This window comes from Lactuca virosa, chromosome 3, assembly GCF_052849685.1.
Source record: "Lactuca virosa cultivar CGN04683 chromosome 3, Lactuca_virosa_CGN04683_v6, whole genome shotgun sequence".
In the NCBI taxonomy this organism is placed as follows: Eukaryota; Viridiplantae; Streptophyta; class Magnoliopsida; order Asterales; family Asteraceae; genus Lactuca; species Lactuca virosa.
The window spans coordinates 315,200,329-315,272,417 of record NC_136428.1 but is presented as its reverse complement, the minus strand read 5'-3'; the positions used below and the strand labels follow the sequence as shown (position 1 = coordinate 315,272,417).

General features: G+C 37.7%; 1 long non-coding RNA gene across 4 annotated transcripts; it reads left to right on the top strand.

Annotated features, from left to right (window-relative positions):
• Positions 1 to 33,514: 33,514 nt before the first annotated feature.
• Positions 33,515 to 68,926, top strand: LOC145167342 (uncharacterized). 4 transcript variants are annotated; one of them, XR_013741076.1, is made up of 3 exons: positions 33,521 to 33,752; positions 33,994 to 34,579; positions 68,807 to 68,926. It is a non-coding gene; the product is annotated as an uncharacterized LOC145167342 (long non-coding RNA). The 4 variants fall into 4 exon arrangements; XR_013741075.1 differs by lacking the exon at positions 68,807 to 68,926 and adding an exon at positions 35,201 to 35,558; XR_013741074.1 differs by lacking the exon at positions 68,807 to 68,926 and having other exon boundaries at positions 33,526 to 33,752; positions 33,994 to 34,347; positions 34,525 to 34,655.
• The last annotated feature ends 3,163 nt before the right edge of the window (positions 68,927 to 72,089 follow it).

Genomic DNA, 72,089 nt, shown 5'->3' with positions numbered 1-72,089 from the left:
TATAGTAAGCATTATGTGATGATTGATTTAGAAGGAGTGTATCCAATGCCTATTATTATGTCATATTGGCGTATGTATAGATAAACGTTCTACTAGATGAGAAACCTTGTATAATTCTCACTTGAATGCTTATATTCCGCACAATACGCATAATGCACCACACGATTGTTACTAAAATAGTTAGTATATCATTGATTAAAAAAGAAAAACTTTGCTTTATAATTATAAGTTCTATTATTATTATTATTATTATTATTATTATTATTATTATTTATATTAATATTATTTATGATGTGTTTCTAATGATTATAATAATAATGAATAAATAAGTTAATATTAGTAAAAGAAAAAAAAAGACAACAAAAGACAAACTACAACTAAATACAAAAAATATGATAAAAAGACTATTAATAAATGAATAGACCGTATAATAAGTAATAAAGAAAATTATACATATAAATTCACCCTTTATATATACACGACAAAAATTCCAATTTCACGAGTAAATGATTGATGTATATATAAAATTTTCATTAAGTGATTGATCATATTAATTATAATAAAATCTTACCCGTAAATTTCAAGAAAACATCATATCTATACAAGATCTATATTATCAATAATCATTATATAATGATATTTGTTAATAACATATAATCCTATAGGGTCATACTTATAGCAAGTAGACACTTATTGATTATTTATAGAATTGATTACTAATAAATATTATCAACTCTTGTATTTAATTGAAAAATTATTATTTTGTAGAAATAATATGTTCTAGAGAGAAAAACAACTAGTAAATAATCGTAAGGTATGAATTTATATATTATGTATATCTTTTTGGACCCATTGAAGTCCATTTATATAAAGTTAGTTTATATAAATATAAGATGCACATGCTAGTTAATAAGAATGAATAAAATACACTCTAACCTTGACTTTCATTAGTCAAAGTCGAAAGTACATAAGGATGGACTTGTATTGCTTGTTGTCTTTCCTTCTTGTAACACCCCGTTTTCACCCTTCAATAGGATTTAATATAAACCGTTTGTTAATAAAATTAAAAGTGGACTTATGTTAACTTTAAGCAAAAGCAATCATCATAAACATGTAGAAAACATCAATACAAATTATGTAGATATAAAGAACCCTTAAATCTAACTTCGTATGAAGAAGTTATGATTCTCCGAAGTTTTGCGTTCAACCCTATAAGACAAAGCATGTCGTAAAAAGTGAGGCGGAGATATGCTGCTCATTTTTTTACTTAATCAAAAAAAAAAAGTCATAGTAGTCATAAAAGCAAAAGTGTGCATAGAAAGAACGCCTAAATCTGACTTCATATGAGGAAGTTATGGTTTTTTGAAGTTTCGGTAAGGTAGTGTTTGACACTGAAATTTAAATTAAGATTGGTTGAGTATTAGCCAAAACAATGCAAACGAGAGTTGAAGATCCTGTAAATGTTAATCAATCGATATAAGGACAGTCGACAACGGAGTCTGTATGAAGAATGTATGAATTCTAGACGGTCCTTTGATGTGTAATCGTCATATACTATTAAATTTAAAATAGAACGAGAATTAGCCAATAGAGTCAAAAAAAAAGTTATAGTACTCGTCGATAGGTACGCGTGGATATAAAGAACGTTGAAAACAGAGCTCGTATGCAAAAAAATATGATTTTTTGAAGATTCGCGAGTTTACCTGGCATCGGCGTCCTAGGACCAGCCACGTATCACACCCAAGAGCCAGCCCTCTCATCTACCAAAAGGCTCAGCACGCCTGGCTAGTAAGTGTTGTGTGCCCCCATTAGAATCTGCTTATAAATAACATTCAACCCCACTTTCATTCCTCACACCCAATCCTCACATCTCTCTCTCTTTCTCTCTCTCTCTCTCTCTCTCTCTCTCTCTCTCTCTAATTCGACGTTTTGAGGGTTTTTTGGGAGGCTGAGAAGCTTCACTTTAGTGAAGCTCTGGAGAATCAGAGACATAGAAGCTTTCTGGTTGAAACGCTACCTGGGAATTTCCCGATTTTCATTAGAAATCGTTGTAAGTTAAGTTACGCTTACTAGGCTTTTAAGGTAACTTATAGTTATGTTTATAGCTGTAATTAGGAACCTAGACGTACCATATTATTCATTAATTCCAATTAAATATTCTAATTGGTCTAGTTTTGGGAGTGTTGTCTAGAATAGACATGTTGGCTTGGTTGTTGATTTCAAAAAAGCTATATGCTGAAATGGTCCTGCCACCCAACTGTCATGCCTGACTGATCCTTATTTGATAGGCACGAAAGTATATTTGGAATTAGTGATGGATCTAACTTCTACCAGTGTCACACCCCCGAACCAGACGGCGGAAACGTCCGAGGGCTCGTGTGACTTAAATTGAAATATCATCATGATGAATATACATGAAACTCAACACATACATCACCAACATTACATAGTACAACTGTCATTGTTCACATCCAGTACATTGTATAAATATTACATATTCATAACATGAATTGGTTGAGAATCACAAAAACATAATATCCTAGCACACTTGATGATTTTTCTTCAGCTTATCTGTTACCTGAGAATACAAGTTATTTTGAAAACGGTCAACATATATAATGTTGGTGAGTTCATAAGCATGTTTGATATAAAAATAGTTTGTATTGTTTGTAAAACCCAGAAAATCCAATATTTTCTGTAACAAAAACTATTTACGAAAAAGATGTGATGATCCCATAAGTGTATATGTATGTGATTTCAAAACATGTAAAAGTGAATGTCTTTCATAATTGTTCCTTGCATTGTAGTTGCTGTATGTAGAAGTGAATAATGTCATTCCCCGGAAAACCCGATGTTTTCCAATTTAAATAGTATGATAGTTTTGTATTATTGTATGAATCACTTTGCATCGTCATAGTGTATAAATATGATTTCCCATGAATACTTAGATGGTAATGGATCTCTATGTGAGTCGTTATAACCATGCATAATAGTGGCTAATTCGCCTGTCTTGGCATTTTTCGAAACGCTGGTTTTGATCAAGATTTTGTCACCCTAGACTGGCCGAGTCTAACTGTAGCGAACAGCTCAGGTGTGGGGGAGTCACCCCCGTATAGATCTATACACAAACTCTCGCTCTCCCTCCAGGAGTCTCTGATTATAACTATAGGCTACGGCCGACACTTATTGGTGACACCCGTTATTTCTCACTAAATCCCAATGAAATTGAATAACATTGTTTTACAACCCGATTGATGTTTTACGTTAATATGAAGTAAGCCTAACAGACACGAAAAAGACAACGGTGGTCCACTAATCATGTATATTATTATAGATTGTCGAGTATGCTACGGACACGTTATAGCCCATTAAGCATATGATGAACGTTTAGGGCCCCATTAGCAATGCAAATGGGCCACTAAGGCCCAATAGCATGTTAAAGCTGATAAAGGCCCATTGGGTATGTAATTGGGTCACCAAGACCCAATAAACATGTTGGAATATATTGGGCCAAATAATCATGAAATTGGGCCACAAAGCCCCAATAGCACGAATAGAAGATTTTTGGGCTCAATCATTGAATCATTGATCTGTTTATCGTTTGTAAGTTCGTAGTGTAGGTTTTGTTGTATACCAAATGTTTATTCGCGATGTTAAAAATATTTTGACGTTTGACTTAAAAAGAAGCTTTGGTTATATATATATATATATATATATATATATATATATATATATATATATATATATATATATATATATATATATATATATATATATATATATATATATATACTAGTAGGATACTCGCGCGATGTAGCGGTTGTTGAGTGCTGGGGCAAAAAATAGTTTTGTTTGGCAATTAATTTTTTTCGTTGATTAGTTTCTTTTTGGTGGAAGATAGTTCCTTTCGGCATTTTGGTAGTCTGTTTTGCGGATATAATTCATTTTGGCTTTTTGGCGGACTACTTTATTGTCTCATGTTTAGTTGGAAAAAATGTATAATTAATTTTTCGGCTGCAGATGTCAAATGTGGTGGTCAATATTTACTTTTCAGCAAATACTCTTTTTTTCGAAAATATTCGGTTAATACTTATTTAAAAAAAAAAAGTCATTTTATAAAAAACTTTCAATACATCAAATAGTTTCCTTTTGGGGAGTTGTCTTCTAGAGTTTTGGTTAGAGGTTAAGGATTTACGATTTAAGGTTTATTGTTGGTTCTTAATACTAATAAATTACACAACAAATATGAATAATATATTTTGTGCATAACTACCATGATTTCAAATGTACGGATAAGATAAAATACTTGTATGTATTATTAACCTTTTAAGTATATCAGCTAAAAAAGTACCAAATATAATTATTAATGCAAAAAATGTGTTAAAATATTTATTTATTTTAATTAAACGTTACTATCCCATAAATTCCAGTTTATATAAATTCTACTTTATATAAGCCTATATGTCATGTAGCTTTTAATGTTTGACGGTATTAATATTTGATCATCGATCTACATTTAAAAGTTAGTTAAAAGAAAACAAAAAATAAAAATAAAAAGGCATTCATTTGCTATCTACATTACCTGCACACCTATACATAGCCTCCAATAAATCAAATCTAGTTATAGAGTTTTAGGTAAAATCAAATATTTGATATGAGGTAGTTCTTTCAAAAGATTCATGCAAATATGATTTGAAACTCAGGTTAATTTGAAACAATTTATATTATGATATTATACTTTGAAACTTTTTAACAACTCAACAATCTAAATTTTCATATTTTAGTTTTGACTTGTCATAAACTATAATTTCATCTTTTTTAGTCTTATATATTTCAGTTTTATCATTATATTTGAAGTTAAAAATTAAATTATAAATCTATCTCCTTTTAGTTAAATAAACTTCACTCTTTCATTGTGCTCTTTGTAAACATTATTGTCTTCTTTTTGAATTAGTTACATCATCAAAGAATCAAATGAATCATTTTAAATTTTTTTATGATTTCTTTCCCTTTTTACTTTTATTTTAAGAGTTTTAGAAAGATCAAAACCTATAAAATAGTTATTATTATCCAAGTATAATAGTTGTCAAACTCAATTTTACAAATTTTAAAAAATATTATTACATCAAATATAATAATATTACTTTTACAATAAACATTAAAAGTTTATTTTATTTTATTTTTTTAACATGAATATAATATATTTTTTAAATTCATTGTATTTAATTATCATTGATTCTCCAACAAAAAACTTGGCTATTTAAACCATCCAAACCTTGTTGACGAATTTCACAAAAAATAATTGAATTATGAAAATGCTTAGTAATCAACATTTTATATCCAAAAAATAAAAAGGCAACAGATATCTTACAAAATAAAATATCAAAGATACAATTTATACCTACTAAACTTAGTATAATTACAAATTCGTAATGTATAATATTTTATCAAAACGTAAGTATAACTTATTCAATTTATTAGTATTTTCTTAGAAATTTAAGTTGTGCCTAAAAAGAAATTATTATTCTCTCCATAACTTTTCTTGGAAATTACAAAAACCTTCAAATCTTACTTTTACATTCAAAGCTTTTTCTTAGAAACATATCATTTCCATCTCATATTTAAATTGATTTTTTTTCTAATTACTTATAATATGTATGATAGTTTAATAGTTTATTAAAATTCAAGATTGTTACGTTTATTTATTTTTTTGTTAATTTATTATACATATATTTATTTGGTTATCTATTTACATAATAGATTAATAAATAATATATATTTATTTTTCGATATCATTAAAAGAATGATTAAAAACAATATAAATGATACTATTCATAAACTATTTTTAAAATATAAAAAGACACTATATAATAATTTTGTTCTTTTCTAATAGATATCTACAACAATTAAGTGTTTATGTGTCAAATTATCATAATAAATATATATGCATCATAGTGCAAGAATTATTAAATATATTTAGAAAGTGAACCATGACTCAATTTTAAGCATAATTTGAAATATGTACAATTTAACAAAAAAAAATGTTGAAATAAAATAAAGAAATACAAAAAAACCAACATTGATTACTGTTAAACGTTCACAGACAATCACACCAACAATATTTAATGTTAAGCTTTTACAAATAACCACATCGAAGATAACAAACAAATACAAATAATTTATTATAAACATTTGAGCTAAATTATCTTTACTACTAACAAAATTCACTGTCTTTAACTACACAATTATATGAAAGTTTGAAAATTTACATCAAAGGTATTAGTTTTACATACATGCCAAACTATAATGAACATAATCTTTGCTTCCAAGTTCTTCAGGTCTTGGAGAAACTTAAACACCAATATCAAATACAAAATTTTAAGTAGATGGTTTTCTAAGGCACAGACCTCGATATTCTTTTAAATTCGTCCAAGGTTTTAAGGACAAATAAAAAGGGATTGTGGTGGTAGTAATGATATGGCTTTTGGAGGCAGAGATCGATGCATGACGGTGTGCGTCTGGTGCAATAGCGGTTATAGTGTGTGTGCTTTGCTGGTGTGTCTATAGTTAGGGTTTTGTTTAGAGAGGGGCATAAAAGAGTAGTGACGACGGAGAAGACGAAGGGCAGTCAACTAACTTCGTGGTGAAGGTGTTTAGTGTGGTGGTGGTTGAAGAAATCGGCGGTGGATCCAGCAAACGTTGGTAGAGTTGGTGGTTGGAGAAGATACTTAGAGAGAAAGGGAGTTGGAGGTGGGGAGGAGAAAGGGATTTAAAATAATTAAATGAGAGGTGTTTTTTTTCTTATTTTATAGTGTGTATTGTTTATTTCCGATTGGTTTATTTGTAACCACAAGGATTACCATCCATAACATCAATCTCATCCGTATAAATCCAATGGTCAATAATGTTTCTCCTTGTTTTAAGACTTTGGTCTTAAAACCCTTTGAATTCCTATTATATATATATGTATTATAAAGTAGTAAGATATATATATATATATATATATATATATATAAACATTTTTTTTAGATAAAAACCATGCGTTATAAATTTTAGGGTAAATTACACCATTAGTCCCTCGTACACATGCCAGAAAGCGTGTTTAATCCCTATTTTCAAAAATTAACTCGGACCGTCCCTCATTCGTTTAAAACTTGCACGTTTCGTCCCTCTGGACATAAAAAGACCATTTTGCCCTTATTTATTTCTTTTTTAATTTTCTTTTTATCTGTTTATTATTTTTAGATTAAAAAAAAGAAAAAAACAATAAATAAACATACATGAACCCACCCCTCCGTGCTCCCCCCTCCTACGTATTCCTCTACCTTTGTCCCCCATTCTCAGCCACTCCCAAAGTCGCCGAAGCCCCATCAGCCCCACCTTCACCTTCACCCAAATGTGATAAACCGAAATCGGACCAGTCGATCTTCATCCTCCTCCAATCGCCTCTATCAAACCCTAGAACTCAAGAAGGAACTGTACATGGAATCATCAACAGCACCACCATCGTCGTTGGAATCATCAACAACACCACAATCACCACCACCATCTCATATTTCCACTCAACCCTAAGTAGCCTATCGTTTTAACTGTTCTCAATTTGCAGCAAATTAGAAGATCGAAAAGAGAGAAGTAAGTTGCGATTTATCCTTTCCCCAATTTCCTTTCTACTTCTTTGAATTTAATCGATCATCTTTCTCACTCTGTCTCATAGACTGGCAACACCTCCTGCAATCACCACCAGTTATTACTCAAACCTCAAAAAATGAAACCTGAACATGCAAATGAAACCAAACTAAACCCTAAACTTATAAATCAAAGATGATGGAGATTCAGATCGGAGAAGCGGGTTCAGAAACTGGGGGATAGAGATGGTTGGCTTCGAGGGTAATATAAGACAGGTGGTAGTTGTTGTTTGGAGTCAATGAACTGATGATGTTCGAATGGTGCAGGTTGTACAAAGGTGGTTCCGACTGTGGTGGGTTTTCCAATTTTGAAGGTATGGTTTAAATTGGGTGTTGGTTGCGGTTTGTGATGATGAACAGGGGTGCAACAAGGGTGTTCCGATGGTGATGTAACCCGACAAAGGAGGAGGTAGGAAGCTGGTGGTGGGTTTTAAGGTGTTATAAGGTATATGTTTGACGAAGAATGGTTGAATTGGGAAGTTGGCGATAGATGTATGGTGTTTGAGAGATGCAGGTGGTGTTCATCCGATGATTTGTTGGGGTGGGGGCATGAAATGGGGCCATATTGTTTTTTCTTTTATTTTAAATTAAAAAATAATAATTATAACATTAAATTAAATGGTAAAGAAATATAAAAGGGCATAATAGTCATTTTAGGTGTCGCAAGGGATGTAGCTCGCAAATTAAAACTAATGAGGGATGTAGCGTGCAACTATTAACCAAACGAGGGACGTTCCAAGTTAATTTTTGAAAATAGGGACTAAACACGCTTTCTGGCATGTGCACGAGGGACGAATGGTGTAATTTACCCTAAATTTTATATTCTTGGCCCAATAATTTAATATTAGCCTATTTAGCCCAAAAATATTGATTTTGACCATTTCAGCCCTTTTATTAATAAGAATGACACTTTTAGTCCCTTTTGATAAAAATTGACATTTTGGTCCTTAAACCATTTTTCTTGTTATTTTCGGCCCAAACTTAATTTAAATAATTATTTCAGCCCAAAACTATTGTGTTTGGCATTTCCAGACCTTATTTGTAAAAAGTGTAACTTCGGCCCAAATTCCGTAAGTTTTACAATTTTGACCCCAAAATCCAAAACTTTGCATTTTTAGTCAAAATTTTGCATTAAAGTCATTTTCAGCCCCTGAAATAGTTTATTTATGTTTTAGACTCATATTTTGATAGATTTACAACTTCAGCCCCCAAAACTCTTCATTTTTCGCAATTTTGGGCCCAAAAACCCATAAAGCCCAAATGTAAGCCCAATAAACTAAAATTTATGTTTTGACCCCTTTGAAAAGTATTATTTTCATAAAAATCAGCTTTTATATAAATAAATACTTTATACCCCTCGTAAAACCGAAAATTATCATCTTTCAACCCAACCTTTGTTATTTTTGCAAAAATGACACTTATAAAGAATCATTGGCTTTGTTTTTCACTTCTTTATCATAAAGACTCTTAGATCTTTGAAGTATGTTGTTTATTATGTTATTTGTTTATGTATCCTTCACACTTTAGCCATAGATCTCGAGATATAACAATTAATATCACATTTTCACAACACAAACCAAAGAAATCACATATAACACACAAACACACATAGATCAACACATAACACTTGTATTCTCCCCCCAAAAACAAGTAAAAACCAAAAACAAGGGGGTATGAACTCACCTTGCTTAGTTATTCTCGGTTTTGAAGAAGAAATGGAAGAAGTCTTGACCTTTAGCAAGCTTTCTTGAGTGATTTTCGGACTTAAAAGGTTTCTAAGAGTTAGATCATGAAGTAAAGCTATGTAAGAAGGAGTTCTTAACATTAAGATGGAAAATAGATGTTTGTGTTTAATAACAACTTACCAAAGGTTGAAAAAAAAACTTGTGAAGATCCTTGAGAACAAGCAAATTTCTAGATTTTGATGGAAGAAAGAAGGTGTTCTTGAGAAAATTTGGAAGTGTTTGAAAAATGAATTATGTGTGTGGGTGTGTTGATGCTCTCGGCCGAGAGTTAAAGGGAAAGAGAGAGGAGAGAGTCTTGAGGTGATAGATGCATGGGAACATGAGAATGATTGGTTACATGTTGAGTAATTGTCTAATTATCCACTAAACAAAAATGATGTGTCATGGCTTAATAATCCTCATTAATCTCTTTTTTTTTTGTTGGGCCGAGAGCTTGGGCTAGGAGAAAAAGTTGCATAGTGTTGGGCCATTAATTGTCTTAGTTCGAAGTTATAAGGCCCAGATTAGTATTTCCGGCCCATTGGGCTCCTAAGGTGGTTCACGGCCCATTATGGTATAAAAGAATGGGTTTATGGCCATTAGGGTTAATTAGATTTGTTATGGCCCAATCAGGCCCATCAAGGGTAAACTAATCTATTTTAGGCCCATTATGACCCAAAATGTTAAGATTCATGGAAGTGGGTCCAACTAGAGCCCATTTAAGGGTTCCAAGCCCAAAATAGTCAAATTGGAAGTTTATTGGCCCATTAGGCCCAATAAGGAAATCCTAGTCCATAATGGAATTAAACCAGGATTTTTAGGGTTTCCAATCTTTTGTTGACCATTTGAAGTGTTTGTATAGAGTTTTTGATGTAATTTTGTTGTCATTGAATAAACATCATGCATGCTTCCAGATTTTGTTTACAATTTTGTCCTTGTTAATGATTAAAAAAGCATAGAATTTCCTGGTTGTGTCTTTAGTTGTTGGGATGCATAAGCTATCACCTTCCAACGCTGCATGAGTACACAGCCTAAACACTGATTCGAAGCATCGCAGTAAACTACGAAGTCCTCAGTTCCCTCTGGTAATGATAGTACAGGTGCACTGCAGAGGGCTTTCTTCAGGGTTTGGAAGGCAACTTCCTGCTTCTCTGTCCATTCGAATGGTACGCCTTTTGTGTAAGTGTGGTAAGAGGCTTGGCTATCCTGGAGAAGTTCTGGATGAATCTTCTGTAATAGCCTGCGAGACCCAGAAATTGATGAATTTCTGTGGGTATCGTTAGGACTGCCCATCCTTCAACGGCTTTAACCTTGGAAGGGTCCACATGTATCCCTTCTTGGATGACGACATGAACTAAAAAGTTTACGCTACGGAGCCAGAACTCACACTTAGAGAGTTTCGCGTACAACTTTTCGGCTCGCAGGGTTTCCAAGATTTGTCGGAGATGTCGACTATGTTCTTCCTCGCTTCGAGAATAGAACAGGATATCGTCGTTGAAAACGATCACAAAGTTGTCAAGGAATGGACGGCATACTCGATTCATCAGGTCCATAAATACGGCAGGGGCATTCGTTAGACCGAAGGGCATTAAAACAAATTCATAATGTCCATAGCGAGTTCAGAAAGCGGTCTTGGAAATATCCTCCTCTCGGACCTTGAGTTGATGATAGTCGGATCACAGATCTATCTTAGAGAAGTAATTTTCTCCTTGCAGTTGGTCGAATAGATCGTCGATTCGTGGAAGTGGGTAGCGATTCTTGATAGTGAGCTTATTCAGCTCTCTATAGTCGATGCACATCCTAAAGGATCCGTACTTCTTCTTAACAAAAAGGACCGGAGCTCCCCAAGGCGAGAAGCTGGGTCGGATGAATCCTTTGTTCAAGAGTTCGCTGAGTTGGCTTGACAATTCCTGCATTTCCGCAGGAGCCAACCTATAGGGCGATTTGGCGATGGGAGTAGCTCCTGGCACAAGGTCGATTCGGAACTCGACCTGTCTTTCTGGGGGTATCCCCGGAAGATCTTCAGGAAAGATGTCAGGGAAATTGCAAGCCACTGGGATGTCTTGAATATTAACCTCCTCCTTGGATTTATCCATAATGTGAGACATAAACGCAGAGTCCTTCTTTTGTAGACACTTTTGTGCCTTAATACATGAGATAAGACAAAGGTTCGTAACGGGTTTGTCTCCGTATATGATTAGGGTTTCGTGGTTAGGGAGATGAAGGCGAACGGCCTTCTCGTGGCACATAATATCGGCATGCTGGGGGCTCAACCAATCCATACCGATGATCACATCGAAACTCTTAATATTCACAGGCATCAAGTTTATTTGGAAAGTGTGGTGGTTAAATGTTAATGTGCACCCTACATAGATATCCTTAGTTGACTTTGTTTTCCCATTAGCCATTTCCACCATGAAGGCTTCATTGAGCTTCTGAGGTTGTTGATTTAGTAAGTGTTTAAACTTGTTACTAACGAAGCTTCGCTCCGCTCCACTATCGAATAAGATGCATGCATATGTGTTGTTAAGTAGAAACGTACCAGTGACAACGGTAGGGTCTTGGACTGCTTCGCCTTGTCCCAAAGTCAAAACCCTTCCTGATCCTCCATTTCCTTGATTGTTGACATTGGGGAAGTTTCGCCGGAAATGCCCAGTCCGTCCACATCCATAACAAGTATGGCTAGCTCCAGCGTTGTTTCCGTTGTTGTTGTTGTTGGTGTTGTTGTTGTTGGTGTTGTTGTTGTTGTTGTTGTTGTTGTTGTTGTTGTTGTTGTTGTTGTTGTTGTTGTTGTTGTTGCGGTTGTTGTTGTTGTTGTTTCCCTGTTGCTGGTTCTGGGGAGGATAGGTCCTACAGTATCTTGTCGTATGACCCTTTCGGTTGCAACTGGTACAATGCATCTCCCTGCATTCAGCATTGTGATGGAGATTGCATTTGTTGCACTTTGGGAGATTTCCGGAATACTTCTTAGGGCACTTGGGGTGGAGGAGGCTGGAACATGTGGTGTGGAGGGGACTTGGGTGGTTGCAGCATGAACTGTCACTGTTTGTTGTTTCTTTGACGACTCTGAGCCTTGTCGTCCCTTCTGCTTGTTATTCTTTCCCTTCTTGTTATCGTTCTCCTTCTTGCTTTCAGTTTCCCCTGCTTTTTCGCCTCTCTTGTTGTTGTGGTCGTACAACTTCTTGGCCAACCTCTTGGCGCTGTCAAAGGTTTCAGGGTTTGCGGTTATCACGTTTCCTTGAATTGGGGAGGTTAATCCCCAGATGAATCGTTCAATTTTCTTTCCTTCCGAGGTAATCATAACAGGGCACAACAGAGACAGTTCACTAAACCTTGATATGTAGGCATCGATGTCGGAGTTTCGGACTGTAAGGTTCCATAACTCTTGCTCCATTTTCTGAACTTCGCCACGCGGGCAGTATTCATCCATCAGCATTTCTTTCAATTCCGCCCATGGCATGGCATTAGCCACCGGAAGAGTCATAGCCTCCACATGTCCATTCCACCAGGTGAGAGCTTGATCAACAAATGTACATGCTGCAAACCTCACCTTGAATTCTTCAGGGCATCCGCATATCTCGAACACCGATTCCACCTTTTCCATCCATCTTTTCAGGGTTATTACTCCCCCTGTGCCATTAAAGGTTCGCGGTTTAGAGTTGGTGAAATCTTTGTAGGGGCATGTCTTGGTAGGCCCCTGGTTTATTCCGTTGTTTGAACTTCCGGCCCCCTGTCCGTTACCTCCACCATTGTTTCCATTGTGAAACTGAGCCAGCGCTGCTGTGACTGCAGCAGATACAGCCGCTTGAAATGCAACTGAGTTGATTTCTGGTGGCGGCGGTGGTTGATTGTTTCCACGGTTTGGTCTTTGCGGCATCTTGCTATCATGGAATAGAAAGATGTTGAGTACGCATCGTATTTAAGTTGGGAATTCCGTGAATCGATTGTGCGTCTAAGTGGTTCCATAGATTTACACCAAATAATAAGAATATAAAACACATAGCAGATAACAACATCACGATAAAACACATAATATTTTCCACTAATAATATCCGCCTTTGATACATGAAAATTTGCCCGAAAGGGCATATATAAGGGTACAAAGTTTGGCAGCATAATGACTCTATGAGTAGTCTAATCACGTAAACATAGAGTCAGTAGTACATAACATGGTAAACATAAGAGAACATAGTAACACTGGTAGTTGGTAAAGCTGGTCCTAATCACGACAAGATGCGTCAGGGGGTGGTGTTGTAGATGTGGATGCTCCCTGAAGTCGAGCCACCTGTCGCTCCGTGTCTCGAAGTCGGGCCTCCCATATCTCCTGTCTCATGTGGAACTCCCTGATAACCTCCTGCGTTTCCTGCTCGGCCCTTGCAACTCTCTCTCGCATCTGATGCATATGGTCGGCAGTATTCTGAGCTAGGTTGCCGGTATCCCTCAATCGTCTTACCACAACAGGAAGTGCTCGGTCTGCCGGTCCTCCATCCCTCAGGTCATAGAATTCCCTCGCCATGCCGTACGGGGGTCGCTGACCTTGCTGCCTACTCCATCTCCAAATGTCAACTCCCCAATGGGGTGTAGGGCCATTAGGGCCCATACGATGTGCTGGCACCCTAACTGGAAATGGTGGGTTGATGACTACGGACTATGCGTCCAAGTCATCGTCACTATTGTCGCTAGGTTCTTCCCCTCCAGAGTCCGCCACAAGCTCCGCAGGTCCGTCTTCGATCCCATCCTCTTGTTCCTCCTCGGGTTCCTCCTCGGATTCCTCTTCAGGTTCCTCCTCGGGTTCCTCCTCAGATTCCTCTTCAGGTTCCTCCTCAAGCCATCCATTATTCCCCTGATTAGGGAAATCCGGCTCTCCAGGAAGATGGAAGCCAACCATACTGTCTGCATGAGGGTATATAAATGAATCATTATTATTCCTAAAGTATTTCAGTTGTTCTTATATTTGGTTTGATGTTCTCCTCTTGGGTATTAAAAGGGTATGCCTTAGGTTTACTGACCATCGCGATCGCTCCAGGGCATCTGATAGTTGTATTCTGAAGGAAATGTAGTTGATCAGGCTACATTCTTCCCTATACAACTATGAGCAGTCCTGGTTTAACCAAAATGTCATGATTCTTCCCAAGGTCTTATTTGAATTTTTATGATGTTTATTTATTTATTTTTTTTATATTTTTTTTGTTTAGAGTTATTTAGCCCCTCTTTGGGTTTATAGCTGCATATCAATGTGTGCTTAGATATGCCAGTTCACTATAAACAAAGCTCTGATACCAACCTGTCACACACCCGAACCAGACGGCGGAAACGTCCGAGGGCTCTTGTGACTTAAATTGAAATATCATCACGATGAATATACATGAAACTCAACACATACATCACCAAAATTACATAGTACAACTGTCATTGTTCACATCCAGTACATTGTATAAATATTACATATTCATAACATGAATTGTTTGAGAGTCACAAAAACATAATATCCTAGCACACTTGATGATTTTTCTTCAGCTTATCTATTACCTGAGAATACAAGTTATTTTGAAAACGGTCAACATATATAATGTTGGTGAGTTCATAAGCATGTTTGATATAAAAATAGTTTGTATTGTTTGTAAAATCCAGAAAATCTGATATTTTCTGTAACAAAAACTGTTTACGAAAAAGATGTGATGATCCCATAAGTGTATATGTATGTGATTTCAAAACATATAAAAGTGAATGCCTTTCATAATTGTTCCTTGCATTCTATTTGTTGTATGTAGAAGTGAATAATGTCGTTCCCCGGAAAACCCGATGTTTTCCAATTTAAATAGTATGATAGTTTTGTATTATTGTATGAATCACTTTGCATCGTCACAGTGTATAAATATGATTTCCCATGAATACTTAGATGGTAATGGATCTCTATGTGAGTCGTTATAACCATGCATAATAGTGACTAATTCGCCTGTCTTGGCATTTTTCCAAACGCCGGTTTTGATCAAGATTTTGTCACCCTAGACTGGCCGAGTCTAACTGTAGCGAACAGCTCAGGTGTGGGGGAGTCACCTCCGTATAGATCTATACACAAACTCTCGCTCTCCCTCCAGGAGTCTCTGATTATAACTATAGGCTACGGCCGACACTTATTGGTGACACCCGTTATTTCTCACTAAATCCCAATGAAATTGAATAACATTGTTTTACAACCCGATTGATGTTTTACGTTAATATGAAGTAAGCCTAACAGACACGAAAAAAGACAACGATGGTCCACTAATCATGTATATTATTATAGACTGTCGAGTATACTACGGACACGTTATAGCCCATTAAGCATATGATGAACGTTTAGGGCCCCATTACCAATGCAAATGGGCCACTAAGGCCCAATAGCATGTTAAAGCTGATAAAGGCCCATTGGGCATGTAATTGGGTCACCAAGACCCAATAAACATGTTGGAATATATTGGGCCCAATAATCATGAAATTGGGCCACAAGGCCCCAATAGCACGAATAGAAGATTTTTGGACCCAATCATTGAATCATTGATCTGTTTATCGTTTTTAAGTTCGTAGTGTAGGTTTTGTTGTATACCAAATGTTTATTCGCAATGTTAAAAATACTTTGACGTTTAATTTATAACGAAGCTTTGGTTATATATATATATATATATATATATATATATATATATATATATATATATATATATATATATATATATATATAGGAGTAGGATCAAATGAGAACACCAAAAAGGTTGAGAACGCGAGAACAAAGTATATTCATTTGTGATTCCATATATTCATTTGTGGAGAAATGATAAATTTTTACGCCTTTAATTTTAATTGAAAAGAAAAAGCATATTCATGTTGATTGTGCGTAAAAATTTATCATTTCTCCACAAATGAATACATTGAATCACAACTGAATATATCTGTTCTCGCGTTCTCAACCTTTTAAGTGTTCTCATTTGATATTTTCCCTATATATATATATATATATATATATATATATATATATATATATATATATATATATATATATATATATATATATATATAAACATTTTTTTTAGATAAAAACCATGCGTTATAAATTTTATATTCTTGTCCCAATAATTTAATATTAACCTATTTAGCCCAAAAATATTGATTTTGACCATTTCAGCCCTTTTATTAATAAAAATGACACTTTTAGTCCCTTTTGATAAAAATTGACATTTTGGTCCTTAAACCATTTTTCTTGTTATTTTCGGCCCAAACTTAATTTAAATAATAATTTCAGCCCAAAACTATTGTATTTGCCATTTCCAACCCTTATTTGTAGAAAGTTTACACTTTTGGCCCAAATTCCGTAAGTTTTACAATTTTGACCCCAAAATCCAAAACTTTGCATTTTTAGTCAAATTTTTGCATTAAAGTCATTTTCAGCCCCTGAAATAGTTTATTTATGTTTTAGACTTATATTTTGATAAATTTACAACTTCAGCCCCCAAAACTCTTCATTTTTCGCAATTTTGGGCCCAAAAACCCATAAAGCCCAAATGTAAGCCCAATAAACTAAAATTTATGTTTTGACCCCTTTGAAAAGTATTATTTTCATAAAAATCAGCTTTTATATAAATAAATACTTTATACCCCTCGTAAAACCGAAAATTATCATCTTTCAACCCAACCTTTGTTATTTTTGCAAAAATGACACTTATAAAGAATCATTGGCTTTGTTTTTCACTTCTTTATCATAAAGACTCTTAGATATTTGAAGTATGTTGTTTATTATGTTATTTGTTTATGTATCCTTCACACTTTAGCCATAGATCTCGAGATATAACAATTAATATCACATTTTCACAACACAAACCAAAGAAATCACATATAACACACAAACATACATAGATCAACACATAACACTTGTATTCTCCCCCCAAAAACAAGTAAAAACCAAAAACAAGGGGGTATGAACTCAACTTGCTTAGTTATTCTCGGTTGAAGAAGTCTTGACCTTTAGCAAGCTTTCTTGAGTGATTTTCGGACTTAAAAGGTTTCTAAGAGTTAGATCATGAAGTAAAGCTATGTAAGAAGAAGTTCTTAACATTAAGATGGAAAATAGATGTTTGTGTTTAATAACAACTTACCAAAGGTTGAAAAAAAACTTGTGAAGATCCTTGAGAACAAGCAAATTTCTAGATTTTGATGGAAGAAAGAAGGTGTTCTTGAGAGAATTTGGAAGTGTTTGAAAAATGAATTATGTGTGTGGGTGTGTTGATGCTCTCGGCCGAGAGTTAAAGGGAAAGTGAGAGGAGAGAGTCTTGAGGTGATAGATGCATGGGAACATGAGAATGATTGGTTACATGTTGAGTAATTGTCTAATTATCCACTAAACAAAAATGATGTGTCATGGCTTAATAATCCTCATTAATCTTTTTTTTTTGTTGTTGGGCCGAGAGCTTGGGCTAGGAGAAAAAGTTGCATAGTGTTGGGCCATTAATTGTCTTAGTTCGAAGTTATAAGGCCCAACTTAGTATTTCCGGCCCATTAGGCTCCTAAGGTGGTTCACGGCCGATTATGGTATAAAAGAATGGGTTTATGGCCATTAGGGTTAATTAGATTTGTTATGGCCCAATCAGGCCTATCAAGGGTAAACTAATCCATTTTAGGCCCATTATGACCCAAAATGTTAAGATTCATGGAAGTGGGTACAATTAGAGCCCATTTAAGGGTTCCAAGCCCAAAATAGTCAAATTGGAAGCTTATTGGCTCATTAGGCCCAATAAGAAAATCCTAGTCCATAATGGAATTAAACCAGGATTTTTAGGGTTTCCAATCTTTCGTTGACCATTTGAAGTGTTTGTATAGAGTTTTTGATGTAATTTTGTTGTTATTGAATAAACATCATGCATGCTTCCAGATTTTGTTTACAATTTTGTCCTTGTTAATGATTACAAAAGCATAGAATTTCCTGGTTGTGACAACCAGATTGCTGTAGATATTAATAAGTTATAATATTATAGGATAATACCAAATAGACGCGTTATCTGCCATTTGGATTATTAGAAGGATAGTTATCAATCATATGAGTAATGGTCCAGGTGAGTTGTCTCACTATATATATATATATATATATATATATATATATATATATATATATATATATATATATATATATATATATATATATCGGTGTATGATTAATATATAAGGGCTGGTAGTGTATAGCCGATAATATAGTCTTTATGTGTTAAATGATAATGTACTTGAATTACTTTTTATGGTAAGGATATAGTGTTGTAGGCGAAATGGTTGGGCCGTAAGCCTAAGATACACATACCATGTTGAAGGAGAAATGGTTGAGCCGTAAGCCTAAGATAAACACAACATTTTGAAGACGAAATGGTTGGGCCGTAAGTCTAAGATACATATAGCAAGTTAAAAACGAAATGGATGGGCCGTAAGTTTAAGATACACATAGCGTGTTGAAGACAAAATCATGAACCATTATTTGTACGCATGTATATGTAGTGTAATATCTTGTATTTTAGGGAACTCAGTAAGTTTCGTGTTTACCCAGTTGATTATAAATATTTTTTAGGTACTTCATTGATTCATGAGAAGGGCAAGGTTTGACTGTACACATGCACATTCGTATCATGTTTTCTGCATAATGTAATTATACTATGATATATTTGAATAAATAAAAATGAAAAATTTATGTTGAAAATCGAGACGTTACACTTCGTATACTCCATGCTTTCCATACGAAGCCAAATTTTTCTATAATACAAGTATGGTGTCTTATATCTAAGAGTTAGTATATAAAATAGTAAGAAGCTAGTTATTTGATTAATCCTTTTCTCCTCTTTTCTCTCATGAAAGCCAAGAGCACTTAGGCTCTTTCCCTTTCGTCTCTCTTCTAACTGTAGTGTAGAATTGGGTGCTTTAGTTGCTTATCCTTTTAAGTCTTATTTGGTATAAGTTTTTCAAGGCTTACGAAGCACTAATTAAAAGAGATGACTAGCATCTTTAGTGTCTAACACATGCTTGGTGGATACTTCTAGAGAAGCTCTACGTTGAGTTTTTTGTCATCTTCATCAACTTGCAACCTCCAAAAAGGAATCAAAGTCTTCAAAGGTTGTAGTTATTTTGCTTTTTATGTTTATTTTAATCTTTACTTTGATAGCAAGATGATCATTGGTTGGTATAAAATGGTTTTTGTTGAGAATAAAACTATAAGATCGATAGATTCAAGAACAGGATTAAGAATCAAACACAAACAATGAAGATTAAAGTCGGGCTGAATGATACAAGCAATCGATATTAATCATGGTTCATGCATGCACAATAAATAGTCTAATCCTAGCACATTAATATCGGGTGGATAGGCCCAGCCTGTTACAAAAGATTAATTAAAACGATACAATAAAATTATTGACACAACACAAAATAACCCAACAATCTCCCCCTTTGTGTCAATAAGGAAGGCAGATTGTTCATTGCTGTTGTCGCTTTTGAACTTTAAACAGCTTCGGCATAATACCCAACAGAGTCTAGCGAACCAAGACGTACCAATTGATCATGTTAGAAAAACACTTCTTGTCCGCAACACTGTTCGCTTTATTCTGACTCACAAAATCCATAATATATTCTAGACAGGAGGAGGAGTATAGATGTTTCTCTGGTAAATAGAAGCAGACTCTGTGAAAGTTCGTATATGGTTTTTATCTTATCTGAAAAGCGACACTCCAATCCTTCTTTCGTATCCTCCCCAACTTCATCGTATTAAGATCCTTCCGAGGCTCCTTGGGGAGAACTGTAGGTTTCTTATTCATAACAGAGGTAATCTTCACGTCCATCTTTCCAATCTCTTGGATGTAACAGACCAACATTTGTTTCAGATGTGCAATAATATGCTCAAATTTATGTTGATCCTTCAGCAGTAGAAGTAACAGAGGAATCCAATTGAATGGGTTGAGGCAGGGCAGATCCGCAAAAGTAAATTCGTGCATTGAACTCACAGCCCCACGAGCAACCTTGAAACGAGCATTAATGAAGCTCTCAGTTTCAATTGGTCCGAACACCTTAACAGTTATGATCTTCTTTGAGCTCCACGTTTCATATTGTGGCCTCATGTGCTTTAGATAAAACAAAAAGAGCACCTGATCAACACCTTTGTCAGCAGGAGAAACGTTCGCAATCTTGTCAAAACTGCGAAACAGAAAAGCCTTCGGCGTAATAGGCAGATCAAGCTGCAAATCCGAAGAGTTCTCCAATTCGAATGATCCAACAAGCTCTAGCCAGTAAATGTTCGGTTTTTCGACTGCTTCATTCAGAATTTGTTCTACTGTCCAAAGAGGAAATATAGTTTTCTGAGCTTTCAAGGTTTCCTCTGCTTCACGAGCAACTTTCTCTCGTTCTTCAGCTTCCCTAGCGATTCACAGATTATTATCAATTTCAGCATCATGATTCCTGCGCTTAAGTTTCACATTTTCATCTTCTTCCTCATCATCATCATCATTTATCACCTTTTCTTTTCCTCTTGAACTCGAAGCTACATTATCCTTTGGTTCGTTTGACTTTGGCTTTCCTTCATGTTCAGCACCACCACCAATTGTTTTCACAACACCAGAAGTTTTTGCAGGTTCTCCCCCTTGTTTTGGTATAGAAGATTTCGAAACACCCTGAATTCTGTATAACATGGAGAAGATAGGCTTCAATTTATCCGCCAGATGTTGTCGAACAAAGACTGTGAGGAGAGATTTACGAGTCTCGATCAGACTGTGCAAATCAGCATTCACATCAGCAACGCAACTTCGGATAACAACATTCTAAGACTTCAGATCAGCAATCTGGGAATTTGCATGTGTTAACTTGACTGGTAGAACTTTCACCTTCTCAGTTTTAATAGCTAGCTCATCCATTATCTTGTTTTCATGAGCCAAATCAACCTGAAGTTTGTCGATCTTGGAGGAAATGGAAGCTTGGAACTTAGAATTCTCAGTTTGAATCTCAGAGCGAACCTTCGTAAGAGCATCCTTTTCAGTTTGGAGAGAAGAAACGAGACTGTTATTGGTTGTATTCGAAGAGGTGGTGTTGTGTTAAGAGGAAGAGAGAAAAGTCCTCCATAAAGCGTTTGATATCAGAAAATAGTTTATCGACTTTTTCGGTCATTTCCTTCCAAGTCTTTTCAGAATCAGCGACTGCTTTGTTTGCGAGAGAGAGATTGACAGCATGTTCCTTAGTAAGTGTTTCAAGGAAGGCTTTGACAGAATCCTGAGAGTATTCATTGCTGGACGAGGCTTTGGTGGACTCAAGTAAAGAATCCAACTTGGAATTCAGTGCCTTGAACTGCTTTGTTGTCATTGGAGCATCATCTTCTTCACTCTCTTGTTGAATATTAAAAGGACTATAATGAAAATCCTCAAAAGCGTCCCGATCATCACCAAATACAGTATCTCGATAATCTTGACGAAGTGGTGAGATGGGAGTGGACTATGTATTAACAGAAAAACCAGAAGCCCTTGCCCCCGTGTCAGATATGTTGGCAGTGACTGGTGGCGAACTTGTGGTTGTTGTTGCGGTTGCGGTTGAGTTCGTGAACAGTGGAGCAGTGTGAGTAGTGGAAATCTGTGGTTGCGAGACTCCAACAGATACAGGTGGACACGGAGCGATTGTGATAGGATTTGTAGTAGAAGGAGGAGGAGAAGGTGGAGCAAAATCCTGGAAAAAAATCATATGTTAATGGAACAGAAGTTGGCATAGAGAATAATACCTCAGAATTAGTTTAAGTAGGAGTAGGCTGCGAAACCATAGGATGCGAAGTCTCAGTTGTGGCAATGGTTTCGTGCTGGACTTGCTCATGTGTGCGAATGTCGGAGATGGTGTTTGATTGTGAATCCTCCTCATCGCTTGGTGTAGGAGTCCTTGGCTTGCGAGCAGCTTGCTTAATTTTCTTCTTCTTTGGAGTCTGAGCAAGTTCGGAGGGTCCATCCTTTGGTTTTCATTTGCCACCCTTTTTAGGCTTGCCAGCTTCTTCTAAAGCCTTCTGCATCTCCGCGGTTAAAGGACGAGGACTTAATGCTGGTAGTTTGCAATAATCAGCGATAATTTCACTGCTTGCTAGAACATTGCAAAGCATGGTGTCTAGAATAGATACGATGAAGGTGAATCTTGAATTGACAGACACTATAACATTTGAAGTGTGAAACATAGGAATTGCTGCAATCGTTGAACCCTCAATCACCGGAATGTTGTAACGATTGATTGCCCGCTAAACGATAATGGCCCAAAAACGAGCACATGAAATCTCGTTGTGCCTTGTAACAGAGAGAGTGCTCTGAACAAGTTCATCCCAAAGAACCGGCCCATAATCCAAATTTACCCCAGAGTACACACCGTACATAATCGTAAGAAAGAGCTTACTTTCACAATCAGATCCAGTCACTCTCTCTGAGAAGCTCTTGAAAAGCAGGGTAAACAGACCATTCCGCATAGGAGGAAGGTTAGCCTTCTTGAACTTTGATAAAATTGCAAGATGATGTTTGTAGCCCATTTGGTAGAACATCTCCAGAATTGCTGAAGAGGAGATAGATTCAAGATTGACCAAATTCCTAGAATCAGAAAGCCCTAGCAACCGACTAAAATGGGCCTTTGTGATGGTGGTTTTGACAGAACCAACCTCAAACGTAATAATCGGTCCACTTTCGTCATAACGAGCAGTAGAGTAAGCTTTGGATAGAAGAGCCAAAGGAACATTCTCTGTCTTCGATAGTGCAATAACCAGAGGAGAGTATCGCATGCATTTAATCAGTGGTTGGAGAAAAGCGTCATACTTGGATGGATCAAGGTCCAAGATGAGATTCTGGTTAGCCTTAATGCCCAGTAATGTTGATTGAGCCGTTTGTTCCTCACCTGAAGAAGAAGCAGACATTGATGCAGTGAAGAAGATGATGAATAGTGATTGAGAGAGAAAAGGGTTTTCTTGCACCGGAAGGATAATTACTTTGAAAGCGGTGAGTAAAAGTGAGGCGTAGAATTTCCTTATATACGGTATGATTGGGGAGAGAAAATAGACGTTTGGCGCTCCAAAATCCCGATAAAGTAGCCTTGAAAAGTGTGACAGGCTGGCGTGATGTCAGCAGCAATTTGAAAATCCCACGCGCCATGATCGCAATCTTATCCATTAAATATCGCCGTTTCAGTTACACACTTTCGCAATTGATCATCATTTCCTATACTCCGAATCTAAAAGTAACTGTTAGGAATACGAACCAGACTTTTTGAAAATCACAAGGATCTTCGTGCAAGAGTGTGCCAAAGATATAGAAATAAAGCAAGTTTTCTATGAGATTCTAGTGATGTCATTAAAAACATGAAACAGTTGGATCCCGAGAAACGATCTCTTCCTTCTGAGTCAAGAGAGACTCTGAAGTGCCTGTGTGGTGTCCCGTTGAATTACGATCATCTATTTGTTGAGAAACAGTGAAAGGAATCTTTTCAATAAGGCTTATGGGTGGCTTCATCTTCAACCAAACTCCGAAACTCAACATAAGTACGAACACTCGGAAGAAGTACTTGTCTGACCAGTGTAGCCATAGGAGCAAGTATGCTTTGGAATTAATTTGAGTGGCTGGATCAAGATAGAAATCCCAAAAAGTAAAAACAGGATCTTATGGGAAGAAATGTCTTAGTTCTAGAACATTTCATTAAGATTTTACGAAAATAAAAAGAGATTTCATGGTACAAACCACGAAAGTGGATTCACATCAATTCCTTGGTGAAAAGCTACAACATTTCAATTGTTCACCGTCAATTCTAAGATATGTGTTGGATTGTGGGTTTCACTCAATTCGTGGTGATAACGAATTTAAGATCATAAACACAGAGATTGTGTAACCATAAACCTCAGTGACAGTTTCTGAGAGTCTCAAGGGTTACGAGTGTGAATACGAATGTGATGGGGAAATATTGGAGATGGTTCCGAAGAGAAATGTACCTATGCTATACGAAAGTGACCAAGCAGTCAACTCTTAACTCAATGTGAGCAGAGTAAGGTAGCTCAATGACTTATGTGAATATTAGCCTGATTGGGAAGAAACGATTGATATTATTGGTTCATTAAGGCTTCGAACATAGAGTCTCAGAGGCTTCGGACTACATGCAGCAGTATGCTTCTAGGGACACACAACTAGTGTAAAGATTAGGAATTCAATACCTGTCCCATCATTCCTATTTTCAGAGAATCATTATATGTCATGTCAATCCTGCTCAATTATCTATTATTTATGATGTTTTAACAAAAATAGAAAATATTTTTGAAATTTTGATTTTTCTGAAAAAGAAACAAAAACAGAAACAAATAAAATATTTTTGGATTTTTGAAATTTATGAAAAAAAAAGAAAAAAGAAAAATTAAATAAGAAGAAACAAACAAAATATACAAAAATATACAAGAAGTTCCGAACCTCCGAATGAACAGTGGACTACGAGCCACTACGAGAGTTCGCGGATGAACAGCAGACTACGAATGATCAGTTGACTACGAAACACTACGAGCGTCCGCGGATGAACAGTAGACTACGAATCACTACGAGCTTTCGCACCTATTCGCAGTGTGAACAATACTTTCCTAGTGCGAAGGTGGTTTCGGAACAGATTCAGCTTCTATCATTCCTAAGCCTTGAAGAATACGATTAAAGGATTGTTCGGGTAAGGCTTTTGTAAAGATGTCGGCCAGCTGATCAGCGGATCTAACAAAGTGGATCTCGACATTTCCATCTTACACGTGATCTTTTATGAAGTGGTACCTCAGTGTGATGTGTTTGGTCTTGGAGTGCTGCACTGGGTTGTGACAGATTTGAATGGCGTTTTCAGAATTGCAGTATAAGGGGATTCGTTTCATATTAATCCTGTAGTCACGAAGCTGACTTTGTATCCAAATTACTTGTGAGGTACAAGAGGCTGCTGCAATGTACTCAGCTTCAGCGGTAGAGAGGGAGACGCAAGTTTTCTTTTTCGATTGCCAACTTACGAGTTTACCATCAAGAAATTGACATCCTCCCGTTGTGCTTTTTCGATCTAGACCGCAACCTCTAAGATCAGTCTGAGAACACTTGAAAAAAGAACCTTGAACTTGAAGGCTACCAAATACCGAGCAAGGTAGTTCGTTTAAGATATATGAAGATGTTCTTCACAGCGGTCATGTGGGGTTCGCGAGGATTCGCTTGAAACCTGGCACAATAACAAACGAAAAACATGATGTTTGGACGACTAGCAGTTAGATACATCAATGAACCTATCATTTGATGATAGAGTGTCATATCAGCATTTGGTTTGTCCAATGATGGTGTTAGTTTTGTTCCGAATGTCATTGAAACTTTCACCTTCGAATCTCCCACCATTCCAAACTTCGCATGTAAGGTCTTCGTATAAGCCTCCTGCTTGATAAATATTCCCTCCTGACTCTGTCTTATATTTAAACCAAGGAAGAAGTTAATCGGACCCATTGAGCTCATCTCAAACTTAGTCTCCATCAATTTTCGGAACTCAGCAGTTAATCTAGGATTAGTAGATCTAAAAATAATATCATCAACGTCGATTTGGACGATCATCAGATGTTCACCATCGTTCTTGCGAAAGAAGGTTGGGTTGACCGAGCCTTGTTTAAATTTAGATTGTTTTAAGAATTTAGTAAGAGTTTCATACGATGCTCGTGGGGCTTGCTTCAGGCCATACACATCTTTGTCCATAATGTAGCAGTGGTTCGAATATTTTTCGTTGACGAAACTAAGTGGTTGGTCCACATACATTGTTTCTTCGAGTTCCCCGTTCAGAAAGTCACACTTGACGTCTATTTAGTAGACTTCAAAGTTCTTATGAGCTACATATGCCAGAAATATGCGAACTGATTCCAACCATGCAACTGGTGGGAAAGTTTCCTCGTACTCAATGCCTTCCTCTTGTCAGTAACCTTTAACTACTAATCGAGCCTTGTTTCGTATCACATTCCCCTCTTCATCAAGCTTATTACGAAATACCCACTTTAAGCCTACAACAGATACATCCTTTGGAGTTGGAATGAGTCTCCAAACCTTGTTTCGTTCAAACTCATTGAGCTCCTCCTACATTGCTTGCACCCAATAAGAATGATCAGGAGCAATCTTAATGTTTTTGGGCTAAATTTTTGAGATAAACGAATTAAACATGCAAAATTACACTTTGGAGAATAATGTTGTCTGCTTTGCTTTTTGTTGAGCTCTCATAAGAACTCCAGTAGATGCTTCTCCGATTACTTGAATTTTAGGATGATATTTGGTTCATTTGGTCAGTGGAGGGTAGTTCGGACCATAAGATGGATCTAGTTCAACATTCACGTCTTCAAATTCTGACTGAGCATCCGAATCATCATTTTTGTTTGCATTCTCCCCCTCGAATGATGGATTTGGCTCTTCGTCCGTAATAGGATTCTCCCCCTGGATTGGATGTTCGTGGTTTACGGGAGGAGATGAATGCTTCCCCTGAACAAGTGTGCTCGAGGTGGATGTAGATGTGAAACCCTCCCCCTGAGGTAGAACATTCGTAGCTTGTGGTTGAGATGGAATATCAATTTCCTTCGGACTTGGGCACTCCTTTTCAAGATCCTTTGCAGCATCATCAATGATCTTTTTGAGATCGTCATCCTTGTTATCAGCAGCTTTGGATTCTGAAGTGATCGCTTTCTCTGGCTCTTCAAACAAATTTAGGAATTCATCATACAAGTTTGAAAGAGGAATGGTCATGGGATTCTTCACTGGAAATATCTCCTCTGATTGACGATCCGATGTCTGGAACATCTTAAGATAAGAGTCATCAAATGTGACTTAGTAGGTTTCTTCTATCTTATTGGACTTCTTGTTGAGAACCCTATATGCCTTCGAAGTCAGAGAATTCCCCAAGAATTTCCTTCGTCAACCTTTACATCAAATTTGTTCCTTTGTTCTTTAGAATTAAAAATGAATCACCTGGAACCAAAGACATGAAAGAACTTAACATTAGGTTTTCTTTTATTAAGAACTTCATAAGGGGTGATGGAAAATATTTTGTTTAGGAAGGATCGATTTTGAGTGTAGCAGGCTGTTCCGATAGCTTCAACCCAAAAATAAAGTGGCAGGTTCCCAAAAGATAGCATGGTCCTCGCAGCTTCACACAGAGAGCAGTTTCGCCTTTCGACGAACCTGTTCTGCTGAGGAGTGTAAGGAGCTGAGAAGTTGTGGGCAACTCCCTTTTCAGTCAGAAATTTTTCAAACGTGTGGTTTTTGAACTCCGAACTATTATCGCTGCGAACATTCCAGACAAGCTGTCGCATTTGAAGTTCGATCTTCTTTATAAAGTCCTTGAGCTTAGGAGTGGCTTCAGATTTCTGTTTAAGAAAATATACCCACGTAAATCTTGAAAAATCATCAACAATTACTAAAATGTATTTGTTACCACCAATGCTCTTAATGGCTGATGGACCACAGAGATCTATATGCAATAGTTCAAGTGGTTCGATAATTTTCGTGTTTATGATTGTTGAATGACTCTTCCTGCTCTGCTTCCCAAGTTCGCAGGCTGCACAAATATGTTCTTTGTCAAACTTTAGAAGTGGCAAGCCTCACACATGATCACCAAGCACAAGTTTGTTGATATCCTTGAAGTTTAGGTGTGATAGCCTTCGGTGCCAAAGCCAACTATCATCCGAAGATGCTTTCGTAAGAAGGCATATGGCTGGCATTCCTTTGATAAAATTTAAGTTCAACGGATACATCTCGCCTTTGCATTTTGACTTTAGCAGCATTGTTTTGGATTTCTTCTCGATGATCTCAAATCCCTCATCATCAAATGATACATTCAAGACTGTACCTACAACCAATTGAGAAACACAAATTAGGTTGTGTTGTAGGCCTTCGACATAGGCTACCTTCCTAATGGAGAATTCCCCGTTCGTAATCATTCTGTATCCCTTGATCTCTCCGAGTGAGTTATTCCCAAACTTGACTCTTCCTTCATCTTTAAGCGATCTATATTCCTTATCTCTTCTTTCCTCCCTGTCATGTGATGCGAGCAGTCACTATCAATGTACCATTCGGAGTCAAACTGCTCATCATGAATTACCTGCAAAATCAGAGAGATTTAGGAACCAAAAGTTGTTTGGGTCCATGTGAGGTTTTCATAAAAACGGGAAAAGTAATTACTTCATCAACCAAGTAAGATCGTTTAACCAAAGTTTAATTTTCTTCTTTTGTTATTTTGAAAGCAATAATCCTTTTATCTTTAGGATCCCTTTTAAAAGAAGATTTTCTTTGCTTATCTTTGATTTGTTGTTTGGCATCATTTTTCTCAATCTTCTTTATCTCCTGTTGTAAGTTAGTTACAGACCTTTTGGAAGGAATTTTAGAGTTCGAAACTACCTTTCCTTTGCCCTTAACATCTTTTGACATGTTGGCAGATTTTGCATTATAGGTTTTAGGAGAAACATTAGATTTTGACTTTTCCATAGGTTTCGCATGTTTATTAAACGATGGCTTTTGAAAAACTTTTTTTTTGAAACCTGTGGAGAAGAAGACTGGGATTTTGAATAACTTTTAGGATTCGGTTTTGAAGACACATTTGCATTCAGTTTTACTGATCTTTCTTGGTAGACAAAGTTGGGATTTTTGGATTTCCAGAAATGCTTTCTTTCTCTTAGGTTTTTATTATATCTAGCACTTAGTTGACGTTTCTGAGCAGCAAATTGCTCATCAGACTTATGAAGATTGGCCCTTGGTTTCGATTTTCTGGCATGTGTTTCAGCCTGTTCGAATGATGTATCAATTGGAACATTTTTGGTTCCACTCAGACTTCCCTTTTCGTAGCTGGAATTGACCTTGTTTAGTGGTTCTGCCACGTATCTCCCCTTTGTTTTCCAAGAGGTCATCTCAGAAAGACCCTTGTTTTCATCAACATTGTCAATGGGAGCAGACCAAAAGTACTCGTCGCATCCATCATCATTATCTTCTTCTACGAGGGACGTTAGTTCTATGGTTTGGTTTTTGTTCAGTCCAGTAGTTGTGAACACTTGGTTTGGAATAGTTTGAACCCTGGGAAATACTTTTGCTTTTTTTTTTTAAAGTTTTTGAACCATTTTCAGAAATACAAACATATTCTGGTTCACTTTTAACAAATTCTAAAAAATCAACCTCGTCCTCCACAGAAATCTCACTCATGTCACTATCATCATCAAATTCAGATACATTTTCAACATTAATTTTATTTTTTGAACTCAATTTAGTGCATAAAGAGTCAAACTTCTGTACAGTATCAGATTAAATCTGTTCTTTATATTTTTCACTCAAAAGTTGCTTCAACATTTCTTTATGTTCTTTGGACTGTATGTAAGCTTCGATTTTGTCCAATCCAATTTTGTAAGAATCAGAGACATCGTCAGAAGAGACAATGGATTCGCACTTGAAACAGTCTGCATCAATTTCGTCCTCTTTCAAATCGAGAAAGGGCAAAATCATTTTATGGATATTTTTCCCTATTTCACAATCGATATGCAGCTGAGTGACGTTAAAGTAAAGACGCTTAGCAATCAAACAAAAAATGTTTCGTTGTTTCAAAAGCCCTAAATTGTCTCGTTGCGAATAAATTAAATCATCCCTAGACCTAGATAACTTCGACTCTAACTTCCCAGTCCACATCCGCCTCTCTTCACTTTTTTATGTTACCCTGCTGATTTGATCACTTATGTTAGTATTACTTATACGGGTTCTCTTTAAACTATCACTTAAACTAAAGACTGTAAATTTTAGATCATCTAATTCAGTTCCATAGCGAGAGACAAGAATATTTAGAGATTCGAGTATGGAATGTACCTTGCTGATCATTCTCTCGCATTCGCTGATTTGCTCTGTGGCAGGTTTTGCAGCGAAGCAGTTATCTGAAGCATATCCCCTTTGCTACAAAACGTCGTTGCTAACCATTAGACACCTTCCCTCATACACAGGGTCCTCATCCTTCGCCACGAAGCATTCTCCATGTGTGGGTCTGCGAACCTCATCATCCTCTGAATCTGTTGACCACACTTCGACTCTTCCAAACTCATCGTCATGTTCTTGCACAATCAAACCAGGTTTAGCATTATCAGCATTCTTCCTTTTCTTAAGCTCCTCTATCTTCCGAAGATAATAAGCTTCATCTTTATCTTCTTCTTCCTTCTTCTCATTTAATGTCTTCAACATGCACTCCTTTGCCAAATGATTCTTTCCATGAAAATAATTATAGTCATAGCCAGAATCTCCCACTAGCTTGTTATCTTTCTTCACTTCATCCTTCTGCGAATTGTTGAAGCTTTCATCTTTCGCCTTCTCAGAACTATAAATCCCTTTCCAATTCCTATTTTTGGAGCGTCCAAAGTTCTTCTTTGCAAACTTCCTAGGGTTTGACACCATTAGTGCGTATTCCTCTTTTGGGAGTTCTCAGTCGGAGAGATCAGACTCCGAACCTTCTTCTTCTACATCCTGCTTGCCTTTTGCAACTAGGGCCAAAGAACCCATTCCAGAAACAATCTTCGTGTCTTTTGTTACTTCATCCTCGTGATACTTAAGACTCGCCACAAGCTTCGCTAAGGAGTAGCTTTTAAACTGCTCATGTGCTTTAACCGTTGACACCACAGCTTTCCATTCTGACCTTAAACCATTCATGAACGTGACATTTTGTTCTATCAGTTCACGTCTTATCTTATTTTTCATCATCCTGCTCAAAAGATGATTGTACCGGTTGAACGTTTGATCAAGTTTCTCCTCATGCTTCTGGACAAAGGCTCCGAACTCAGAAAGAAGCAATGTTTGAACAGAATGTTCAAGATCTGCATCGTTGGAATATAACCCTTTCAACCTGTCCCATATATCCTTCGTTGTGTCATAGGAACTCACCAGGAGAAACATGTCTGGAGGCAAAGTAAACCTGATAATCCTCAACGCCTTGACATTACTGAATTAACTTGTCTCATTCATCCTGTGGAACGTCTTTAACTTGGAGAAGAAGATTGTTGTAATCGGCTTGAGTTTTAACGATCTTTCGTGTATCAGTATGAGCAAACGTCTAAACAGTCATGGCTTCCCATATTATAGAACCATGATCTTCAAGTCCGTGAACGTAATCCTCGAAGTGTAGTGCCCAAACATCATATTCATGTGGAAAGAGTATCGAGATCCTTTTTGTAGATCCTATGTTGCTTGAGAGATTAAAAGAGAGATTGTGTGAGTCTTCAGGCTGCATGATGTCGATTCAATAAAACCTGTAATGAACCAGATGTGTAAAACTAAAGTTGAGTTTTAGGGTAGAAAAGGCATCAAGATCTAGTCCTCAACAATCGATAAAACGATGAAGATGGCTAACATAAGATCCAATAAAAACGAAAACCCTAAAAGCTCTTTAACAGAAGAGATGTGTATTGTTTACACAGTCTCATGCTCTGATACCAATTGTTGAGAATAAAACTATAAGATTTATAGATTCAAGAACATGATTTAGAATCAAACACAAAGAATGAAGATTAAAGTCATGCTGAATGAATATAATTTATGCCTTAGAAGAGCTCGATTAAAAAATGCTACTGTAAAGGCACGGTAGGGTTACAAGCAATCGATACTAATCACGGTGCATGCATGCACTATAAATAGTCTAACCCTAGCACATTAGTATCGGGTGGATAGGCCCAGCCCGCTACAAAAGATTAATTAAAACGATATAATACAATTATTGACATAACACAAATAACACAACAGTTTTATAATTATTTTTCTTAAAATGCTTTTGTTGCTAAACTCCTAGTTTTTGAGACTATTTTTTGAATACAAATCCAACATTCTAACCCTAAAATATTTATGTATGTATTTAAAAATATATCTTTTAGTTTTAAAAAAAATTATTCCATACCCTATTACTTTATTTCATTAATCTAATATTAACTATTTGTATGTAATAATTTTGCACTAAGTGTAAATACATTATTGATTTGTTTTATCATATATATATATATATATATATATATATATATATATATATATATATATATATATATATATATATATTATATATATATATATATATATATATATATATATATATATATATATATATATATATACTGGTAGCGTACCCGCGCGATGCGGCGGCGGCGATTTGTTTCATTCCGGCGATTAGTTTCCGAACGAAAGTTAGTGTCATTTTGGCGGTCGTCAAATCATTTCCTTTCGATTTGTTTTATTCCGATGATTTGTTCCTTTCGTCGATCATCTGTCTCTAGACGGGCAACAAATAATAATTTCCATCTATTACTCTTTATCTAATAGCGGACGATGATTACTTTCATTTAACAAATAATGTTACATTTTATAATAAAAAAAAAGTTTACCAGTACCCCCAAAATACTCTTTCTATTCGCAACACACATAACATTTTTGTAAATTAACGATAATATCTGTTAGTTAATGTTCAATACAAAACTTTGTGAATTATGAATCCAATCACAAAGAGTTTTGGTAAATGTGAACATTTTTTTGTAATAAATTTGCTACTATCTTCAAATCGTTTATCAAACAATTATTTATTACAAAAATATACATTTACAAATAAAATTTGTTAATTTAATGTTTACGTGTCTATTTGTCCAAATAAATGATATATTTCAGATTCATGACATATTTACAATTTTTTATGTTTACGTTCTTGTATTTACTTTTCTATAATTTAAGCTTTACATAAATATATAATAGCCTAAAAAAATTAATTATAGTATCAATATCTTTTTTTGTAAGTTAAATTTTTTTATTTATTTATCGTAATTGATGTCAAATTGTCAACGTCTAAAGGTATATATTTTTATAAGAACAATTATTATATATATATATATATATTAAAGTTATGAAGGAAAGTAACAGTTAACCTGTCCCTTTTTTTATTTTTATTTTTTTTATTTTGGTCCTCTTATTTTTCTTATTTTATCTATTGACCATTTTGGTATTATTTTCCGTTTTCTCCTCTTGGACTTTTTATATTTGTGAATTTTATCACTTTTAATCATAAAAGTGTCGTCAATATCTGTGGTCAAAGGTCAACTGTTAAAGGAAACCGACTCATCATGATGCAATCTACGTGTTCCTCTTCTATGCATCCTCATCTTTTCACCGCCTCCCCCGTCTCAGTTCCTTTCCATTAATATCCGTTCACCATCGCCTCCTTCTATGCTTCTATTTGTTTTCCACCTGCGACCACCACACTTGAGCAAACCCCACCTTCGCCACTCTTGCGAGTTCCTCGACCAATCTAGCATCTTCCTCCACCAACAGCGTCACAGGTAAGCTTCCAACTCTCTTCCCTAAAATCTATTTATTTCTCCCACATCTCCCGTATATGTTCTCATTTTCTACATTCTCCTTCAAATTGGTTTCTTTCTTCTATAATTATGATTGCTTGCTGAACTTTGATTATGAATTTCTTAAATCCATTGTATGCTCCGAATTTCGGACAAACATGCTCTGTTAAAAATAAATTAATTTGGGGCTTATTATATTGTTTTTGTTGTTTAAACTTGGCAGATTTGAAGATGCATATTAAGTGCTTGATGAAATGCTTGAAAGAATAGTCGACACACTTCAATCAGGCTAGAACACGTCCATTTCGAGCACAAAACACATGTTTTTCGATCGATTGAAGCCGTGTTAGTAATTAATGAATCTGGGTTATGATTAATTGAAGTGGGTTTTCATCGGAAAATGTTCTTCACATATTTAAAAGACGCCTGTAGGATAATATTTGTGACCCCAACGGGATGCCTTTGGAGGTTTTCCCTTGGGTACAAGCGTATACTGCTCTTTATTGGTGAGTGAGCAAAAAACGAAATACCATGCAAACTCGCTTAAAGAGGCGAAGAAGGTTCAATGTCCATTTATGTAAGACATTCACCTACTGTTTCAACTGCTTCCATGTTTATGCTCTTATTCATGAAAAGATTCTTTGTATACACAGTATTGTCCCATGACTTAAAAAACATGGACCAAATTAGGAATATAGCACGTCCTGATGTCCCAGGGACTTTTATGTGATTTATTATGTGTTGATCTTGATAGAGATATGGAAGGCTAGGAAGAAAATGATAGGGCGCTCAGTAGGTATACATAACAGGTATGCATGATTTTCACATCGGTTCACGTATTTTCGCTTTCAAAAATTATATTCAACATTTTGATGATTTTCCTGATTTGGCAATTTCTGATATTACCCTTTTGCAATGATCAGTTTCTCTTTGATTTAACTTCCACTTTGAATGCTTTTAATGAATCAAGCGTTTAGCTTCCATTTTTCTGCAATGATCTGTTTTTTTAGATATTGGATTAAAGTAAGCAATATCACAGCCACCACTTCAAATCTATTTCGGTGATTGTCTTTCCAGTCAAGCTTTTTAAGTTCATATATGTTATTGTGTAATCTAGGTTTGCTTTAAAACTTATAACATAATTGTTTTTCACAAAATATGGTTTAGAAAATTACTTAACTGGGAATCAAACATTTGGTAAGGTAGAATTTGTTTTGTCCCTAAAAACGTGTTATTATTTTTTAATCTGATAAAACGATTTGAAAAGGCATTATCGTTTTTTTTGTTCCTTACATTTCCTTAAAAAAGAAATAGCAATTTTTTTATTTGTAAAAATGAGTTAACCAGTTGCATGAATCTAGCTATGCTTTTAGTTTTAAGTTTTTCCTTATTTTTTACATATTTTCTTTGGAATATTAACATATTGCAAGAAAATGAAAAGGAGATATAGCCTCAAAAGAAGAAAGAGAGGGTTAAAAGGAAGCATCTACAACAGAGATAAAGATGGTGGTATCATTTTATTTTTTCTAATCTTTAAATTAATAAAAAAAATTACATGTTATACCAGCCAAAAATGCCAAACCAGAAAAAACTTGGTACAGAAAACTATTTTAATGTAACCAACACATTTGGTAACAAATTTCTTCAAATAAAACTAAAAAACGTATTACATATTGTTGAAATGATTGTTTTTAGGTTTATTTTGTGCTTATAATTGTTATCACTACTATTGTTGGCAAAAATGTGAGTGTCTGGTAACTGATTTTTTAGAAATTTCCTAACCTTAGCTTATGGTTATGAAAATTTTACAATTTTGTACAGATCTTGAATGTATAATTGGAAAACGTCTTATAATGTTAGTGATGGAACTGAAAAGAATGATTTAAGCTTAAGACTGATTAAGTTAATGGCATTGGTGAATACTAGCTATTGAAACCGAAGATCAATAGTAATTAAGGAATTAAGATATGCAGGAGGATGAGGGCAATCATGGTCCACCTATTGCAATGTACTTTCAAGTATTTCATTTTTTTATAACAACATCATCCTACTATTTTTTTTACATCCAAATACAACATTATAGCTTCAAATGAAATTACATTGTTATACTAAACAAACTATCTTCTTCCACCCCGCGCAACGCGCGGGACACCTATTAGTTTATAATTATATTTAAAAGTTTGAAGTATTAAGTTTAAAACCAAATGTTTAATTCAGTCTATATTTGTGTAATGGATAAATATTCAATAAAGCTGCAAAAGATAGTCTAAATTTATGTGAGCTGAAACTTGCTGATAAGCCTCGAAAAGATCATTATCATGTTTATACTTTTTTTAAAATAATTAACCATCTTAGATTTGTAAAATCTAGTAGCAGTCTTTAACCTATAATGCAATCTTTGCCTAAAAAGCTATTATATTGTAATATCATCATTCTATTTAGTTTCTAAAATAAGTTAGTCTATAATTTAATCTATAAAATTTTCATTATTCAAAATTTTTAACTTATATTTGTATATAATGAAGATAAAGAAAGTTTTGTTATATATTTTTTATTTCATCCATTTAACTTGCCGTTGTATTATATATAAAATATCCATCATATATCCCATTTCTAACATTTATATTTAACAACAAATTGCTTCCGTTTTAAGCTTTATGTGTTTTCAAGAAAAATAAAGATCTTTCATGCAACTTTAAAAAAAAAATAGTCTAAACAAAAGTTGACAAAGAAAATTTAAGTGTTTATTTCGTTTCTAAATACTTCAAAGCAGAATTGATATAGTAAACAAATCAACCAAATACACTATTTCGATATAATAACATATACTTTAAAATTGTCACTAAATCACATTTGTAGATATATATACAACTCGGAAAATGACCAGCAAAATGAATACAAAACGAAATCTTCATTTAACCATTTCCTTGTAGAAGCCCAAGCATGATATTACTCTTTTAGTTTCTAGTGAACTCTCCAGGAACACCAAATAGAGATCTTTAACAAAAGACAAAGGAAACATGTACATATGTACAGAGACCGTTTATATATTGACAATAAATCTGAAAAATTCCAAACAAAACATGATAAATAGAGATGAAATAAAACATAAATCTGAATGTAGAAACTTTTAACCTGAAAATATGTAATATAATACCAAAAATGATACCAATATAAAACAAACTTATACTTAATTCAACATGAAGCTCCAACTTGCTCCTTAAAACCATATGATTCCTAAATGGCGGAGCTAAAGAAGGAGACATGGAATTAGAGCTTACACGGATGCAATATGAAATTCATTTAGATTTGCCCTGCTTATTAATCCAACTTCAAATATTTCAATGAATGGAGATGGATGTATGAGCAACCATGATCGGATAAAAGGAAAACTCTCTTTTCTAAACTTTTATCTTGCTGGAGAAATTTGGGTCGGTTGATCCTATGTCCTCCCATTTCAGGACCTGTACATATACACATAAAAGAGTTAAATACACATACCGCTGGAGAGGGGGTATTCGGAGAGATATTGGTGGTATAATTATTGCATTAGTGTACCTTATTCTCGTTAAACTTTTCCCGATCTTTAGTTTGGCATGTTCCTTGACAGCAAGCAACTAATGTAAACAGAATGAATCATGTTTCTTTCTTGCACAATTTCAGCTAGATGGTTCTTTGTTGGAAAAGATTAAATGCATACCTTCTGTCACATTTCTTCTTGATGTACAAACTTTAGCTTAAAACTTTTCGTACAGCTTTCAATAAATCTTTTTAATTATCTTGTTGAAAAACATGGTATCTGTAATAAATCAACACCGACATAAAAATTAAAAAAAAAATCAGAAAATCAGAAACTTATTTGAAGATGCATATGAATAACCAAAAAACATTCGTATATGGGAAATCAAAAAACAAAATCTTGTACATGGGAAACCTTGAAAGTAGAATAAATGAAAAAGCATATGTGTTGCTACAAAAATCCCCAGATCATATATGTTTGAAGGGTTTACCTTCGATTTTTAAGGGTAGAGAAAACGGGCGATATAGAGAATTGTGGTCATGACGGCGATGGCTGATGTTAGTGCTAGCGATGGCGGTTGATGCTGGAGACGGACTTGTTGCCGTTGTCGGAGTTGGTCGAGAGATCCAGTCGTTTGTTTGAGTTATAGAGAAGAAGGGGATCATATTTTGAGAGAGAGTGTGGATTCAAAATTAATTTGGGTTCGGCTGTTTAGGGTTGTGGGAAAAACGAAGGGTCTGAATACAACATGGGTAATTTTATCCATTGGATTGATTTTGTGTTTGTTGAAACCATTTTCATCCATTGGATGTATAAAGCTAGGATCGTGATCCGTGTGATATGTTCAACTTCGGAGAGTGGGATGAAGGAGTAAGGATTGCTGAACCGGGTATCTATTTTTTTATGCATCAATTACATGTAAACAGTGCTTTATAAGTTGTTTTTAAGACAATTTTTTAAGAGATGCAACATTTTGTTGTACATCAAACTTTAATAATTGTATTTAAGACATATAAGATATATGTATTATAATATAGTATAAGTATATATATATATATATATATATATATATATATATATATATATATATTAAAAATGTCTCAACTTAGGAACATTAAAGTTCCTAAGGATTTGGCAGGATGGGTCCCCTTTTTATGTATATGCGTTAAAAAACGTCCGTTTTCTGCTTTGGGTATTTTTTGTCATTGTTTATATTCTTACTCGACACGTGTATTTTTGGCTCTGCTTCACCGTTTCTCAACCAATGATTTTCTGATTTCTGTAACGCTTCTTCCATCGATTTCCAGAATAACACATTTTCTCCAACTTACTAAAATAGAGGCCAACGGAGGTCGAATCACCGCTCCCTCTTTCGATCGTTCGTCTCCATCGCATCTGTCCACCTGTGTTTCTTTCTGATTGTCTTCTTTTTCTGTTCATCGTCTTCTCTTCAGGTTCTCTCATCGATCGACTCAACCACTTAAACCGATTCTCCATCTTTTTCCGTTGTGGTTCCATTTTCAAAAGAGTTAGGTGTTTTTGGGAGGTTTTGGACTGATGGTGATTGGTTCGTCAATGATCTACCATCATTTAGTGTTTTTTTTGGGTTATCGGTTTCTAGACAACGTCGTCGATTATTCTTCACCCACAGAAGACACAGACGGCGTCGAAGTTGAGTTCGACAAGATCCCTGGGTAAAGCATCTTTCCAATCCTGTATCAATTTTGATTATTTTTCTTTTCTAAATTCCCACAATCGCCTGCATCAGTTTCAATTTAGGGTTTATCATATTAGTTTTAGGTTTGAGATTTGTTGTGTTGTGTTTCATAGAAGAAGATGATCATTTTTGTCTTATGGTAAACTTTGATGACTTCGTAATCGCTTGATGATGCCAACCGATTATCGCACTTTATTATGACCAGTTGCGTGAATCTTCAGTTTGCTTCCTTTCAATTGGTTTATTTGGTTTCCTTTATATCATGATCACAAAAGCACAGTGGAAATTCATACAGAAATTCACATATTTGTTATTAATGTGTAGCAACATAACAAGAACTAATCTATATGAAATTGAATTTGATCAAATTGTGAGACTTAACATAAGCAACTGTCACACCCCTGAACCGGAACGGCGGAAACGTTCGGAGGCGAATGACTTCATCTTGTAATATCATAACAAGTGTATATAAATGAAACATAGGCATTGTCATCACCATACATAAAATATAACAACATACATAGTTTACATCATTGTGTTTGTTGATAATATTACATCCCAAAAATATAAAGTGTATGGTGAAAAACAAAATACAACCACATCCAAATTCCTTAGCTTCCAACCTGTTTAACGAGTTCCTGAGAATACAAGTCGTTTCAAAAGCGTCAACATATAATATGTTGGTGAGTTCATAAGCACTTTTTATATAAAAACCTTGTGATAGTTAAAACTCTAGAAAAATCCAATATTTTCTGTAAATAGTTTATGCGTCTTGTTTTCAAATCATGTATAGTTGCATGTGTGTTCTTGTTTATCCGTATTGAGATCTTGTAAGAAAATGTTTCCCCAGAAAATCCTATATTTTCTGTTATACAAAAGTTGTGGTCTTAAATCCTATATTTTTTGTTATACAAATTCCTTAGCTTCCAACCTTGTAGGGATTTTTGAACCCAAGATGGTCTCTAGGAGCATGAACACGAAATGAAGTTGTATGAGGAAGAATTCCTAGTGTAACATGGATTAAGTCTAGGGAGTTTGTCAAGAACTTACCAAGTATGCAATGCTTGAAGAAAATCTTCTTGTAAGCACACTAGAACCCACAGTTTTTGGAGCAAGGAGTAAAGGATGAGAAGTTTTTCTTGAGGATTGAGAGGGAAATGAGAGAGTTGTAAGCGAGTTGGAAGTAGGAAATAAGAGAGGTGGTGGTGGTCTCGGCCGTAAATAGAGAGGAAGAGAGAGATCAAGGAAGTTAATACATGATGGTTATTCTAACTCTCCTAGAAGTATGGTGAACAAATTGCATGGGTATCCTCCATGTAATGCTGAGGTGTCACCCAAAGTCAACACCCACCTTCGTTCTCCTTTTTTTTCTTAAAACAAAATATGTTGAGAGAAAAACTTGAGTCACACTTGAACAAACGTTAGAACAAGTGATAATGCGGAATAAAGTTTAACTCAAAGGATCATTAAAGCTCAATAATAATAATAAGTTAGAGTTATAAAGTTATAGAGTTAGATGCGGAAATATAAAAGACAGCAAGTATTATATCAAGTATACACTTAAGTTGATTCATAACAAGGAATGCAAGCATACCAAGTTAGTAAGTGAGATCAAACTTAGTGATTAAGTCTAGAAAGACTTGCTCCGAAGAGAGATTTCAAACAATTACGATTCTATTTAAGTGATAAGTAAGAAGAGAGTAAGATGAGTGATAAGATTCAGATGAGTAAGAGAGGTAATTCATTGAGAAAGAGAGAACTCTATTTATAGAGTCTCGAAGATTACATACAGTCTAATCTGTTAAAGAATTGCCACGCAGGGCACACTGGATAAAAGGAAGTACTTATAGAATAACAGATAAAAGACTGAGACTAAGAGTTGATGATTGTGGTTGCTGATCTTGATTGCGGTGTTGAAATTTGACTGTGGTTCTTGAAAGGTAGCTTTGGATCTCTTTTAAGTTTAAGAGCGTCACTTTTATGTTTCAACAATTTACCCCTAAGTGACCTCTTCAACTTTTCTTTCAAATGTTGAGCTTGAGGAACTTGATGAGAATCCACCAGAATTTCCTGACTTCCTTAAGCCATGTGATTCTCCTTGAGATTTCAAACTTCACTTCAGCAGTTGTGTGTTTTGATTTGTTAACTGCAATCTGAGTGATCTCCAATTGCTTCCGGGTCATGCGGTTCATGGCAGTCATTAGGATGAAGTATTTTGTTTCATCATTTTTGCGTTTGAAGATCACTCCAAGATCAGGGAAGTTGGTTGCTCCAAGGGATCTTCCTTGAAAGCCTTCAGTCAGGACCGGAGCTGGTTCAAGGAGAGGAAGATTGAACTTTTGAGCAAGTGCCGGGTGGATGTCCGCATCGATCCTTGCAAAATCACACACAATCTCTTTTAGAAAGGTGCATGCCCTTTCATACTCAATCTGCATCTTTGGGTGTTTTTCTGTCTTGTTCTGAAATACCTTGCAATCAGGAAGATTTCTTCCGGGTTCATGCACGGGAAATCAGCTTGGGTTCGGATGTAGTATGAGTTTCTTCTGGTGAGAGTGTACTGAATGAATTCAGCCTTCATGAATTTCCAAGGCTTGTAGTTTTTGAATGCAGTGGGCCTATCATTGGACCGGATTTTCTCAATAGATGACCCATGCTTGGCATGAAAGCTGTTGAGTCTTTCAAAGTCTAAAGGCAGCCTTTTATCATCGGGAAGACTGCGGTCAAAGGGTTCGAAAACAATGAAGTATTTGGCATTCGGAGAGATGAGAATGTCCCAATAACCGTCCTGAGGAGGTTTTGCGTATGTGAGGTAGGGCTTATAGTCGTCATCCAGTAGTCTTCTGTGCGGATTGACCCAGAAATTGATAAGGGATTCATCCATTGTAATATCAACTCCATTCTCCCTCCAGATCATCTCAGCGAATTTAGCTGATCTCCAGTCAGCTTTCTTCAGTTTGGTTGCGAGAGAGTCGTTTGAGTGATCTGATGACATGTGGGAAGCTAAGTTCTTGAAATGAGGGGGAGTGTCGGGTCGCTCAGGAGAATGATGAGGTTCTTGAATAGGCGTTTGTTGCGGTGAAGACTGATGAGTTGGACTCTTCCGGGGAGAGGGGACTGGTGTTTTCTTTTGTGGAGATGATTGCGAGGAAGATTGAGGAGTAGGAACCTTTTCTTGAGACTTGGTGGGAGAGTTTAGGTGTTGGTTCGGATGAGAATGCTGATGAGAGATTTGATCAGAGGTGTGGTCTTCACTTCCCCCTCTTGAGGAAGGAGCGATTGGTACTTCCTCAAGCCATTTCCTAAGACCATCAATTTTCCCACAAACTTCGTCAAATTGAGCCTTTAGAGCATCAGCGAGTTGTTGGTTGTTTGGAATTGCGGGGTTAAAGAGAAATCGATGAATCTCCTTGGTGAGGCGCAAGATTTCGGGACCGTGAAAGTTGGAGGATAGTGATCCTGCGGAGGGTATTGATGGTTGACTGTAGAACCAAAATTGCAGATTCATACGCATTGTGCGTTTCTTCAACAACTTTCTGAGACTGAGCAGACTGATCCTGAATGATGGTTTGAAGATCCGATTTGATGGAGGATACTTCAGAGATAAGTTTCTCCGCAGTGGAGATGAAATGTTGATGATCAGCTTTGCGGTTGTTGTCCAGGGCTCGGATCCCCATTTCCACCTTAAGGGAGATGTGTTCTACAACAAGACGCTCTCTGGCTTCCAGTCTTTCGATGTGGTCGATGAGAGACTGCGGGCCAGGTAAGTCCTCATATTGCGGTTAGGAAGATTTGACAGCAGCAAGAATCTGATCTACTTTATTTTGTAGAGACATAAATTCTTTTCGGGAGACAGCTTGCTTCTTTTTCTTCTTTTTCTCCTTGGGCTTATACGTTGAGTGCTGTGATCCGCTAGACTCTTCTTCTTCATCGAAAAACATCATAGCATCTTCTGACTGTTCTGGTTGATTGACTTCATTTAAATCGAAGTCATCGAAGCCAAAGGTTGGTGCTGAACTGACTTCGATTGCAGTTCCGTCCTCTTGAGAGTTATTAGCAGCAGTGGTTGGAGGGGGCTTGGATGAACCTGCACCAACTGGATTGGCCTGAACTTTGCGGATAGTCTCATCCATGTCTTCCATCCAGTCCTGGACCTTTAGGATTGTAGCAACCGTATTGGCATTGTTTATGGCGTCAGCCCAGTATTTGGCTACAGTTTGAATTTCCTGCTGCTTCTGTTGAAGTTGCTTAGTTTGTTGATCCTTTCTCGCTTGAAATGCCCTACGGAAAGCAGCATACTTCTGAACTTCGGATTCTACGACAGGATTGTAATGCCTCCAGGAATCATTAGATTCATCACCGTCAAATCCTTGAAAACGCACCGAGGTGTCCCTCGGGTTCACAGATCCTTGCACATTAGTGCTTATTGTTCCTAAACCACCTGAAAAAGATGTAAGCAGAGTAGGATTTCCGGAGCTTCCTTGGTCTCCTTGACCCATGGTCAAGTTTGGCCTCGGCTCTGTTCTGGCATGGGATGAAGAATCGCCCTGCAGTTGGGTAGGTGTATTGAGTGTATCGATTACAATGTCTAAAATGGAGCGCAACTCCGATTCTTGAAAGAAGTGAAGTCTAGAAGCCATGGAGACCTTAGGGCGAGAAGTACCAATTAGATCCTCTTGGGATCTAGTTGGGGGAGAGTCTCCACGTTGAGATGAAACGTTCACACTTAATGTGTTCGAGTAGCTGGATAAGGTAGTAGCAAATGGGTCTGTGGGCACCCCAAGGACTACCGGAGCCTTTTGAGAGGCTACAATATCAGTCCGGTCACGCATTTGGCCAGTGGGGTTGGTTTTCCTTTTCTTAAGAATGGCGATGGGAGCAGAATCAGGATCAGAATCATCTGAAGACTCGGAGGCATCATCTGATGAGACAAGCTGTTGAAATTTTCGCTTCTTTGAGGGTTCTGTTGCCTTGGGAGCTTTGAATTTCTTGGATGCTTTATGTTTCCTGTGAGTTTCACCCGTAGTATGTGTTCTTCCTTTGCTGCGGGGGTCTTTCTTTGGAGAAACCAACTGTTTGAGCCTTGAAGCATTGGATAGAGTAGTAGAAGATGGAACTGTGGATTGCTCTGGTTGATTGGGTGCGGTAGAGGCTTATATGTTCTGACTTGGGAGAGGCGAGGTAGAAAGGTATGGGTCAATACTGTTGAATCATAAAAGTGACCCTCTTGAACTTGAGCTACCGCAGCTCTCAAGGATCCGCAGTCAAACCTTCATCAGCAACCTCATCCGAAGTCATCATCAACTGCAACCTTTCTTACTTACTAGTTTACTTAGTTTAACTTTATCTACTTTTATTGTAGTACTCTCTATTGTCCAGTATGCCTTGCATGGCTACTATTAGAGATTTGATCCAATGTAATTCCTGAGTCTCTATATATATAGAGCTCAATCTTTCTAATTCAATACAACTTCGATGCTATCAATTACGTCTCTCACTTCTATCTGATTACGCATCCTAAATCTCTCCTTACTCTCAAAGTTCACTAGAACATAACTGAATATTATTTCTCTTCGGAGCAAGTCATTCGTGACTTAATCACTAAGTTTGATCTCACTTAATAACTTGGTCTGAATGCATTCCATGTTATGAATCAACTTATGTGTATACTTGATATATCACTTGCTGTCATTTATATTTCCTTACATTTCTGCAACTAACTCTCTAATTATCTAACTCGTTAACTTATTATTATTGTTGAGCTTTTAGATCCTTTGAGATAAACTATTCCGCAACTATACTTGTTCTAATGTTTGTTCAAGTGTGTCTCAAGTTTTTCTCTCAACAATTGGTATCAGAGCCATAATGGTTGCTTTTTGAAAACAAAACTCTGATTTTCAAAGGGCCTTCTATACCACTGAAGTTTAATTCTTAAGTAAAACTTCAAAAAAAAAAACAAGGAAAAATGGCACAAGCATTATCTCTGAATGTTTCCAACAGTGTTGGTGGTTCAAATCGAGCCCCAATATTGGTGGGAAATGAATATCATCACTGGTCTCAGAGAATGGAAAGATACTTAAGGAGACTTGGTAGAGATGTATGGCGGTCCGTAGAAGAAGGACCACATATCCCTGTTCTTACACCAGTTCAAACTGATGGCGCCACAGCCAGACTAGGAGGAGGACAACCAGTCATGAACCGTCCCACCAAAGATGATCTCGATAAAATGGAAAATGATGTTGTTGCTTTTTATGAAATCTCTTGTGGAGTTGCTCCTGACAACTTCGACATTATCATAAACTGCAAATCAGCAAAAGAGATCTGGGAAGTTCTCAAGAATTTGTACGAAGGCTCAGAACAAGCTCAAGATAAGAAGCTCATAACTGCACTCAATGATTTCAACAATTTCAAAGCTCATACTGGCGAAAGTTTAGAAGACTCCTTTAAAAGGTTCAACCTAGTCACCATGTTATCGAATGTTGGCACCATCCGCAGTAACCATGAAACAAACCTTCAATTTCTAAACGGTTTGGGAAGATATTGGACTACTGCTAAGATGATAGTTCAAGGGGATAGAAAGATTCATTCTTTGTCTCTCTACAAGCTCTACGGGGAACTGCAAGCACAAGAATCCACCGTACTCAAAGACTGTGCTGACTTCGGAGGACCACTCGCTCTTATAGCACAAGCTCCACATAATCAATCCTACTCTCCCTCGTATGACACTACACCGCAGTCATACGAAGCTGACTCAGAGTATGATGATGAAGAAGAATTTCAGAAGGCTATTGCTCTTGTTAGTCAACAGTTCAACCGGCTATCACCTCCTTCGTTTCGTAAAAATCAACAGTTCAACAAACCTCCATTCAACCGTAACTTCAACCCGCAGAATAACCATTCTCGTTATCCCAAAAGTTCTCATCCACCACCGCAATCTTAAAATACTCAACCAAAGGAGGCACCGTAGTCAATTCAAACCACTGACTCCGGTACTCCATCAGAAGACAAAAGTGATGTTGTGATGTGTCACAAGTGCAACAAAGAGAATCATTTTGCAAAAGATTGCAAGGCAAATGTAGTGAAATACAGAGCATTCTACCTAAGAATGGCTCAAGAATTGGAAGAAAAGGAAAATGCTAGGGCATACGTAGCCCATGTCAAAAGAGACCATCAAGTTTGGTCATCCGGAGATGAAGAAAAAGCCATCAGCAATGTCAAAGGAAAAGGCAAAATCTGCATGCTGGCAACTACGGATGATGATGGGTCTACGAAGCTGGAAAAGAACTACTGCTACATGGCAAAGGATGGAACTCTAAGCATCGTTGAACAAGTAAAACTCATGATTCAAACTCTAACCTATAGCATGCATGACTGTCAACCCTTCATAGACAATCTTAATGACACATGTGTTGCCGTCCTTATAGACTATAACAAAGCTTTAGATGAGAAGAACATAGCGTCCCAAGAGATGTTTCATGTAAAAGGACGATTGGACAACAAAAGACTCAAAATGGCTATGTTAGAAAAGGACTTAGAATTAGAAAAAGATGCAAGAATGTTGAGTGAAACACAACTAGAGATAGCTTTGAACCAAAGAGATTTAGCTCAGAGTGAGATTGTACGCTTAAATCTATTAATAGAAAAATTGTTCAATGAAATTGAAGCTATTGAAAATTTGGTGAATAATGGAATTGTGGACAATACATACAATTGGGGTTGGTCCAATGGATATCCTACCGCAAAGGATTCCTCACCCCAGTTTAACAAAGATTGGTTGTATGTCCCTCCGGATCGAGGATTTCATTTCCCAGTCAATGACAAGACCTTTCCCGAAGATATCAGAACACACTTCGGTAGACTTCATAATCTAAGTAATAACTGTGTCATAGAGGAAATCGTGCCCGAGGTTTCGAGCCACACAAGTGATCAAACTCCTATCTGTGGTACAATCTATCCAAATTCTCAGACTTCATCAGTGGTTGATGAAGAAATTATCATATAGAGTCCCGAAGTCTCACAGGACTTCCCATCTCTGCCCTCAGACCGCAATGTCTCTCACTGTAGTCATGAGCCGTAGAAATCCCACAAAAGTCCCACTGTAGTACCAACTCAGACTTACTCTGCGGTAGTCAAATCATCCTTACCGCAGTCCTCAATAAAAGACTCTGTGACTCTTCAGCCAATTCATCATGAATTACCTATAGAAAACTTTGAAGCGGGTCAATGCTCTCAAAACCCTGAATCTTCATGTTCGGATGAATCAAGCCCTCGTTTTAAAAAATTTTCAAAGGCTTCCAGGAAACCGCATCTGAACACTAATGACTGCGGTTCTCCAAAAACCTTAGCAAAAAAGGCTTTCAAAGAGGAAATTCGATCCCAAGGCACAAATCGACAAACCTTTTCTAAAAACAAAAGACATATCAGATTTCCAAAATCTAAGAGTCCAGAAAAGTTTGTTTTCTCACACTATTTTTCAAAAATCTCTCCCATCAAGAAAACATGCAAAAATGAATGTACAGTTTCAACAGTCATTCCAAACTAATCTGACATAACCCACAAGAAAGAAAGGTCTTTTCGAAGCAATGGTTTTCAAATCTATTCCTCAGATGATCCAAAATGGAAGGGTATCTTACCTACACCAACACTTTTAAAATCACATCAAAATTTTAACAAGTGGAAGGGCAGTTTACCAAATCCAATAAAATGGTCCAAAGAATCTACACGTGCTAAATCTTTTTCGAAACAAACTTTTTCAAATTCCAACAGCACCAATGTCAGATATTACCAATCTCGGAGCGGTCACAAGCTTACCTCATCATTTAAACCGCTGACCAAACAAGGTGTCAGAGCAAAAGACAAAATTTCAGCATGTCAATGTCAATGTAGTTGTCAAAATGGTTCATCTCATGTCAAATCTGATCCTTTTCAGAAACCTCGTAACTTTTCAAAAAAACATAACACTCCAAAACCTCACAAACACCCAAGACTAGGATTAAAAGCTGACACGAAACCAGTCCCTGCAACCTCGGTTCATGCATCACTTAGACACTCATCTTTTGGTCCAGGCTCCAAACTAGTTTGGATGCCTGAACTAACCGTGTAATTCTCAGGCCTTGTGCAAGGAGGAACAAGAAGAAGAATGGTTAATCGACAGTGCCTGCTCCTTGCACATGACCGGAAGGTTAGAATACCTTCGGGACTTCAGGCCAATTTGCAACGGTGGAAATGTCACATTCGGCAACAATGTGAATGGGATAATCCGAGGTTATGGTGTTCTTACTACGTGAAACTTCTCTATTCAAAAGGTTGCTTATGTAGAAAGCCTTAAACACAATCTCATCAGTGTTGGTCAACTATGTAAGGCAGGCCATCGAGTTGAATTTGATGACCAATTTTGCTATGTAATGACAAGCGATAGGAGCACATGTCTGATCAAGTCCCGATCCGAAGGCACTATGTACCCTCTGGACGTATCTCTGATCATAGGCAAACCGCAGTTATGCTTCCTATCCAAAGCAGTATCCGAAGTCAGCTGGCTATGGCACCGCAAGCTAGCTCATCTCAACTTCAGATACATCAACAATTTGGTCACCGGAGAACTAGTCATAGGTCTTCCAATCCTCAAGTTCAGCAATAATACTCTCTGTCCTGCATGTGAATGTGGAAAGCATTCCAAAGCAAGTCACCCCATGGTGATTGACTCCTCAATTTCGGAACCATTGGAACTCTTGCACATTGATCTCTGCGGTCCATCTACCGTAGCTAGTCTTCATCACAAGAAATACATACTGGTTATAGTTGATGACTTCACACGGTTCACCTGGGTTTCTTTCTTAAGACTCAAATCAGAAACTGTCTGTGACTTTGCAAAGATTGAAGATAGCACTTGAAAGGGCAAGCACATTTCTGAGGGAAACCGTCTGTGACTTTGCAAAGATTGATGCAGACATCTACCCTACAATTGCCAAAAAGTTTGATCTACCACCACTTGATCCTGCACCGATGCCTACCGAAGGTTATCAAGAGAGATCCCTATGTGTAACAAACTTCCCAGAACTTGGAGTCATTTTCAAAAGAAAGGTCGATAAAATCAAATACTTCATTCCCATGACTGCCATGAATCGTCTCACAAGGAAGCAACTTGAAATTTGTCGAACCGCAGTTGAAAGATCAAAACACACGACTGCTGAAGTCAAGTTCGAAATTTTAAGAAGGATCACATGGTTGGAAAATATCAGAAAGTTTTGGTGGATTCTAATCAAGTTCCTAAAACTTGATAATTGAAGTTAAAGAGGTCACTTAGGGGGAAATTGTTGAATCATAAAAGTGACCCTCTTGAACTTGAGCTACCACACCTCTTAAGGATCCGCAGTCAAACCTTCATCAGCAACCTCATCCGAAGTCATCATCAACCGCAACCTTTCTTACTTACTAGTTTACTTAGTTTAACTTTATCTACTTTTATTGTAGTACTCTCTATTGTCCAGTATGCCTTGCATGGCTACTATTAGAGATTTGATCCAATGTAATTCCTGAGTCACTATATATAGAGCTCAATCTTTCTAATTCAATACAACTTCGATGCTATCAATTACATCTCTCACTTCTATCTGATTACGCATCCTAAATCTCTCCTTACTCTCAAAGTTCACTAGAACATAACTGAATATTATTTCTCTTCGGAGCAAGTCATTCGTGACTTAATCACTAAGTTTGATCTCACTTACTAACTTGGTGTGAATGCATTCCATGTTATGAATCAACTTATGTGTATACTTGATATATCACTTGCTGTCATTTATATTCCTTACATTTCTGCAACTAACTCTCTAATTATGTAACTCGTTAACTTATTATTATTGTTGAGCTTTAAGATCCTTTGAGATAAACTATTCCGCAACTATACTTGTTCTAACGTTTGTTCAAGTGTGTCTCAAGTTTTTCTCTCAACAAATACCTTCTGTAGCCTCAATATGGTCTGTGACTAATTGGGTCTCAAGTCCAACCGTAGTCAAGATGTGAATGGGTAGACGTCTGATTGGTCCAAAGATAGATTGGTCTTTAGAAGGAGCGTACCTTTTGAGATCGCGGGTGACGAAGAAGTTGATGCCGTTGCCTATACTGATCTTGGCGTCTGAATGAAGATCTGAAATGCAGAGCGCCCAAAACCTTGCAAAAGTAAGCTCGGTTGGATTTTCTTTTGGATTCTCCTTAGGGATGTACTGGAGAAAGTCATCCCAAAGAATTTGACTGTAATTAACATCGTGTCCTGTGAAGATGCTCCATACGAGCTCAAGTAGTTTGAGGCCCATGTTGTCTGTGCCTCCGGTTCGTCCAGACAAACTGCGGATCACGAAATGGCACACAAACTGCCATACCGCAGGCAGTTAGTTCTTCTTGAACTCTCCAATACCCTTGATCTGCTTCTGGTATCCCATTTGATACAGTGTGGAGGTGATGTCTGTAAAATTGGGTGAGAAGAACTTGGTTGAGGGATGCACCAGTAAATTGATTGCAACAAGAAACTTGTCTTTGGTCAAGATGACCAAAGAGTCATCCACTAAGTTCAGATGAACTTCTTGTAGATTTTTGAGAGGACGATGTGCAGAAAAGGCACATTTAAACAATGTGGAGATGGGAACCACATCAGTGAATGTGTCGAATGGACCAAATAGTGGATGATTGGAGATGAACTTGATCATGAGGCGAATCGAGTCATTGTAGGAAGGATGATCATCGAAAATTGCCCTAAAATTGCTAGACGCAATCGAAGGCGATTGGTTTCGTGTAGTTGAATCGGAACCAGTTGGCTGAGCAGAGGCAGATGCCTTTGATTGTTTCTTTGAAAGTCCTTACTTCACCATTTTAAAAAACTTGAAGAACTTGCAGTAAAATTTGAGATGCAAGAGGGAAGAAGAAGTTGTTCGTCTTTGAGAGATCAGAAAGCGTAAAGCTTTCTTGGAGAGAAAAAGAGGGTTTTTATAGTGGCAGATTGCAAATAATTATTGTTGTTACCCTAAAGAAAAGTGGTTAAGGATAAAAACCTTTGAGTTTTTGATTAAGGAAATCATTATCAGCCACAAAACATTTAACTAAAAGTTTTTTATTTTTTTTGTTATTTTCAAAAATGGTATTTAATTAAATGTCAGGCCCAATACCCCATGTCTGAAGAACGCGTGGCTTGGGCGATAGTCCGTTGAATAAATGTTGAATTTGTAACGGATGTGACATTTTGGGGGCAAGTGGAAAAGAAAGTTTAAGGAAAAGATTTTCTAAAAAGATTTCTTTTATTGGAAACTATTTTATTTTGGCATCATACCTAAAATAGGTCTGACAAAAGGTTTATTTGAAAGAAAGAACTGAAACGATCATATGCTACAAAACGAATATTTTTTGAGAATGTTTTTCTTATTTAATGAAGGATCATTAAATAGCACACAATGTTTCAAGAATTTATGAAGTAGTTGAAAGTTTCATCAATGTGATTGCGGTTTGAGTCTTCATTGTGGATTAAGACTCCATTGTGGATGATTGGTTAGATAACTACGGTAGAAGAAACTGAGGAGAACACTTGAACATGATCAGAAATAACAAATAATAAAGGACCCTTGAAATATAGGTATGATATATGGTTGCGGTATATATAATATATTGTAGTACATAAAATGTATTGCAGTACACAAGATACACTGAAACTATATAAGATAGATATATTTAGTAAGGACCACAGTGGAGACCAAGAGGGGTCTGCGGTACCTATGAATTCAAAAAGAATTGCGGGTCTGGGTTCATCATTCCTAACATTTGTACAAAACTGTTGAGTTTTGAAGAGTCAAGTGCTTTTGTGAAAACATCAGCAATCTCTTCATTAGTATGAACAAAGATTAGTTCAATGTTACCTTTCAGGATGTGATCTTTAATGATGTGGTACCGTAGTTCAATATGCTTCGTGTTAGAGTGGTGAATAGGATTATGAGAAATCGCTATGGCACTCTCTGAGTCACAGTAAATCGATATCCGCAGCATTCTATATCTGTAGTCTATAAGTTGCATTTTCATCCATACGACTTGTGAGCAACAGCTGGCTGCTGCCACATATTCAGCTTCTGCAGTAGATAGTGAGACACACCTCTGTTTTCTTGATGACCAGCCGACGAGTCTTCCACCAAGAAATTGACATCCACCGGAAGTACTTTTTCTGTCCAATCTACATCAAGCATGATCCGCATCAGTGAATGCTTGTAGGCTGAAATCATTCCCTGCTGGATACCAGAGGTCTAGAGACTTGCTTCCTTTTAAGTATCTAAGAATCTGCTTGGCTGCGGTCATATGAGATACTTTCGGATCGGCTTGGTATCTCGCGCATATTCCTGTTGCAAAGACAATGTCTGGTCGGCTTGCGGTGAGGTACATCAACGAGCCAATTATCCCTCTATAAGTTTTGTGATGCACTGATTCTCCGGAAGGATCAGCAGAAATTTTAAATCCAAAGGCCATGGGGACCTTGGCTGAGGAATAGTTGTCCATTGAGTATTTCTTCAGTAGTTCAGTGGTGTATTTCTCTTGATGGATGAATATCCCTTGAGCGACTTGTTTCACTTGAAGTTCTAGAAAGAAATTAATCTCTCTATTCATGCTCATTTGGAACTTGTTGGTCATGAGCGTTGCAAATTCATCCACCATCCCTTGATCAGTTGATCCGAAGATGATATCATCCACATATATTTGTACAAGCATAAGGTGATTACCATTTGCCTTTCTAAATAGAGTGGGATCAATCACTCCTCTTTTATATTCAGAAGAGACAAGAAATTCAGAGAGACTCTCGTACCACGCTCTTGGGGCTTGCTTTAGACCATAGACATCTTTTTCAAGTTTGTAACAGTGATCTGGGAATTCAAGACATTCGAAGCTCGGAGGTTGCTGAAGATAAACCTCCTCTTTTAATTCACCGTTGAGAAAAGCACTATTCACATCCATTTGAAGTACTTTAATGTTCTTGTGAGCTGCGTATGCTAAGAAGATGCGGATGGCTTCCATTCGGGCTACTGGTGCGTATGTTTCATCATAATCAAAACCTTCAAGTTGATTGTACCCCTTAGCGACTAATCTCGCTTTGTTCCGGACTACCGCACCAGATTCATCCAGTTTTTTCTTGTACACCCATCTAGTACCAACAATGGTGTGACCTTTTGGCTTCGGAACGAGTTGCCACACTTTGTTTCTTTTAAACTCTTCCAGATCCTCTTGCATTGCTATAATCCAATCGGGCTCCATTAATGCTTCTTTGATGGTTCGGGGCTCGACTGAAGACATAAATGTTGCATAGTGACAATGATCAGATAAATCTTGTGAGGATCGAGTTTGCATACCTGCGGATGGATTTCCGATGATTTGACCTGGTGGGTGATCCTTCGTCCATACGTGTAAACGAAGTTGAAGATGATCAGCGGCTGCGGTGGATGGGATGTCTTCAATATCTGAAGATTCTGTGGTTGGGGACGATAGTTCCCCCTAGATTTGTGAGCAGCCCGCTGAATTGTCTTGAGCAGAAGATGAAGGTTCCCCCTGGATTGCGTACGGGAGATCCACTTGAACCTGGAAAGGTTCCCCCTGGATTGTTGGAAGGGTGATAATCCCTGGGTCAGTTCTTGTGTCAATGTTCTCTATATTTTCTTCATTTGAGTCAGAGGAGGCATTGGAGGGTAGAGATCCTCTGCGGATAGTAACTGGAGCTTCATCCTCAAGTACTGGAACCTCGATGGTTGTCACTTGATCCGGAGTGGAGTTTTCCCACTCAACCGACGAGGTGGAAGTATCAAGTGATACTTCACTGGATGGAGATGGACCAGATACATCGGCATGCTGCTGTTGAGCTTCGTGGACACGAGAACTTCAGATTACTTAGCGGACTCTACAGGGTCAAAGAGATCATCATAGTTGACTTCAACAATGTTTAAAGCACCCGAAGAAGCAGGGATGTCACTTTCGAGGATTGCTTTGGTTTCGGTTGATGGAGCGATGTTGCGGACGTAATAGTCATCAAATTTGACGTCGAAGCTTTCGACTATTAGTCTTGTACGTCTAATGAGATCCCTATAAGCTACTTTGTTTGTTGAGTAGCCAAGAAAGATGCCTTCATCCGACTTTGGTGCGAATTTGTTAAGATGATCTCTGTTGTTAATCACAAAACCTCTACACCCAAAGATGTGGAAGAAGCGGACATTCGGTTTGCAGTTGTTAAGGGCCTCATACATAGATTTACTGAGACGTTTTCAAACAATGCTTCGGTTTTGAACAAAGCATGCTGTGGCTCCTGCTTCGGCCCAGAAGTAGAGAGGAAGGTGTGCGAAGTTAAGCATAGATCTGGCTGCTTCTACCAGAGTTCGATTTCTTCGCTCTACTACTCCATTCAGCTGCGGTGTGTAGGGAGCTGAAAAGTTGTGACTAATCCCCTTTGAAACCAAGAAGCTGTTTAAGATGTGATTGGTAAACTCGGTTCCATTATCACTTCGGATGCGGCGCACTGGTAATTTGATCTGAAGTTCAATTTCTTTGATAAAATTGATCAGTATCTGCGGAGTTTCAGATTTGAGTCTTAGGAAGAAGACCCAAGTGAAACAAGTGAAGTATCAACTATAACCAGTATGTATTTTTTGTGATGAAGACTGGCTACGGTAGATGGACCGTAGAGATAAAGGTGCAGAAGTTCCAGTGGTTCAGATATTGAAGAATCAATCACCATTGGGTGACTTGCTTTGGATTGTTTGCCACATTCACACATAGGATAGAGAGTATCATTATTGAATTTGAGAATTGGGAGACCTCAGACGAGTTCTCCAGTGACTAGATTGTTGATATATCTGAAATTAAGATGAGCTAGCTTGCGGTGCCATAGCCAGATGACTTCAGATACTGCTTTGGATAGAAAGCATAACTGCGGTTTCCCAATGATCAGAGAGACGTCCAGTGGATACATGGTTCCTTCGGACTTGGATTCGATCAAACAGGTGCTTCTATCACTTGTCATTATGTAGCAGTACTCATTGTCAAATTCAACCCTATGGCCTGCTTTACATAGTTGGCCTACACTGATGAGATTGTGTTTAAGGCTTTCTACATAAGAAACCTTTTGAATAGAGAAGTTTCCCGTAGTAAGAACACCATAACCTCGGATTATACCATTTGTGTTGTTACCAAAGGTAACATTTCCACCATTGCTGATTGGCCTGAAGTCCCGAAGTTATTCTAACCTTCCGGTCCTGTTCAAGGAGCAGGCACTATCAATTAACCATTCCTCCTCTTGTTCCTCATTGCACAAAGCCTGAGAATTACACGGTTAGTTTGGGCATCCAAACAAGTTTGGAGCCCGGGCTACAGATGAATTTTTAATGGATGCATGATTCGAGGTTGTCGGGACAGGTTTAGTGTCAATTTTGAGTCCTAGACCTAGGAACTTGTGAGTTTTTGGAGATTTTGAAAAGTTACGATGTATATGATAGATACGAGGTTTCTTAAAAGTATGCGAGTTTTGACAAGTACAGTATCTTGGAAAAATACGAGGTTGGGCTCGAGAAAACCCCTTTTGATGAAAAACAGATGAGCGTTTTTAGCACTTGTCCTGACAATGTTTTTAGTCAGCGGTCCGAAAGGTGTGGGATTATGTTTAGGACCTGTATGATGCTGAGGTCTGACAATTTTGCCTTTTCCTTTTGAGTCAGAGAGCCTTGTTACAATGTGTGCACTTGACTGTTTCCTAGGATGTGTCCTTGCAGGAAACTGACGTGATTTGAGGTTGGTTGGTGTAGGCAAGATTCCTTTCCATTTTGGATTGTCTAAGGAATAAATTATAAAACCATTGCTTTGAAAAGACTTTACTTGCCTTTGGGTTTTGTTAGGTTTCTTTGAAAAGGTTTGAGGAACTGTACATTCCTTTTTGTTTGATTTTTTGACAGTCGAGATTTTAGAAAGATAGTTTGAAAACACTGGTTTTTCTGGAGTCTTGGAATTTGAAACATCGACTTGTCTTCTCGAAAAAAATTTCTTCCTTTTGTTACAAAACTGGAGTTCCCTTTTGAAAGCCATTTTTGCTAAAGTTTTTGGTGTACCACAGTCAGTGAGATTTAACTGCGGTTTCTTTGAATCCTTAGATTGTTTTTGAAAACGAGGACTTGACTCATCCGAGGTGGATGGTTCAGGATTCTAGGAACATTGACCATATTCGAAGTTTTCTATGGGCAGTTCGTGATGAATTGGCTCAAGAGTTACTAAACTTTTGAATGGGGACCGCGGTAAGGATGATTGGACTACCGCAAAGTAAGACTGAGTTGTGGGACACTTTATGATGAACGGTTGGTCAGACTGTGGTGTAGGACTGCAGTTGGCAATACTGTGATCCGAAGGCAGTGAAGGAAAGTTTGTGAAATCTATTGAATCTTCCATAAGAATTTCTTCATTACAAACAGATGACGCTTGAGAGTCGGTATGAGTTGTGTCAATGACAGGTTTTTGATCACATGTGTGATATGAGGATTTAGGAAGAATTTCCTCTATGACACAATTATTGCTTAGGTCATGAAGGCGACTGAAGTGCGCTCTGATGTCCTCAGGGAAGGTTTTATTATTGACAGGGTAATGGTACTCTCGGTCCGGAGGGACATAGGGACGGTCCTTGTTAAACCGAGGTGATGAGTCCTCTGCGGTATTATACCCATTGTACCAACCCCAATTATAGGTGTTATTTATGGTTCCATTGTTCACGAGATGTTCAATAGCTTCACTTTCATTGAACATTTTTTCTATTAAAAGATTTAATCGTACAATTTCACTTCGAGCTAGATCTCTTTGGTTCAAAGCTATTTCTAATTGTGTTTCACTTAACATTCTTGCATCTTTCTCTAACTCTAAGTCCTTTTCTAACATAGCTAATTTGAGTCTTTTGTTGTCCAGTCGTCCTCTTACGTGAAACATCTCTTGGGATGCTATGTTCTTCTCATCTAGAGCTTTGTTATAGTCTATAAGGACGACAACACATGTGTCATTAAGATTGTCTATGAATGGTTGACAGTCATGCATGCTATAATTTAGAGTTTCGATCATGAGTTTTACCTGTTCGACGATGCTTAGAGTCCCATCCTTTGCCATGTAGCAATAGTTTTTTTAAGCTTTGTAGACCCATCATCATCAGCAGTTGCCAGCATGCAAATCTTGCTTTTACCCTTGACGTTGCTGACATTTTCATCTTCATCTCCGGATGACCAAACTTGATGGCCCCTCTTTACATGGGCTACGTATGCCCTTGCTTTTTTTCCTTTTCTTCCAATTCTTGAGCCATTCTAAGGTAGAATGCTCTATCTTTCACTACATTGGTTTTGCAGTCCTTTACAAAGTGATTCTCCTTGTTACACTTGTGATAGATTACAACATCATTTTTATCTTCTGACGGGGTACCAGAGTCAGTTGGATTGATGGGCTTCGGTGCCTCTTTGGGTTGAGTGGTATGAAGTTGTGGTGGTGGTGAGGATTCTTGGGATATCGAGAGTGATTATTGAAGTTGCGGTTGAATGGAGGTTTGTTGAACTGCTGATTCTTACGAAAAGAGGGTGGTGGTAGCCGGTTCAACTGTTAGCTAACAAGAGCTATATCATTATGAAATTCTTCTTCGTCATCATACTCTGAGTCGGCTTCGTATGACTGCGGAGCGTTGTCATAAAAGGGAGAGTATGATGGAGTATGTGGAGCTTGTGCTATAAGAGCCAGTGGTCCTCTGAAGTCAGCACATTCTTTAAGTACGGTGGATTCTTGTGCTTGCAACTCACTGTAGAGCTTGTAGAGAGATAAAGAATGGATCTTCCTGTCTCCTTGGACTATCATCTTCGCAGTCGTCCAGTGTCTACCCAAACTATTGAGAAACTATAGATTTGTCTCATGGTTACTTTGGACCGTGCCAGCATTAGATAATTTAGTGACAATCAGGTTGAACCTTTTGAAGGAGTCTTCCAAACTTTCGCCAGTATGAGCTTTGAAATTGTTGAACTCATTGAGTGCGGTTGTGAGCTTCTTATCTTGAGCTTGTTCTGTGCCCTCATATAAGTTTTTGAGAACATCCCAGATTCCTTTTGATGATTTGCAGTTTATGATAATGTCGAAGTTGTCAGGAGCAACTCCACACGAGATTTCATAAAAAGCAACAAAATCATTTTCCATTTTATCGAGAACATCTTTGGTGGGACGATTCATGGTTGGTTGACCTCCTCCTAGTCTGGCTGTGGCGCCGTCGGTGTGAACTGGTGTAAGAACAGGGACATGTGGTCCTTCCTCTACGGATCGTCATACATCTCTTCCAAGTCTCTTTAAGTATCCTTCCATTCTTTGAGACCAGTGATGATATTCGTTTGCCACAAATATTGGGGCTCTATTAGAACCACCAACACTGTTTGCAACATTGAGAGATAATGCTTGTGCCATATTTCCTTGTTTTGAAAAATTTGTTGTTTTTTTGTTTATATGTTTTAAGAAATGAGCTTCAGTGGTATAGAAGGCCTTTTGAAAATCAGAGGTTTAATTCAATAAGCCACCACTTTGGCTCTGATACCAATTGTTGAGAGAAAAGCTTGAGTCACACTTGAACAAACGTTAGAACAAGTGATAATGCGGAATAAATTTTAACTCAAAGGATCATTAAAGGTCAACAATAATAATAAGTTAGAGTTAGAAAGTTATAGATTTAGATGCACAAATATAAGGAAATATAAAAGACAGTAAGTATTATATCAAGTATACACTTAAGTTGATTCATAACAAGGAATGCAATCAGACTAAGTTAGTAAGTGAGATCAAACTTAGTGATTAAGTCTAGAAAGACTTGCTCCGAAGAGAGATTTCAAACAGTTACGATTCTATTTAAGTGATAAGTAAGAAGAGAGTAAGATGAGTGATAAGATTTAGATGCGTAAGAGAGGTAATTCATTGAGAAAGAGAGAACTCTATTTATAGAGTGTCGAAGACTACATACAGTCTAATCTGGTAAAGGATTGCCACGCAGGGCACACTGGATAAAAGGAAGTACTTATAGAATAACAGATAAAAGACTGAGACTAAGAGTTGATGATTGTGGTTGCTAATCTTGATTGCGGTGTTGAAATTTGACTGCGGTTCTTGAAAGGTAGATTCGGATCTCTTTTAAGTTTAAGAGGGTCACTTTTATGTTTCAACAAAATATATAAATGGGCCGATCGGTTTTAGGGCGGAGAATAAGAAAGGAATGTTGGGCTCGAGTTTGAAGTGTAACCGAGAACTCATTGGCCCAATAAGGTTTTTCGGTCCATGAAGGCCCATTTATGGGTTTGCGGCACAGTAAGGCTAAATAAAAGGGTTCTCGGCCCAATATGCTTAAAATAATTCTTCATGGCCCAATAAGGCCCAATATGGGTCTTATGGCCCTATATGGCATTCGATAGAGATTTTTGGCCCAATTATGGCCCAAAAGTGGGTTTTCGGCCCAAGGGAACCAAGTTGAGGGGTTATTGGCCTATTAGGCCCAATAAGGGAGTTTTGGTCCATTAAGGGGTTTGGACCGAGAAAACTTGGGCTACGGCCCAAAGTTGAGTGAATGTACTTATTGGATTATATTTTGAGTTTACACGAGGGAGTTCTAACTAGAAATACAAATTCTTGGATGAATAAATTCGTATTGTATTGGAATTACTTATACTACACATAGAGTTACATGGTTACACCAAGGAATTAGTTGTACATGGATAGAAATTTCTAGTCCTAAGATGCTAGTTGTGACATCATCCCCCCGTTAGAGGGAATTTCATCCCGAAATTCTTTCGTTAGAAAAGTGGTGAGGGTACTTTTGCATCATTTGGTCCTCGCACTCCCATGTGAACTCAGGTCCGCGTTTTGCACTCCATCAAACCTTTACAATAGGAATGCGGCTTTGTTTTGTACGCTTCACTTCCCTATCCATGATTTCAATTGGTTCCTCAACGAAGTGGAGATCCTCATTCACCTGAATCTCATCAAGTGGAACAACGAGGGTTTCATTCGATAAGCATTTCTTGAGGTTTGACACGTGGAAGACAGGGTGTACGTTGCTGAGCTCCGAGGGTAGCTGCAGCTTGTAGACTACGGGACCGATCCTGGCGAGGATCTCGAATGGTCCGTTGTATCGTGGATTTAACTTTCCCTGCTTTCCAAACCGTATCATCTCTTTCTAGGGAGAGACCTTTAGCATCACGCGATCACCTACTTGGAACTCCAGCGGGTTTCGTCTATTGTCTACGTAGCTCTTCTGTCTATCCCTAGACGCTTAGAGTCGTGCCCTGATTTGGACGATCTTCTCAGTTGTTCTCGGATGGTCTCAGGTCCTGTGAGTGTTCTGTTCGGTACCTGTGCCCTTGCCAATTGGGTGTCTCCTACCTCGGCCCAACAGACAGGTGATCTGCATTTCCGACCGTACAAGGCCTCAAAGGGTGTGACTTTAATGCTTGTGTGGTAGCTGTTTTGTAGGAGAATTCGATTAGTGGCAAATGGGTATCCCATGTCTTGCCAAAATCTATCACACAAGCTTGCATCATATTTTCTAGCGTCTGAATGGTTTGTTCACTTTGGCCGTCGGTATGGGGGTGGTAGGCAATACTCATATCAAGCTGGGTTCCCATTGCTTTCTGAAGTGATTGCCAGAATCGTGAGGTAAATCTACTATCTCGGTCAGAGATAATAGACATCGACACTCCATGAAGTCTCACCACCTCTTTTATGTAGATCCGTGTTAATCTCTCCATTTTGTATGTTTCTTTTATTGCTAGGAAATGGGTGAATTTAGTCAACCGATCGACAATCACCCAAATGGCATCCAGTCCGTCAGCCGATTTAGGCAATTTGGTTATAAAATACATTGTTATTCATTCCCATTTCCACTCGGGTATCACTGGCTGTTGTAATAATCCCGAGGGCTTATGATATTCTAATTTAACCTTTGCGCAAGTCAGGCACTTGCTCACGTAGGTATCAATCTCCGCTTTCATGTTCGGCCACCAATAATGTTGCTTGATATCCAGGTACATCTTATCAGAACCCGGATAGACGGAGTATCGTGTCTTGTGCGCTTCATTCATGACTACGTCTCTGTACCCACCAATTTTTGGGATCCAGATATGGTTCATGAGATAGTGGGCTCCGTCCTCCTTGATTGCAAGATTTTTGTCCATTCCACGCAAAGCCTCGTCTGCAGCGTTCTCCGGCTTCAGGGCTTCCAGCTGAGCCTCCTTGATTTGTGAGGATAAGTGGGAATGGACGGTCATTGTCAGTGTTTTTACTTGGCGGCCCGAGTATTCCTTTCTGCTTAAGTCACCGGCCACCACGTTAGCCTTGTCGGGATGGTACTTGATCTCACATTCATAGTCGTTGATCAGTTCAACCCATATTTGTTGTCTCATGTTTAATTCCTTTTGATTTAAAATGTGTTGTAGGCTTTTGTGGTCTGTGAAAATTGTGCATTTTGTTCCATAGAGGTAGTACCTCCAAAATTTTAAAGCAAAGACCACCGCTCCTAGCTTGATATCGTGGATATTATAATTCACCTCGTGGTTTTTCAGTTGCCTGGATGAGTAGGCAATCACCATTCCACGTTGCATTAGTACACATCCCAAACCTTGGTTGGAAGCGTCACAATACACTACAAAATCTTCTGTTCCCTCTGGCAGAGTCAAGACCGGAGCACTGCAGAGGGTCTGGTTCAGAGTTTGGAAGGCAGCTTCTTGTTTTGCATGCCAGTTAAAGGGTACGTCTTTTTGGGTGAGAGCGGTGAGAGGCTTGGCGATCTTGGAGAAATTCTGAATGAATCTTCTGTAATAACCAGCAAGGCTCAAGATTTGCCTGATCTCCGTATTCGTCTTTGGGGTTGCCCAGCCCTCAATAGCCTTGATCTTAGAAGGGTCCACATGTATCCCTTCCTCACTGACTACGTGCCCCAAGAAATCCACCCTGCCAATCCAGAACTCGCATTTGGAGAATTTTGCGTACAACTTCTCTGCCCTTAGAGTTTCCAAGACCTGCCTTAGATGTTGACTGTGCTCTTCCTTGCTTCGTGAATAAACGAGTATGTCATCGATGAAGACAATTACAAAGTTGTCGAGGAATGGTCGGCAAACTCGGTTAATGAGGTCCATAAATGTTGCAGGTGCATTTGTCAGACCGAAGGGCATTACCAGGAACTCGAAGTGTCCGTAGCGGGTTCGGAAGGCAGTTTTGGGAATATATTCTTCTCGGACCCGTATTTGGTGATATCCAAACCTTAGATCTATTTTGGAAAAGTAACTGGCTCCTTGAAGCTGGTCGAATAGATCATCAATCCGGGGGAGAGAGTATCGGTTCTTGATAGTGAGCTTGATTAACTCCCGATAATGGATGCACATTCTGAAAGATCCATCCTTATTCTTGACAAACAAGACCGAAACTCCCTAGGGTGAGAAGCTTGGCCTGATGAATCCTTTGTCGAGGAGTTCGCTTAGTTGGCTGGATAAATCCTGCATTTCCGCAGGGGCTATCCTATAGGGTGATTTGGCAATTTATGTGGCTCCAGGTATCAGGTCAATTTGAAATTCAACCTGTCTCATGGGAGGTATCCCCGGGAGATTTTCTGGGAATAAATCTGGAAAGTCACACACATTTGGAATATCGTTAATGTTCTTTTCCCTTTTCTGTTTGTCCACCACGTGGGCTAGAAAGGCAGGATTTTTCTTGTGCAGACACTTTTGTGCCTTGATGCACGAGATAAGACGAAGATTTACACTAATTTTATCGCCGTAAATGATTAGAGTTTCGTTGGTGGGTAGGTGAAGGCGAACGACCTTCTCGCGACACATAATATCGGCATGGTGGGGGCTTAACCAGTCCATACTGATAATCACATCAAAACATCGAATATTAATCGGCATCAAGTCGATTGAAAATGAGTGGTTATTTAGTGTTAGTGTGCACCCTATGTAAATGTCTTTGGTTGTTTCAGTCTTCCCATTACCCATCTCCACCGTGAAGGCTTCGCTTAGCTTTTTGGGTTGTTGATTTAGAAGGTGTTTGAATTTGTGACTCACAAAACTCCGCTCAGCCCCACTATCGAACAAAATGCATGCATAAGTGTTGTTTAGGAGAAATGTACCAGTGACAACAGCCGAATCTCGAACTGCTTCACCCTACCCCAATGTTAGGACCCTGCCGGATCCCCCAGCACCCTGGCTGTTAGCTTTCGGACAATCCCGCTTGAAATGGCCAGCCTCCCCACACCCGTAACACGTGCGGCTGGCCCCGACATTGTCAGGTTGAGGGTTCATTTGTCGTGGAGGCGCTCTGCAATATCGGGCAGTGTGCCCTTTTCTATTCCAGTTTGTGCACTGAAAGTCCTTGCATGCACCGATGTGATGGTAACTACACTTGTTGCATTTTAGGTTGGAACCTGCATAAGGTTTCACAGGCACTGGTGCAGTTGTGGTGGTTGTAGCTGGGGTTTGCATGGTCGGAGTAGTAGCAGCGTAAACCGCTACCGTTTGCTGTTTCTTAGAAGAATCCGAAGCTTTCCCCCTTTTCCTTTTATTTCCCTTGTTCCTCTTGTTGTTGTCTTCCTTCTTGGTCTCAACCTCTGGAGTCTTGGTGCTCTTCTTGTTCCAATGACCATACAGGTTTTGAGATAAACGCTTTGCACTATCGAATGTTTCAGGGTTGGCTGCAATAATGTTCCCCTGAATTGGAGGAGTTAACCCCCAAATAAAACGTTCGATTTTCTTTCCCTCCGAGGTTATCATTCCTGGACACAAAAGTGCCAGCTCGCTGAACCTAGCGATATAGGCTTCAATATCTGAGTTTTGCACAGTAAGATTCCATAACTCTTGTTCCAGCTTCTGTACTTCCCCATGGGGACAGTATTCAACCAGCAACATCTCCTTGAGTTCCTCCCACGGCATGGAATTTGCAACTGGAAGTGTTAAGGCCTCAATATAACCATTCCACCATGATAGGGATTGATCAACAAACGTACAGGCCATGAACTTTACTTTACTTTCTTCTGGGCATTCACAAATTCGAAGACAGAATCGGTCTTCTCGATCTAACGTTTTAAAGTTATCACCCCACCGGTTCCGTTGAATGTTCGGGGCTTCGCATGAGAAAAATCTTTATAGGTGCATTCTTTTGTAGGCGCTTGATTCATTCCATGATTGGAGCATCCTATTCCCTGACCATTTCCACCTCCATTGTTTCCATTGTGGATGTGAGCCAAAGCTGCAGTGACTGCATCCGAGACTGCTGCCTGAAAAGCAGCAGAGTTTATCTCTGGCGGTGGTGGTGGTGGTGGCGGTGGTGCAACCGTATTGTTGTTTCTGCACACATATCTTCGAGGCATATTCTGTCATGGATCAGAAGGACGATGAGTATATAATGATTTCATATATCTTTTATTATCTTGCGCTTGCGGCATTTCGGTTGTGCTTATAAGTGAAATCATACAGTATCAAGAAATAATGAAAATAGAACTCATAGCAGATAATAACATCACAAATAAAACGCACACTTGTTTCATTACTAATTAAGGTTTGGTACATGTTACGTGAAAATTTGGCCTTTATAAGGTCTACAGTACATGGGATAATAGTCAAACAGTATAACAACCCCATAGAGTAGTGTAGTCACTTAATCGAGGAGTTAACCCTACATACACAAAACAAAAAGGAAAAGAGATAACATCAAGAGCATGTGGTGAGTAGGATGGGTACTACTCGCGGCGGGAGGTCTTTGGTGGTGCTGATGATGAAGTGGATGCGCCCTGGAGCCTGCCAACTGGCGCTCGGTGACACGCAGCCTGGCCTCCAATGCCGCCGGTCGCTCTTGGTAGTCTCTCACTACCTCTTGAGTCTGCCTCTCGGCGCAATCCACCGCATCTCTCATTTCCTCCATCTGAGTGGCAGTCATCTGGGCCTGCTCCCCAATGTCTCGTGTCCTCCTGAAAATCACGGGGAGGGCGCGGTCGGCCGGCCCTCCATGTCGGAGGTCGAACATTCCCTGGTCCATGCCAAAGGGTGGTTGTGCCCCTTGCTGTCTGCTCCATCTCCAAATGTCGTGGGCCCATGGGGGCATCGGGCCATGGGGTCCCATCCTGTGCGCCAACACTCGTGTCATGTAATGCAGATTGATGACTTCAGACTCCGCGTCTGAGTCATCCTCCTCGATGTCTTCATCACTACCCTCCAGCTCATCCTCCTCCAGGTCCACCTCGGGAGCTTCGGGCTCCGCTTCCAACTCCTCTAGATCTTCCTCCAGCTCTTTCTCAAGCCAACCCCCATTCCCCTGATTGGGGAAGTAGGGATCACCAGGAAGGTGGAAGCCGCCCATAGCGTCTGCACAAAAATATAAGCACGAAAAGGAAATCTAAGACAATACAATAAAGGTTTCACTTACTGTCAAAATACTCCTATAGTATTTTATTCGTTTATGTTCGGTTCATCAATGCTTTGGGTATTAGGTTGACAAGTTTCAGATTCGTTGTCCACCCCGATCACTCTCAAACACATGTTGGTCGTATTTTGAATAAATATAGTTGATCAGGCTATATTTATCCCCAATACGATTACATAACTGCATGGGTTTAATCGTGATCTCTAACTCCTCCACAAACTTTTAAGTGTTTCTTATCTTTGTTCAGAGTGTTTTAGTCCCATTGTATTTATAGTTGCATCTGTTGTATGGTTAGACATGCTAGTTCACTATAAACAATGCTCTGATACCAATCTGTCACACCCCCAAACCGAAACGGCGGAAACGTCCGGGGGTGAATGACTTCATCTTATAATATCATAACAAATGTATATAAATGAAACATAGGCATTGTCATCACCATACATAAAATATAACAGCATACAAAGTTTACATCATTGTATTTGTTGATAAAATTACATCCCAAAAATATCAAGTGTATGGTGAAAAACAAACTACAACCACATACAAATTCCTTAGCTTCCAACCTCTTTAACGAGTTCCTGTGAAAACAATTCGTTTGAAAAGCATCAACATATAATATGTTGGTGAGTTCATATAATATGTTGGTGAGTTCATAAGCACTTTTTATATAAAAACCTTGTGATAGTTAAAACCCCAGAAAAATCCAATATTTTTTGTAAAACTAGTTTATGAGTCTTGTTTTCAAATCATGTATAGTTGCGTGTGTGTTCTTGTTTATCCGTATTGAGATCTTGTAAGAAAATGTTTCCCCAGAAAATCCTATATTTTCTGTTTTACAAAAGTTGTGGTCTTAAAACCCTAAGACCTGCGTGGTGAGATTGTGTTTAAAGTATTCAACCCGTAGTTGGTTACAATTTTAATGTGTGTCCCGTGTAAATTTTAAATAATATAGTTATATTCTAAGTGAGTCGTTATAACCATACTAATATGACGGAGTGCCTGTCTTGACGTTCTTCAGGCGTCGGTTTCGAAGAAGACATTTTTCACCCTAGACTGGTCTGTCTAACTGTAGCGAACAGCTCAGGTGTGGGGTGTCAACCCCGTATAGATCTATACACAAATTTCCGCTCTCCCTCCAGGAGACTCTGGTTATAACTATTAAAGGTCTTTCGGTGTACGCTAAAATAGGTACGGTGAAGGTGCGTCTCACTAGAATCCTAACAGAAATTTACGCTAATAGTTGATCATGTTATTTAATATTATAAATAATATTAATTGTGTATATGCCAAGATATTTTGTTTTTATCACGTATGTCGAGGATAGTCCATTTTTAAATCATATTGTCAGAGATGGTCGAGTATTACTAAAAATGACAAAAATGACCCAACTTTATAAAATATATATTAAGGCCCATAGTTATCCAAAATGCCATAAGCGGCCAAAAAGGTCAATAATGGCCCATAATTACCATAAATGGTCGAAAATGGCCCAATATTGTCATAATTGTTGAAAACGGCCCATTTCTACTAAAATACTCATTTAGGGCCCATTTTTATAAAAGTGTTCAAAATTGGCCCATGTTTGCTGTGGTTCGTTTTCGGCCCATTTTAAATAAAAATGTCATATTTGACCCAAACTTGTTATATGTTTCATTTTCGGCCCATTTTAATTTAGAAATATCATAAATGGTTTATTTTTTAATAAAAATTCAATTTTAGTCCAAAAATACCGAAAATGACATAAAAGGCCCATTTATATCAAAAATGACCATTTTGGCCCGTTAATGCCGAAAATGTGATTAAAGGCCCATTTTTACTCTATTGTCAAATATGGTCCCTTTTTATATTTTCTTTAGTTTCTTAATGAGTTTTTAACATACTTAACCTTGTTAACCAAACATGAGAAGTTACATAAGGCAACTTATTCTAACAACTTCAAGACTTGTATAATCTCGAATTTATGGGGCTTGTAGTATAATATCACAACATTTAACACACACATCACATGTAAAACATACCATGCAAGCAATTATACAAAGATTTAACAAGACTTTGACTTGCATCCTCCCCCAAAAGAAAGGAAAACTCGAAAATAGGGGGTATGAAGCTCAGCTTGGGGTTTGATCGGTTTTGAAGAGGAAAATGGAGTAGGTTTTCGGCCTAGCTTGCTACCTTGTAGGGATTTTCGAACCCAAGATGGTCTCTAGGAGCATGAACACCAAATAAAGTTGCATGAGGAAGAATTCCTAGTGTAACATGGATTAAGTCTAGGGAGTTTGTCAAGAACTTACCAAGTATGCAATGCTTGAAGAAAATCTTCTTGTAAGCACACTAGAACCCCCGGTTTTTGGAGCAAGGAGTAAAGGATGAAAAGTTTTTCTTGAGGATTGAGAGGGAAATGAGAGAGTTGTAAGTGAGTTGGAAGTAGGAAATGAGAGAGGTGGTGGTGGTCTCGGCCGCAAATAGAGAGGAAGAGAGAGATCAAGGAAGTTAATACATGATGGTTATTCTAACTCTCCTAGAAGTATGGTGAACAAATTGCGTGGGTATCCTCCATGTAATGGTGAGGTGTCACCCAAAGTCAACACCCACCTTTGTTCTCCTTCTTTTTCTTAAAACAAAATATATAAATGGGCCGATCGGATTTAGGGCGGAGAAGAAGAAAGGAATGTTGGGCTCGAGTTTGAAGTGTAACCGAGAACTCATTGGCCCAATAAGGTTTTTCGGTCCATGAAGGCCCATTTATGGGTTTGCAGCCAAGTGAGGCTAAATAAAAGGGTTCTCGGCCCAATATGCTTAAAATAATTCTTCATAGCCCAATAAGGCCCAATATGGGTCTTATGGCCCTATATGGCATTAGATAGAGATTTTTGGCCCAATTATGGCCCAAAAGTGGGTTTTCGGCCCAAGGGAACCAAGTTGAGGGGTTATTGGCCCATTAGGCCTAATAAGGGAGTTTTGGTCCATTAAGGGGTTTGGACCGAGAAAACATGGGCTAAGGCCCAAAGTTGAGTGAATGTACTTATTGGATTATATTTTGAGTTTACACGAGGGAGTTCTGACTAGAAATAAAAATTATTAGATGTATAAATTCGTATTGTATTGAAATTACTTATACTACACATAGACGTACATGGTTACACCAAGGAATTAGTTGTACATGGATAGAAATTTCTAGTCCTAAGATGCTAGTTGTGACAGCAACAATCTACATGAAATTATAATTACTATTAACAGATCAGGGACCGATGGACAAAATTTCTAACTTTTTGTGGATTTGACAATGTTAAAAAGACATGAATGCCCTCAATGCTTAAGCTAATTGTTGTGTACACTATGTATTTTCAGGGCACCTGGTGGAATGGTGAAAGCAAAGGGGAAAATCTATTTGTTAAGAGTTCACAAATCCAAATCTCCTAGTAAGAACCCATTTTCGAATGACGATATCCATTTACCTCACGAACACTTTCCAACTTTATGTAAGTACTATTTGTTATTAGTGTGTTTTCTGACGTGAATTCGATATAGATTAATGAAACTAGAGAAACCATCATCGATCGATCTTTCATGTTATTTCTCATTCTATTAATAATTTGGACATCAGGTGTAGTGTATTGTTGCAATTTTAAAGGTTTTTTTGGGTTATGATTGTTGTATAAATTAAAAAATTATGTTTTATATTGGTGTGTGCTTGGATGTTCAAATAAATGGAGATCAACATTTAAGTTTTTCATTTTTCCCTGTGGATTCTGATCATATATGCACATAACTGGTCCGTGTAATTTCTAGGTTACTTGAAAGTAATTTCTAGATGAAAAATTGGATTGAGGGTTACTATGGGCTTGGACCTGATGCATATATCTTCAGGTGATACATATTTTAATAATAAACGGCTGAGTTGCTTTTATTTTGTTCGTTTTATAATAGATATTTGAAGATAAACTATAAATATTTACAAAATTATTAAGTTATCAGTTTCTAATTTCATGCTTCTGAAGTTGTTCAAATCTAAGTTTATATAGATGATAAATTATATATGTTAAGATGTTTATGTTTAGGCGACAAACAGTTTTAAAATATTATTACAGTTATTGAAAAATGTGCTCGTTGGTCATTTTACATATATAATCGGAATCAGCCAAACACTAAAAAACAACTTATAAGTTTATTATGCTCCAATTGAAAAAGATATAATCGGTTAATTTGATATGCTCCAAGTTTTTGAATCTAATTGGTTTGTGATCTTGCAAATATTGCAATTTAAAAAGGTTAGTAGATACGTAATTTGATTTTTTATATCTTGCAATTCAAATTGGTTGACAGATTCATAATATATCATTCAAAAGCTCCAACTACTAATTTTTCAGTTCAAAATTCACTTTCAAATTTTTATCCTTTTTAGTATTCTTTGTATTACCAGATAACCCAAAATATGCAGGATCTATAAAGCAACTTTGTCACGCATCTGCTAAGTTGTTTTTTGCTATTTGTACACTCCCGTCATGTAATCGATTAGGCTTTATTTTTTGAAACATGATTATTGTTTCTGTTATGATTTTAGGTTTTGAAGAATGGTCTTCAACATTTTTGTGACAGTTAACTTTAAACCAAAGTTACAAGTTGTATGAACTTCCATCGAGTTAACCGATTCTGTATAATTATTGAGCTATAATATACTTTAAATTTATAAGCATACACTTTTTGTTTTTTGATCAAATTGTAAGGTCCAAATATGGATCTTTACCGGTAGTTAAGCAACAAACAATCACAGAATACGAATGAGATGAAAAGAAATCAAGCTTGCACACGATTATATTCAATAAACCGTCTGGTACAACTCGATAGGACTTCTGTGTAAACGCAATGGCATCAACAACCAATTAAAGACTAACACCTCCTCTATATATACAAGACCAGACCGTAAACTGGGTTTGCGACCGTAAACAGGGTTTACGGTCGTAAACACACAAAATGTCCAATTGACCAACAAACAACCCATAAACACTATTACAGACTCATTCCAAACAAAATACTCTAAAAGCCTAGACGAAACCATTTACTGGACCCTTCAATCTCCCCCTTGGTTTGGTGCTATTTTGGACTCAGTTCTTGTCGACCACCATTACATCAGACTTTCCCATCGCTCTGTTCCACATTTTCTTTTCTACAATCTCAGCCACCATAGCAGTGTATTCTTTTGCAGCGGGCTCAAAGATAACTTCAACCACCTTAATCTGTTGAGTAGCAAGATGATGTATGTCCCATTTGCCAAACTGAAGCAGATCCCTCTTTTCATACAGACGGATGCAATCTTCCTTAAGCTTGATGACGGCAGCATCTGTGGCTTCATCATACACCCAATATAGCATGGATGCAAGAGAACCATCAGAATAATTTTGAAGAACGGGGACTTGCTTCACTTGGGCGGTAGCAGGCCACATCACTGATCGAAGAGGCTGACTAGTTTTGGGATCAATGACATTAGGATAGATCTTGATAATAGACTCAACAGTCTTCATCGAAGGGAACCCTTTAGCGACTTGATCTTCCAATAATGATTTGAATTGATTCGCCCTGGGATTGTTTGATGGATTGGAGAAAGGAGCCTTAGACAGCTCAATAAGATCAATCTTAGTGAAAGAATGAAAGTCGTGAGCATCTTTGTATAGTTCCTTATTGCCGCTCTTTCTCCTCACCATAAACATATTCATGGTGTCGTGGAATCCCCACGAGAGGATTCCTGACCTATCACCATAGATGTCTCTGAAACGATTCTCGCTCAGATCTGTAACGGTGACCTGTGGTTTATCCCAGGGTGCCTTATGATTAGCGCTCCTTTTGAATAAAAGCTGACCTTTTTCAGTTGACTCGGCCGACTTCTTGCGTTTTAAAGCCATTATACTAGGAGCTTGAGCCGGTTCTGTTTCAAAGCGGTCCACGACGGTGGGGGTTCTGGTAGTTTTAGGAGCAATGGGAGCATCTTGGTTGGGAAGATAAATCTGTGGCTCGTCAACGGATGACTTAAAATCGTCGCCAAATTTATCTTCCAACTTTTTCTTCAATTCGTAGTAACTGGCGGTCAACAAGCCAAAATGAGTCTGAAGATCTATAATTTGCTTAGTCTTCAGAACTTTATCTTCATTAAGTTCGGCCACTTGAAAATTGAGCTGTGTGTTTTCAGCCTGAAGGCCTGCGACCTTGATGTGAAGCTCAATATTCCTCTGAACCAACTCAATGTTCTTCTGATTTAGAGCGTCAATCTGTATCTGAAGTCCAAGAAGTGAGGGACTCTCTTCTCCTGTGCAATCACCCCTGATAAAAATACCTTTGCCACGTGGGGGTGATGTTGAAGATTGTTCTCTGGCCAAGAGCCTGGCTAACTTAGCAGAGGTAGCGTCATGCTCTGGCCTTGGAGGAGAGAAATCCGTTGTGAAGGAAGATCCACCAGCTTCATAGTGAGTGCTAGGACTTTCACTTATAGGTTCAGATGAGACTATAACAGGTGTAATTGTTGGTGGAGCTGTAACACTTTGAATCACCAGTCTAGGGTCGAGTCTGCGTCTTTTACTTGGAGAAGGAGAGGCTTGAGTGGCTTGGTAATCACTTTCCAAAGGCGCAGAAGTAGGTAATA